Below are 72,089 nucleotides of genomic sequence, written 5' to 3' on the forward strand. Positions count from 1 at the left end.
ATGGAAAGGTAGAGTCTTATAAAGCAAGGCTTGTGGCCAAAGGATACACACAGAGAGAAGGTGTAGACTATGAAGAAACATTTTCCTGTCGCCATGCTTAAATCCATTCGCATACTTTTATCCATAGCTTCCATCTATGATTACGAGATCTGGCAAATGGACATCAAGATAGCCTTTCTGAATGGCCAACTTGATGAAACCATATATATGGAACAACCAGAAAGGTTTATTAAGAAGGATCAAGATCAAAGGTATGCAAGTTGTTGAAATCCATATATGGATTGAAACAAGCATCAAGATCTTGGAACTTAACATTTGATGAAACTATTAAAACATATGGCTTCGAACAAAATGTTGACGAAGCATGTGTTTATAAATACATCAAAGGGAAAGTTGTGGTTTTCTTAGTTCTTTACATTGATGATATCCTACTCATTGGGAATGATGCAAAGGCATTATCAAATGTAAAGAAATGGTTGGCTGACAAATTCCAAATGAAAGATTTGGGAGAAGCGAGCTATGTTCTAGGCATTAAAATTCTAAGAGATAGTAAGAACAAGCTCTTGGCACTTTCACAAGCAAATTATATTGATAAAGTGCTTGAAAGATTCTCTATGGAAAATTTCAAAAAGGTTCAACTGCCGACCAGACATGGAATTACTCTTTGCAAAGATCAGTGTCCAAAGACACCACAAGAGCAAGAGGACATGAGAAAGTATCCCTATGCATCAGTTGTAGAGAGCCTAATGTATGCAATGTTATGTACTAGACCTAACATATGTTATGTAGTAGGGATTGTCAATCGTTATTAGTCAAATCCAGGTTTGGAACACTGGATTGCGATGAAATATATTCTCAAGTATCTTAGGAGAACGAGGAACTATATGCTACTATATTTGGGTAGTGACCTTGAACCTACTGGATACACTGACTCAGATTTTCAATCTGACAAGGATAGTAGAAAATCTACTTCAGGGTCAATATTCACTCTTGGTGGTGGAGCAATTGTCTGGAGAAGCATTAAGCAATCCAGTATAGCTGATTCAACCATGGAAGTTGAATACATAGCAACTTGCGAAGCAGCTAAAGAAGCAGTTTGGCTTAAAAAATTCTACACGGATCTGGAAATGGTTCCAAAAGTGGAGAAACCACTTGTTCTTTACTGTGACAACAGTGGAGCAGTGGCTAATTCTAAAGAACCAAGAAGCCACAAGAGGGGAAAACATATAGAGCGCAAATACTGCTTAGTCAAAGAAATCATACATAGAGGAGATGTGTCCATTCTGCAAAATCGCATCAGAACACAACCTGGCACACCCGTTTACGAAGATGCTTCCTGCAAAGCAATTCGAGGGTCATGTACGTAATATGGGATTGAGAGAAATGTCCTACTTGCTTTAAGTACAAGTGGGAGATTGTTAGGAGTATGTCCTAAAAGCATGTAAAAGACATTTATTATTTCAATGAATAAATAAATACAATGGTTTATTATTGTTATATTTAGATTATTAAATTATTGTTTGAATAATTTTGTAAATATCAGAAAAATTCCATATTCATTATTGAGGATGTGATCTTGTATTAATACGAGAGAATTAAGATCACATGAATGAATAAAAATAGTCAACAACAACAAATTGAAGCTATGGAATTCTTTAATTGGGGTTGTAAGTACGGTTTGCTGAGTATCATGTTGACACAAATAATCTAGATTCGGATTATGGATGTGGTAAGACATCTCGGTAAATGTGCTTTATATAATATGATTATATATGACATGGACCGATATGAATAAAAGTCTTTCTCCAAAAACCATTTAATAATAAAGACTTGTAATTCATATCATAACTGATGATCATTTATAGATCAACCTAAATCCTGAGTGTTCATGAACTCTTGTTCATGTTTATTAAATCTTTTGATTCATTCGTTAAGGTCTCTTCATAGAGTGAGGCTAATGACTTTTGTTTTGGAGATTTAATATCATGGATGGCTGGGAACATGTATCAACAATACGGAATCTAATCTTTTCTAACGGATCTTATATTAGTTCCCTTAAGGGTTAATTCTGGAACTGAATAATTTTGAGCTCAAATCTATAATTAGATTATAGATTAATTATTCACTAGTGAATTAATGGTACTTAAGGAATAAAAAGTAAATTAGAAAGGTAAAATGGTAATTATTCCATTCTAATTTATGAACTAATTAATTAGAGGGTTGAACTATTGTAAGATGGTTATATCAATGGACAACTTAGAATAAGATTTCTGTAAAAGTATATCTATAACATAAAGAGTTCAATTCTGAATTTATAGTGGAGAAATATCATAATTAATAAATTAACTATTATGATTAAAGAGTTTAATTATTTAGTTTCAATTTATTGGAGCTTAATGTTATAGGTCCATGGTCCTCGAAATGGCTCAAATAAACACTAACAAAGATAAATACAAAAATAGGCAAAAGGACTTATTTGATAAGTAAAATATTTTTCTATGCACTAAACATAATTATTCTATAATTATGTGTAATTAATTAATTGAGAATTAATTAATTATTTCATTTAACAAAAATATAATTAATTTTGAATTAATCTATTTTTGGGATTTTCGGTATTTAAATAATAAGAAAAATTGAGAAAAATCACATGCCTTCCTTGGCATGTGGTCATGTGTAGCACAATGCATAGTCACTGTGCTACACACACAAGAAGCTTCTAGAAGTTTCTTTGTTCCACAATTTTAGTTATTTAAATATTAAAGAAATAATGAGATATTGTAATATAATTAAAATACTATTATTTAAACAAAATCTGATAACTGATTAGTTATTTTTAAATTGTTTAAAATAACTAATATTTTATTTTTAATATATTGGATATATTAAATATAGGAGATCATTTTTTCAGAACGATACTTTTCAGTGATAGAAAATATATCGTGAAATCTCCGTGAGAGAAATAGAACAGTGCTACAAGCATAGATCACTGTTCTTCACAAACTTAAGTCCAAACTTTATCAAATCTCATGTGTTGAGAACATCTGATAAATAGATTTTGCATATTGTTTTGTATAGCGAGCCCACACTCATTATTTGTGTGCTGAGAACATTTTGGAAGATCTTGGTGTGAGATCTCAATGATTTTTGCCGTACAAAAAGATAGCAGCAAGGAAGGTCTTGAGGTAATTTTCTATTCATCTCTTTGATTCAATATATATATATGTGAAGAAGTAGATCTAGAAATCTTGTGGGGTTAAATTAACAATTTTGATTGTTGTTCCGCTGCGTATAATCTCTAATTTGATCTATTAAATCCAACAAGCTACCCCACTGACAGAGCTGACATGCAAGAGCCAGAAGTTTTTGTGGTCAGATAGATGCGAGAAAAACTTCCAGAAGCTGAAACGACGTTTGATTACCGCTCCAGTCTTGAGCCTTTCGACAGATCAAGAGAAATTTGCAATTTATTGTGATGCCTCAAGGCAAGGGTTAGGTTGTATCCTTATGCAGGCATGGAAGGTGATTGCTTATGCATCACGCCAGTTGAAGGATTATGAGCAGAGGTATCCTACTCATGATCTGGAGTTAGCAGCAGTGGTCTTTGCATTAAAGGTATGAAGGCATTACCTTTATGGAGAGAAGTACGAGACATACACTGATCACAAGAGCCTGAAGTACTTCTTTACAAAGAAGGATTTGAATAAGAGGCAGAGGCGTTGGTTAGAACTAGTGAAGGATTATGATTGTGAAATCCTTTATCATCTAAGGAAAGACAACGTGGTGACAGATGCACTAAGTCGGAATGGTCTGGGACAAATTTATAGTTCAAGGCAGATATCCAAGGAGTTGGCAGAGGGTATGATAAGACCAGGGATAGAGTTAGTAGTTGGCCAGTTAGCCAACATTACCCTGCGGTCTACTCTTCTAGAGACGATAAAGGAGAGTCAATTAAAAGAGCCACAGCTAATGAAGATTAGAGGAGACATCCTAGCTGGAGTAGCTAGGGGCTATATAGTATCAGATATGGGTTTACTAAGATACAAATATCAAATTTGTGTTTCGAATGATACTTTTATCAGACGAGAGATTTTGGATGAATCTCACACTACCCCGTACTCTTTGCATCCCGACACCACGAATATGTATCAGGATCTGAAGACTTTATATTGGTGGCCTGGGATGAATAGGGACATAACTGAATATGTGGCCAAGTGCCCAACGTCTCAGCATGTCAAGACTGAACATTTGAGACCAGCAGGGCTATTACAGCCCTTGGATATCGCGGAGTGGAAATGGGAGGGCATCATAATGGATTTTTTGGTGGAATTTCCCAGGATGGTGGATCAACACGATTCGGTGTGGGTTATTGTAGACCAGTACACCAAATCAGCTCACTTTTTACCAGTGAGGATGACATATACAGTTGACCAGTATGTAGATCTCTATGTGGGAGAGATAGTACTTCTTCATGGGGCTCCGAGGTCGATCATGTTAGATCGGGTCCCCGCATTTACTTCCAAGTTTTGCGGAAGTTTGCAGAAGACAATGGGCACACAGCTGAAATTCAGTACAACCTATCATCCTCAGATGGCCAGTCTGAGAGGACTATCCAGATGCTGGAGGACATGCTGAGACCATGTGTACTAGACTTTGAAGGGTCCTTGAGTAAGTATTTGCCTCTTGTACGCCCTGAATATCCGCACACACTTTGGCGATCTAGAAAAGGGCCTAAATCGATTTGCCACGTGTCAACCATCCATTCGGAGCTGTTTGTTAGAGACCCCTAAATAACCAGCCCGAGCTGATGGATCATTTAGCTGCTCCGTGCATGGAGCTGTTGGGTCGACATAATAGAAGCCACGAGCTAGCGCCACATTAAGCTCGTGGTGCATCAGAGGTCTAACACCCCCAAATCCTTATAAAGGCAACCACGCAATATAAACGTGCATATCCCAGGCGTCACGTGTCTAGTCTATTCCTGAATTCTCAGACACGCAATATAAACGTGCGTGTTCAGACATCCCATGCCTGATTTGGGCCATGCGGTCCATTACCCATCTTTACCTATTGATTAGACCACACTTCACTGTAAGGTTTAGGAATTAATCATCGGTGTCACATAAATGACATGATGGATGATTAGATCACGGGATGACCCCAATACCTACTCAGAGATCAATCTCCTATAAATATCGAAACCCTGGGTAGTACAAGGGGTTGGCTTCTTCTTGTAAAGCAAACACTTTGTAAGAAATATTAAGGAGAGATTAATAATATCGACTGGTGGACTAGGGGGATTTTAACCTTCGAACCACCTAAGAAATGAGTGACCATCTTTTCTTTGCAATTAGTTTCCACATTCTCAATTAATACCATTGTCATATTATGGTTTATCAATCTGTACTAATCCATCCTTTTTATTCGTATAATTATCTGTTGGCAAAAAACCGGGTCAACAGTTTGGTGCTTTCATTGAGAGGGTTTAGATTAGTGCTATCGCAAAAACTTGATCATGGTGGTTACTCGTTCGAGGCATGGTAACGAGGCGGATCAACATGGTGGGTAGGAGGCTCACCATGCCGCCATATCCAACGAACCAAACCCAGAGGTCCAGCAGTGATCGAGAAAGCAGCCAATGGGCCATGACGACACCGGAAGTTTGGCGCCCCTACCGCCAAATCCGAACCCGTGTTACATGACGGTGATAGAAATGGAGAACATGGAGTTGAGGAGTCATCTATCCAAAGCGAATAAGCAAATCGAGGAGGTCTTGGCCTGAATACCCCCTCTTGCAACCGACGTTAATGTTGAAAAGAGGCAAAGCAGGACTCACAAGTCCCGCAGGGATAGTCTGCCCAGACCCAGTCGGTCGGTTAGAACCTCAACCCCGAGTTTTGCGCCCATGTCGCACCATAACCAGGAAACTATGTTTGAGGAGTTTCCCAAGGCTAATCAGCAAGTCAGTCGATCAGTCAGAACTTCAACTCCAAGTTCGACTCCATCGTCGAACGCCCCCAGAAGGGCTCATGGCAGCTCGCGGAGGAGATCCGGGGAAAGCTCGCACAGACAACCTGCTCCGGCCAGCCCTCCTGTGTCGCAGTCAGACCGCCGACCGCAGGAAGATGGAGGCGGTAGGATAGAATGACCGCAATCCAGTTTGATCCGGCTAGACGCGCTAGGATCGCTTCACCAGTTAGGCATCCCCCTTCGCCGATAAGATACCCATCCCCTCCTCGTCCTACTCGAGATATTCCTGCGCACGGGAGTAGCAGAAGGAATCCTCCTCCTGCCGTTCCTACCCATCACCTGCGAGCGTGCGAAAATGTCCCGGATCCTCACCCCCGGCAGTAGGCCCTAAGCTTTTCCAATGGGAGCTATTGGACCGAGAGCCACCAAAGTGGCAGATCCGGTGGAGACCTGCGCAATCATCTAAGTTCGGCGCAAAGCCCTCGGGCCGCCTCGAGGACCGTCCTTCAAGATCGCATCAACTCGCAGAGGGGGGATCTGACCAGAAATGAAAGTCATACTCGCCGAGAGTATGGTCCTTATTAAATACATGAAAATGGGAATGTCCAACCAAACCAAGCTCAAGCTTGGAGGGACAATAACCCGCCTAATGCGTACAATGGAATGGGAGCTGTCGAACAGCCTTAGAACAACCAGGGGATCAAGGACCAGACCCTCGAAAGGTTAGCTCAGATGGAGGAGCTAATGAAGAAACTCTTGTCAGAAAAGGGCAAAGACAAATATGACTCATGAGACAAGCTCGAGCTTTTTGCCCCCAACATAGTAGCCACGGCATACCCACCGAGTTTCCGGATGCCCCATCTATCTAAATTTTATGGGGACGGGGACCCGTCGGATCACTTGGGGATGTTCAATACCCTGATTATGGCCCATAATATCGGCCCCGAGCTAAGATGCTTGATATTCCCTTCGACTTTGATCGGGCCAGCTAGGCAGTGGTTTAAGCCGTGTAAGAAACAGTCGATCAACTCGTGGAAGAATTTCTCTACCGATTTCAAGAGGGAATTTCGAGCCTCTCAAGCGGCTTGCGTCAAAGCGGACACCCTAGAGAACATGAAGCAACAGCCCGGGGAACCTTTAAAAGCTTATCTGAGCAGGTTCGCAAACGTTGCGGCCCGAGCTAGGGATGCGGACGATAGTTCCAAACTCATGGCTATGAGAACTGAAATCCTTGTTGGGAGCGGGCTGTGGAAAGAAATCTAGAGGAGAGATGTCAGCACTGTGGATGAATTCTTGAACAAGGCTTAGGAATGGATAAACTTGGAAAAAGCGTGAGCATCGATCGCGGGAACCAGCCAAATCCCTGACCAGCCCGTTGGAGCGGAAACGGACGTCGTGAAAACGACTCAGACCATTGCCCAGAATAACCAAGGGGGTGGAGGCAAGAGAAAGGGGAACGGTGAGGGCGGCCAGCACGGTCCAAAGAAGAACATGCCCGTGGAAAAGTTCAAGCCAGTCTACGCAGTTTATACCGAGCTCACAAACACTAGGGAGCACATTTTCCTAGCAAATTCTGCCCGCCTTCCTTGGAAAAAGCCAGAGCCCTTGAAAAATCAAAAGGCCAAGAGAGACCCTTCCAAATTATGTCGATTACACAACGACATCGGCCACAACACAGATGATTGTAGGAATTTGAAGGATGAGATCGAGACACTCATCAGAGCCGGACCTTTGGCTCAGTATGCGCGGAATCGAGTCCCTACCAGTCAGCAAGCCCCGGAAGCTCCGATAAATCAGCCCGGGGCCCGGGTAAATCAGGATACCCCTCCTCCTATAATAGGAGGAGAGATAACCACCATCTCTAGAGGCCCTCATCTGGCAGGCACGAGCAGAGGTGCCCAGAAGAGATACGTCAATGAGCTGAGGTCCCATAACGGAGTTGAGTTTATCCCGGAGCAGCATCTACCCAAACAGCAGCGATTGGAGAGGCAACCAATCAATTTTACTGAAGAGGACGCTAGTCATGTCCAGTTCCCACATAACGATCCTCTAGTCATAATTTCCCAGCTCGCCAATCAGAGAGTTAGGAGGATACTAGTTGATAATGGGAGCTCGGTGAACCTGCTGTTCCGGTCCACGCTAGAGAAAATGGGGTTGTCTGTTGCCGAGCTGAAGGCCACCTCCATGATGTTGTATGGGTTTTCCAGCGAAGGGTCGGCAGCAATAATAATGATCGAGTTAGTAATAACCTTGGGAGAGGGACCCCGAACTGTCTCCAAACTCCTTGAGTTCGTGGTTATCGACTGTCCCACCGCGTACAACACAATTCTGGGCTGGCCTACGTTGATGGAATTTGAAGCCATAACTTTTATCTGCCACGTCGCAGTCAAATTCCCCTCCTCTACGGGGGTATGTACGGTTTGAGGTGATCAGCTCACTGCCAGGGAATGCTATAGCATTTCCATGAAGGGAAAATCACAACCCGGGAAGCAAGCGATGACCATTCAGGGAAGAAGCGAGGAATTTCTAGAAGTAAGATCTCATCCTGGGATAGAAAAACCTCAGAAAGTTGATGGCGTAGGTACCACCTTGAGTGATGATATCAACCCAAGAATAGGCGAAGACAGATCTGAGCTCCAGGCCATCGAAGAGCTCGAAGAGGTGAACATCGATCCTAGAGACCTTTCGAGGGTGGTTAGGCTTGGGAAAAACCTTAGTAATGAGATAAAGGCGGAGCAGCTGAAATTTCTACAAGAAAATCTAGACGTATTCGCCTGGTCTCATGAAGACATGATAGGAATCAGCCCAAGTGTCATCATGCATACCCTTAACTTGGACAAAAACATGCCTGCGAAGTCCCAGAAACAGAGGCGCATGGGCATGACCTGAGCTGAAGCCCTAGAAGAAGAAGTAGCTCGACTTTTAAAATGCGGCTTTATACACGAGGCAAAATACCCGATCTAGGTCACCAATCCTATTTTGGTCCCGAAGCCCAACGGGAAGTGGCGGACCTGCATCGAATTTTCTGATCTGAATAAAGCATGCCCCAAAGATTACTTCCCCTTGCCGAGAATTGACCAATTGGTGGATGCCACTGCGGGGCACGAGCTCATGTATTTCATGGATGCATACTCGGGTTATAACCAGATCGCTATGAATCCTGCGGACCAGGAACATACTAGCTTCATGACCCCGACCAACGTTTATTGTTACAAGGTCATGCCCTTCGGGCTGAAGAATGCGGGAGCTACATATTAGAGATTGGTCAACAGAATGTTCGCTAATCAAATCGGGAAAAACATGGAAGTGTATGTTGACGACATGTTGATCAAGTCAAAAACTGCCAATAACCATGTTCCTGGTCTGAAGGAATGTTTTAAGATCTTGAGGAAGTATGGTATGAGGATGAATCCCCAAAAATGTACTTTCGGGGTTGCGTCAGGAAAATTTCTGGGTTTCATAGTCAACACCAGAGGAATAGAGGCGAACCCCGATAAAATCAAATCGCCGAAATGCCATCACCCCAGTCGCAAAAAGACATCCAAAGTCTGACAGGAAGGGTGGCAGCCCTTAATCGGCTCATTTCCAAATCAACCGATAAGTGTTTGCCATTCTATAACCTGCTCCAGGGAAATAAAAAGTTTGAGTGGACCGATGAGTGCAAGCGTGCCTTCCTCGACCTAAAAGCACATTTAGCTTAGCCGCCCGTGTTGTCTAAACCAACGGCAGGAGAGCCTCTTTTTCTTTACCTAGCTGTCACGGAAGATGTGGCTAGCATCGTGCTGGTCCGGGAAGAGGACCGGTCTCAGAAACGCATCTTTAACTTAGGCGACCTGGTGCTCCGAAGACTCTTTTTAGCCAATAAGGATCCCAAGGACGGAGCTTTGGGACCAAACTGGGAAGGACCCTACCAAATAATAGAGGTTGTGAAGGAAGGGACCTTTAAACTAGCTCGGCTTAATGGAGAAACAGTCCCATGGACATGGAACGCTGTACACCTAAAGAAATATGATCAATAGTCATACTTTTGTAAGGCTTAATTATAAAAGCCACCCTGTTTTATTAAAAAATGAGAAGTATATTTCTTGTATCGTTGTATGTTTCTGTGTGCGTATAGGCTTGAAAGAGCGTGTTCCAAGTAACCGAGAAAGATCTCTTTCTGATTACTTGGGGGGCATATACCCCGAGAAGAAGTTCCTTAAAACTTAGAAGTTGGTTAAATTGATTAACCAGTGTTTTTTCTAACAAGCACGAGGTATCGATAACACTAATGCGAACTAAGTTTATAAAATTAATATCCTGGACACAACCAGGTCCTAAAACTTAGAAGTTGGTTAAATTGATTAACCAGTGTTTTTTCTAAAAAGCACGAGGTATCGATAAAACTAATGCAAACTAAGTTTTTAAAATTAAATATCCTAGACACAACCAGGTCCTTAACTTAGAAGTTGGTTAAATTTATTAACCGGTGTTTTTTCTAAAAAGCACGCAGTATCAATAAAACTAACGCAAACTAAGTTTTTAAATTTAAAAGTTCTGGACCCAACCAAGTCCTAAAACTTAGAGGTTGGTTAAATTGATTAACCAGTGTTTTTTCTAAAAAGCATGAGGTATCGATAAAACTAATGCGAACTAATTTTTTAAATTTAAAAGTCCTAGACCCAACCAGGTCCTAAAACTTAGAGGTTGGTTAAATTGATTAACCAGTATTTTTTCTAAAAGGCACGAGGTGTCGATAAAACTAACGTGAACTAAGTTTTTAAAAGTAAATACTCTGGACACAACCAGCTCCTAAAACTTAGAAGTTGGTTAAAATTAACTAGCAGTACTTTGCAATCTCAAAGAAAAACGGTCAATAAATTAACACGAACTAAGTTTTCTACCAAACACATCATAAAAAATAAAATAGATTGAAATAAAACTCGAGGTGACTGAAATCAATAAATTGTTTCGAGGAGAAAAATCTCATGATGAATAGTTACAGAAATAAATAAAAATGAAAATACAAAAAATTCTAAGCCCCCCAGGCCGCTCCGAGGACGTCACCTCCTCAACATCCTACTTGCCGGCAACAGAGGTCTCCTCGGTCTCAATCACCGCTAGCAGCTCCTTTTGCAGCCGAGCTTTGAACTTTTCGAGGTAGTGCCCCCATGCGTCGGAGGCCATGAAGGAGAAGTTGTCGTCCTGGTTGAAGGCCCAGTAGTGGTACAACATACTCTCCATGGAGGATGCCAACGCTTTCTTCTCCTCCAGAACGGCCGCCTCGGCCTCCAGCAGTTTTACCTTGGCCCCCTCGAGCTTGGCCTGAAGGGTTTCCGAGGCAGCTCTCGCCTCTTGCTCGCCTGCCTGGGCAGTGGTAAGGGTAGCCTTCGCTTCCTGCTCGCTCGCTTGGGCCACCCCCAAAGCAGCCCTGGCATTTTGTTCGTTCTGCTGAGAGGTGGTGAGAGAAGTTTGGGCCGCGATCAGCTCGGCCTTGACTTCCTCATTCCTGGACCTAGCCCGAGAGATGCTGCGGTGAAGAGCCAAGACCGCCTACAAAAAAACAAAGGGACAATTAGATGCATACCCGAAAAGTAAGATATATATATATAAAGAAGTCAAGAAGAGTGCTTACTGTGAGGTTCATCCCCAGGGAAGATTCCATAACATTCTCAGGGCTCCTCTCCTCAATTTTCCTCAGGTTGGTGGGTTTGGCCTTGTAATAGTGCTCCACCGAGTAGTTCGCCGTCTCGTAGACGGTCCCCGGAAAATTTTCTGGGATCAGCTCCAAATCCTAGGGGTTGACGGGGATGCGAACTGTGGCAGCGGGGGCCACTGGAGCTTGGGGACCAACCGGTGCTACTGGTTCCCGAGCAAGAGGAGGACGAAGGCGAGGAAGGGTCGCAGTCGGGGATGCAGCGGGCGCAGCTCCTGGGCCCGAGCTTTTCCCCTTAGCCGGGGATTGAGAGACGGTTGCAGCCGGGGGCGGCGTTTTCTTGGAAGTAGGCCGAAACCTCTTGACAAGGGAACCCTCGAGTGGCTTCCCTCCCAGGAACATCGAGCGGATGTCGGGTTCCCCCCTCTGTGCCATCTCCTCGCCTGAAAAGAAGAATGAAAAACACGTTAAGGATGCATGTACGTTCTTCAAAAGAAAATTATTAACAATAGACATACGCGAAGTAGAAAAATTCCTACCCTCCGAGCTAAAGGAAGAGTCTATTTCCACGACCTCCGGCCTCGGAGCTGCTACAGAGGAAGGAGAATCTAAAACAACAACTTTTTGGATTAGGGGAGGTGTCGGATCAGGCTCTACCTCAGGACTAGATTCCTCCACATATTGCCTAAGTCCAGGGGCGACTATACCCTCTAGAAGGGAGGGCCACGACCTAAGATTGGTCCCATACTCCTCAAAAAAGGCCGAACTAAAAGAAAAGGTGTTGTCTACTACTACGGTGCCCTTGGGACGGTCCGCGTCATCACGCATCACTCACTGATCTACGCATTGGAGAAGGGTTATGTTGCGGTCTGGATCGTTTTGGTGGCGGTGCACGAGCTGGTTTGGGTTAAACCTAGCTAACCTAAGGTCCGCGGCTGCCCTATCTAGGTCCTGAAAGGGATAGGGGTTACCTTGGCCGGAGGGGCCGGCTGCTGCCCCTGATTGAGCTCGATCTAAGTCTGGATATCGAGCAGCCTCTGAAGCTCTCCTCTTCCGCACGAGGGGCACCTCAGGCTCATCTTCCTGCTCGTCGCCGCTGCCAGTCGCGACATCAACCTCAGGAATGGTCTCCATCACGCAGGCTGCTGGATGATTGGCCCGCGTCCTCCTCAAGGCCAGAGTTTGGCCTGCTGAGATCAACTTACATGCCAACATCGTGTCGTCCGACACGAGTTGGCGGTAGTACTTCTCACTAGGCGGAAGCCCCGCCAAGGTATCGTACTGACCCCCAAGGGTCACGGATTTGGCCGTCCTCGCAAAAATAGCTGCACAACGATGTTCCAGTCAGTATACACACGAAAGAAAGGGTTTTTCTAAACACGTGCTAAGGATGGAAAGCTTATGAGGACGGTTGAAGTAATGGTACTCGCAGTTGAAAAACCCAGTCGACATGAAGAATTGGTCCTTGAAGTCATTGGGATGGTTGGGCAGCTCGATGATTGCAGGAGAGTTCGGGAAGCAGGTCAGGTAGTAGAACCCGTCGCCTCGTCCTCGTTGATCCGGGCTAGCTTTGAGGTAGAAAAAATAGAGGATGTCCGCTGGGGTAGGGACTTCCCACTCGTGTTTCAAGAAGAGATACCTCAGCCCCACCAGCAGATGGTAGGAATTAGGAGGCAGTTGAAAGGGGGCCATCTTCATGTAATTCAGGAAGTCGGCGAAGTACTGGTCCAGAGGGAGGAAGGCCCCGTCCTTGAGATGTTCATCACTCCAAGCCGCGAACTCCTCATCAAGAGGCGCGCAGCTCCTCTCACCCTTGAGGGGAGGTCAGGCGATAAGGGCACCTATCCCAACCTCGATGTTGCGAGACAGCAGTATCTTGTTAACCCTCCCTTGGGTCGTGATCTTTGAGACTATCCTCTCTGCCTCGAAGAAAGCGTCAGGTCCCACCTCGACCTCCTTCTACACCGTGGGACCAAACTGGGGGATGGGAGACTCCACCTCGATCTATTTCCCTTTGCTGGATTGTTGGGGTGACGAGCCGGCCACGCTTTTCTTGGACACATTCTTTCTGGGCCCCATCTGGTCGCCTAGCGAACAAGAACGAGGAAAAACTTAATAGGCGACCTAAAAAGTAAAAAAGGGAAAACACGTGAGAAGAAGTGACTTTCATACACAGGCTAAGGTAATCTCAGCCCGCGGTGTGTGAAGCCATGCACTGCCATAGTCACGCGCCCACATTTCCAATGGATCCCTAATCTCCAGGGATCTTTGTGTCAGGAGGGTCAGATTATTGCTTGCCTTGGAGGGGAAGTTTTGAGAGGAAAACCACCTAGGAAGCGTGACCCCTAAGCTACCCAGTTTTACACCCTAAAAACCTCTCACCTTCCATATTCTGATAGGCATTTCCTAAAGTTACCCAGAAAGTTACCCAGAAATTACCTAGTTATGAACATCACATTCCTAGACATGTTTTTAAATATAATCAATATGCCTATAATCAAAACCTATGCGCCAAAAACCAGCCAAAAACAACCTATTGTTTACGACTGAGAAATAGGTTTTCCTAACAAAGAAACGGGGAAATCGAAACATGCAACGGACAGGGAACTTACAGTGTATATTCCGAATGAAAGTTGCAGACAGCGTAGGAGTAGGTGTAACGACCCAAATTTACTAACAAGGCTCAAGGGCCTTGATTAGAGTCCCAGGAGAGCATAATTGGAATATATGTGATTTAATGATTAAAAGTATGCTATATGACTACTTGAATATCTGAGATGCATGACTATGTGTATTAGTATGCATGTAGGCCCTGATTAGGTTAGAAAGGGCATAATTGTAATTTTGGCCCGTTGAGGGCATAACTGTATATATACGTGATAATTGTCGAGACCACATTATTATGTGGATATATCTGTGATCTGTGATTCGAGACGATCCTAGTGAGCGAGTTAGCGAAAAAGTCACGGTGGGGATTTATACCCGACTCGGGGCGAACCTGGGGGTATAAATGGGAATTTAGAGAATATATTGGGGTTAATTTTGACATTGAGGAATATAATTGGTGATTAATTAGGTATCGGGAAGTAAGAAGAAAATATTAGAGACACTCGAGGAATTAGCGAGAATTGGGTGAAATGACCAAAATGCCCTAGGTGGATTAAAAGATTTAGAATTAAAGGGGAGGGTATTGTGGTCATTTGGCATATAAGGATAGGTATAACTCAGGCTTTATGCCTTAGTGGGAAGTGTAGAAAAGGCTGGAAACTCTGAAGGAAAGAAAGAAAAGGAAAGAAAGAAAAAGAAGGGAAAGAAAAGGGAAAGGAAAATAGGGTATTTTTCAAGGTCGGTTTGGCTTTTCCCCCATCAGTTCTTTAGGTCTTTTGGGCAAAAACTCAGGAAGAGTTTGGGCAAGAGCTAGAGGCTAGGATCCCTGTTCGAGCTTGAGGGATTGGCAGAGCAATTCATTCAGTTGAGGTAAGACTTTGAAGTTTTCTTCAGTTTCTGGTTTTGGTATTGAACTATGATGTCTAAGCTGAATTTGATGGGAACTCTAGGGAATTAAAGCTAAGGGTTTGAGAAGTAGTATACCAAGGAGGTGTAGAGGCTAACTTAAGGTCGAATCCCCATTGAAGGTATGAAATTCTAGCTCTAAATTCTGAGGTTTTGGTTGTTTTGCTGAAGTTTCTGAGTTTGAGGTTCAACCATGGTGAATTTTGAGATTAGGGATGCATGTTGTAACGACCCGGATTTTCAAGACTCGATAATGCGGAAATATAAATGTTTTCATTTAACAAAATGTCTCAAAAACCCATAGAAAAAAAAACTTTAAAAAAAGTCGTATGGCCATACTTAACATTAAGTTACAAACATGTTTTTATAAAGAGTAGAGTGAGCCTAGTTTAGGAAAATTACACAACATTTCCAAAAATAAAACGGCTTCCCAAAAGGTCGGTCCACATGTACATTTGCAAGGAAGACTCCAGCGCTCACTGCTCTGCCTTGCCCTTGCCCTTACCTACAACATGAAACAACTAGGTAAGCGAAAACGCTTAGTAAGATCAACTTTCAAACAAAGCATGTAGAGAATTAGGGTTCCGGACCCTACACAATCAATTTCAAGAACGCTAAAGCGTCCTGGCAAACTTATGGTCATGCCTGATAACCAAGGATAAATTAATTCATAACTAGATAAAAATCCAGCTCTCAGAAAAATCCCAGAACAAGCAGATATATTATATCACAACTATATCTTATCAACAATTATATCCCTGCACTCAGAAAATCCCAGAGCAATCAGATATATTATATCACAACTATATCTTATCAACAAATATATCCCTACACTCAGAACATCCCAGAGCAAGCAGATATATTATATCACCATATAATTCGAGACCAACGCTCGACAATTTCCAACAATTCATGCGTAACGCGCCCTCCAACATAATTGCTAATATGTAAAAGAGAACCGAGTCCCCACACTAAGATCTAGCCAATAAATATTCTCATCAAGGGTAACTATCGTGTTACCTAGGGCATCGCTACTTATTCAAGAGTGTAATCCAATTTACACGGTTTTACGGAGACTTCTATGTTAATCAGTGGTGCTGGTGAGCAGCTGCCCCTAGGGTGTTCAGCCTCACTCAATCTTGGCAACCCCTAGTATCTCTAGGCACTCTCACGGAATGGCCAATATTCACGGCTGCTATCCAGGAACAACTTATCAGAGCACTTGCTCGGATTCTAACCGTCCAATGATTAAGTAAGCATGAGGGCCCCTAGGTCCAATTTATCTTGGCGCCCCTAGGTTTAACCAGCTTATCCTCATCTCATGGCCACTCGTCGCGGTAATGAACCGGACATAAATAAAATCAAGCAGTGTGATAGGGATCAACCGTCTAGGATATGACGGACTTCTACCGTTCATATTTTCTAAATCAGCACTCACTAGACTAACGTCTCTAAGCAACTTTCTATGACAGCCTATATATGTGCATGTATCCCTATACTAACATACAAGACAATAATCATTTCATGTTGCAGCCATACAATATAAGTTGACTTACTTGGAGTCCTTAGCGCTCAGCAGGTTTTCACCCTCCAACGTTCAGTCCAGTTACGCTTAGCCAATACTGTAGTTATCCATGCATTATACTCGGATTAATTATGGCACTCATAATTCATTATTATTATTTTGGGCAGTTTGGTCATTTTAATAAAAGTCATTTGTAAGGATTTATAATCCTTATTTGGTTTTAAACCTATTAAGGAAAGTCATACAAAATATTTGAGACTAAACCCTAAGTCTCGGGGAGACCTATCCTAAGGTCTCAATACCTAGGCTCGGGTATCACAATGGTATTTTCCCACAATCCGCTTAAAATCTTATTCTTTCAAGATATCACTATTAACCCGCACTTTCGACTAGTCGGTTAAAATATGTAAGATTTTAGCCGGTATTATATCCAGAAAATACTAATAAATTCCTTAATTATTTTTAAAGAAAATAAACTCTTAAATTTTCCTTTTATTTTTCTTAAGGTTTTAATATCTAAAAACTGTTTTAAGAAAATTGCCTAATTTGTCTTAATTAGGAAAACCGTTAAAAATTTCCCATCCTGACTAATTAATTTTCCAAAATCAATTAATCAATTTTACTTACTAGAAAAATAATTCATTTAATTATTTTCTCAAATTATAGGGTTTTAAACCCTCTTTTAATTTATTAACTATTAATAAATTAAATCTCTTATTTTTAGAAAGAATAAAAGCTCTTAAATAAAAATAATTCATTTAAACTCAAAGGGGTAATTTTAGTGAAAATATGATTTCAAGACTTACAAATTTATATCTTGAAATAAGCAAAATTATACTTTTTACCTTATGTTCCAAAATCTCATTTTTACACTAAGTGTGAAAAGCCTATTTTTCACATTTTTAACTACATACTTCGTTAGTTCATAACTTGAAATTTACGTACCCAATTGTTACCAAAATTTTCCAATTCCATTTTTGTTATGCCATTTAGGTCTTTGTAAAATCTTAGGTCAAAATGAGCATTTTTTATTGGTGAAATCATTTTCCAACAATGAGGTAAAAATGACCTTATTTTCAAGTCCTTATTTTTTCCAAACTTTGACAGTTAATAACTTTCAAATCGTTCAATATTTTCTTACCAAATTTTACAGTGGAATAATAGGTTATTCCAGAAATATGTCCACAAAAATTTAGATAAAACTGGGTTCATTTTCCCTATACAGTGGCTGTCCAAACTTGGTTCCGAAAAAAAGAATACGAAAAAACAGTTTTTTACCTAAACTTTGAAATAGCATAACTTACTCATTTATAAACATTTTTTAGTGTTTCAAAAGCTCAATTTTATGTACTCAATCTCAACAACATCACAGTACAATTTAATTTTACAAAAAAATATACAGTGGCTGCTTGACCCCTTGGAAGTCACAGCTTAAAACATGTTTTGTTTTAGGGTATCCTACAAATCCCTTGGGGGTTTTGGTTCCCATTTTCAAACATCAATACACATGCATCATAAAAATTATTAAACAACTACTGTAACCTTATTACATCACCAACAAGAAACTTTAAGCATTAAATATACAAAACAATGCTTAAAACTAAAAACCCTACAACAAAATCATCAAAAGTAAACTTTTTACCTCTTTGGTGTTCTTGCTTAAGGTTTGGACCTTCCTATTAGCTTTGGCTCCTCCAAAACCTTTCAAAAACCCTAACCAACTTTCCCCAACAACATAGGTAATTAGCTATTTGAAACTCTATGATTAAAACTTGACAAAAGTCTAGATTAATGAAACTTTACCTTAGGGAAAACCCTTCCTAGACCAAGACTTAGCTTCCAAGTTTCTTTGGTGTTCTTGGGGTTGAAAATGGAGAGAACACTTGAGAGAGTCTTCAAAAATCAGATGAGAGTGAATGAGGGAGGGAGAGTGGTCGGATTTGGGGGTTAGAATGGCTCACACAACTCTTCAAAATATCACAAAACACTTGAGTGCTTTTCTACCCACTTGCCCACTTGACTTCTTAATTAAATGGGAGTTGAACTTTATAAAATTGGGTTCACACCACTCTAAAATAGCACATGGCCGGCCACCCTTTGCCATATATGTGATCATTAAAGTTTTTTTTTTTTTTTATAAAGGTTTCATAAGAAGAAAAGTCCAAATTGACTTGTGACACCTTTTTTCACTCTTATTAAGTTTTAATCTCCAAACTTAACATTAATTAATTAAATTTAATGTCTCTCACATTTAAATTTAATTAATCACATAATAAAATTTAACCTAAGGTCCATTCATGGAATAAAATTCCCAATTTCGGCAAAATTAGGCATTTACCACAAAATGCCTTAAAATTTCCATTTTCTTTTAGGTTTATTATTTTTGACCAAACTTTAACTTTTATGAATGTATTTTATGCCCAAAATATAATTGCCATGATTTTTCATTTTATTTTCTGAGATTTTTACCCGATCAGGGTTTTTGTGTCGGTCTAGGACCGAAAGTCTTATCTTGACTTTTAAAATCACAACATTCATATTTTGGCTAGCAATAACTCATGGAATACTTACAAACAAAATATAATATTCTTAACCCGGGGGAAAAATCCCGACCGGAGTCGTTTAAAGGTACCCAAAAACGCAGGACGTTACACATGTTGTGACGCCCCACATCACTATGCCTACTTTCTGGAATGACGACTGGCCCTACAAACCAACACAAGTCTTTCCGGCGTGCTTTGTCCTCACTCGCACGCTTCCTGGAAAACTTCCCAGGAGGTCACCCATCCCTAGATTACCCCAGGTCAAGCACGCTTAACTTTGGAGTTCTCAAGTGATGGGCTATCGAAAAGAAGATGCATCTTGTTGATATTAGGTAGTACCCATCAATCCATTTAAGCCCTCTTCAACTGTGTAGTCCCATACCTACCCAGTCTTAGAATCATCACACTTGACCTTCCCCAGGCGGTGTGGGATTGCACAGCTTACCAGGTCTTTCCCCTTACGGATCACGGGCCCTCTCTGCATTGAGCTGGAAGGGCCCAGGACAGTTGTTTAGTTCGAGGCAGGTATCAGACAGGCTGGCTGAGGAAATGGCCAAAGCAGGTATAGAGTTAGTGGTTGGTAGGTTAGCCAACATTACTCTTCAGTCCACGCTCCTTGAGAGGATTAAGGAAGCATAGGGAAAGGATCCCCAGTTAGTTGAACGTAGGGAGAATGTCCTAGCTGTAACGATTAAGGACTTCTCTATCTCAGAGATGGGCCTATTGAGGTACAAAGGACGGATTTGTGTTCCGATTGATCCAGATATTCGACGAGAGATTCTAGATGAGGCTCACACCACTCCCTACTCTTTACACCCGGGTACTACGAAGATGTACCAAGACTTGAAAGTTTTGTACTGGTGGTCAGGCATGAAGAAGGATGTGGTAGACTATGTGGCAAGGTGCCTAACTTGTCAGCAGATTAAGGTTGAACATCAGAGGCCAGCAAGGTTGTTGCAGCCTCTAGGGATTCCTGAGTGGAAGTGGGAGGATGTTACCATGGACTTTGTTGTTGGATTGCCGAAGACAGTGGGTCAGCATGATTCGGTGTGGGTGATTATAGACAGGTATACTAAGTCCACCCACTTTTTACCTGTGAGAACGACTTATAATGTGGAGTAGTATGCTGAGCTTTATGTAAAGGAAATTGTTCGACTTCATGGGGCTCTGAGGTCGATAGTATCCGATAGAGACCCCACCTTCACCTCCAAGTTTTGGGAGAGCCTGCAGAAGGAAATGGGCACACAGTTACTGTTCAGTACCGCTTACCATCCTCAGACAGATGGAAAATCTGAGAGGACAATTCAGATACTGGAGGACATGTTACAAGCCTGTGTGTTAGATTTTGGGGGATCTTGGAGCAGATATCTCCCATTGATTGAGTTCTCGTACAACAATAGCTATCAAGCGACTATCGGAGTGGCTCCGTATGAGATGTTGTATGGTAGGAAGTGCAGGTCACCAATACACTGGGATGAGACAGGTGAGAGAAGATTTTTGGGTCCTGAGAGGGGTTCAGAGGACCAATGAGGCAATTGAGAAGATTAGAGCTCATATGCTGGCCTCCTAAAGTCGTCAGAAGAACTACTCAGATCTGAGACGTAGAAATGTGGAGTTTCAGGTCGGCGATCATGTGTTCCTCAGGGTTTCACCCCTGAGAGGAGTGAAACGATTCGGTGTTCGGGGCAAGCTGAGTCCCAGGTTTGTTGGCCCCTTCAAGGTTCTGGAACGAGTTGGAGAGGTGGCTTACAGGTTAGCAATGCCTCCAGCTCTATCAGGGGTTCATGACGTGTTTCATGTGTCCATGCTTCGGAAATATGTATCAGATACTACTCATGTGTTGAGCTATGAGAACTTGGAGTTGGATCAGGATTTATCATACGAGGAGAAGCCTGTACAGATCCTTGATAGAAAGGACAAAGTCTTGCGGAGCAAGACCATCACCTTGGTTAAATTGCTGTGGAGAAACATCAAGGTTGAAGAGGTGACGTGGGAGCTTGAGTCCGATATGCGGGAGCGGCATCCCGAGTTGTTCAGGTAATTTCGAGGACGAAATTCTTGTAAGGAGGGGATAATTGTAACACCCCAATCTGCTAATAAGGTTTAGGACCTTGATTAGCGTGCCTGGAAGGCAATAAATGAGTTAACATGTTAATATATGAATTTGAATGAATATGTGATTAGAATGCATGTTTAGGTGGTATAAATATGCATGTGGACCCCGTTTGTATGTTAGGGGTAAATTGGTAATCTTAGCCCGCTGAGGGCATAAATGTGTTAATGGTATTATGTGATTTTTACCACGTGAGTGTGGTGTTATTAATGTGATGCACGTGCCGAGACGGTCCTAGAGAGCTAGATAACTCAAAAGTCACAACAGGATTTCATACCCGGCTCGGGAGGAGCCTAGGGGTACTTTTAGGAATTTTGTGAGTTGAGTTGAGAATTTGTGGTTAATGGTTATTGGTGATTGAGTAACTTGGGTAACCATTAGTAACTGCTGAGAGTAACAAGTTTAGATGGAAGAAATGGTATAATTGTAATATAGGTGAAAGGACAAGAGTGCCCTTGAGGTTTAGTTAGGAAAGGATAACTATGGGAGGATAGGATAGTAATTTGGCAGGGATTTAGATCACTTCAGCTGAAGGAAAAGGACCATTTACGTTATTTCACTTGGGTCATGTTTTGTTTATGCTGAAAATTGGGAGAAACCTAGAGGAAAAGAGAAGAAAAGGAAGGAAGCTGAGTTTGAAACCTATAAGGAGGAATTAAGGTGGGTTGAAGTAGTTAAAGCCAAGCAGGGATCAAGATTTGGTCAGAGGTAAGTTTCATCTCTGAATTTCTGTGTTAAGTAAGTTTCTATAGAATTTAGGTTGAAATTGAAAGATGGTTTGTGGCTGGTTTGCTTGGGAATTTAGCTTGTGAAATTAGAAGGCTTAGCTTGGAGCTGGAAGCAAGGGAGCTTAAGGTTGAATTCTCCATTTAAGGTAAGGATTCTGTGCAATTATAAGATTTATTATTGTTATGGTTTAAGGAATTTGAAGTATGGTTTAGGTTTGGGTCTAAGTTTCTAACTTTTTGGTTTGAACTATTGAGGCATGAAACCAAAGTGTAATTTATGGGAGTGATTGTGTAATTGAGCTGGGTTATTATGTTTATAGGTTTTTAAATGGTTTATTTGGGGTTTTAAATTGATTTTGGGGTTTAGGTATGAGTTTGGGTTGAATTGGGAGTGTTTTGGCTCGGGGAAAATGCATGGGAAAACCCAGATTTCTGGGTTCGCGAAGGAGCACCGCGGCCCTGTTCTTTGGCGCCGCGGCGCTAGGCTATTTTCAGAACATGGAATTTTGCATTTTTGGGCTTTTGCTCCGGGGGCTCGGGGGATGTTTCCGATGTATTGTTTTAGGAATTTGGGGATTCCGAGAGTGTGGGATTGGTCCCGGAAAGTGGTTTTGTATTGGTTAGTATTAAAGGGTGTTTTATATGTGCTGTGACTAGGTCTTTGGAGAGGCTCGGGTTAGTGGACCGTGCTCGCGGCCTTGGTGCATCGGAAAGCTCAGGATACAGGTAAGAAAACTGTAGCACCCATAGAGCAGGGCTTGGGCCCATAGTATTGTTGCAGGGTGCGGCCCTAGATTGTATCAATGCTAGGATGTAGCTTTAAATGAATGATTATATATTTGATTGTTGTTTGGGAATGCTAAATGTGGTAATAGCAGAGTGAGCGGCAAAGGGGCAACGGCGAAGGGCCGAGAACGGCAGTGGGGCCGGGAATACCACTTAGAACATGGAGTGCTTGTGGTTAGGGTTAGACCCCAATGGATACATGGGATATCCTTACGATGTAGACCGAGATCCCAGGCTTTGGTAACGCTTCTGTGATGGCATGGCCGTGTATGTGTTTAAATCTTATGGACTGTCTGATTAGATATGAGTTGTCTGCTATGGTGATTGTATGATATGCATATATTGTGTGCTGTATGAGTTTTCTTGCTGAGCTTCGGCTCACGGGTGCTCTGTGTTGCAGGTAAGGGCAAAGAGAAGGTCAACCAGCCATGAGTACGGAGAGCGTGGGGGCGGCGCGTACATGTTTGGCCTACCCGACTGCTTGGGTTGGGGCATTTTTGAGAAATGGCTGTACTAAACTCTGTTTTTGATAATCTGTCAACTGTAAATCTATTTTGAGTTGTAAAAACCTCGTTTTGGGATCCCAAATGTTAAACTATTGGAACATTTAGTGAAATGGAGTACTTTTAAAGATTACAGCCTTTTCTTTTTGCTTAATCACACTTTTGTTCTAAAAACCTCGCTGAGCGAGTTAATTGCACATTTTAAACTCACTTAGTAACGACTCTAAGGTAGTAGGGCGTTACACATGTGTTTAAGTTTTGTATAGTTGGGATGCTTGGGATGAGTTAGACATGTTAGTAAGCTTGATTCTAGGTTTGGTGGAAGTTTGGAGAAGTTTTGGTGAGGTTTGGCTCGGGGAAAGTCGAAGGAGGGAAAAACAGCATTAGCTATTCTGTGACTAGCGCTACAACGCTAGCCTTTGGGCGTTGTAGCGCTAGGCCAAGTGCCTTGGGATGATTTTAGGCTCTGTTTGTAGCGCTGTAGCGCCCTCCTTAGAGCGTTGTAGCGCTACCCTGTTTCCAGAAAGGTGTTTTTGAGTTATTTTCAAGGGCTTTTGCCCGGGGGTTCAGGGTTCGATTCCACCACCCCGTTTGGTGGAATTGGGGCTTCCCGAGGGCTCAGGATTGGTCCCGAGGTTAGGTTTTGGACTTGAGGTTTGGTGGTGATTCTGGCCTATGGTTGTGACTAGGTGGGCACTAGGGCTCAAGAGGGATCGTGCTCAAGGATCAAAGTGAACGAAGCTAGCGAATTTAAAGGTAAGAAAACTGCACCCGGTTCTATGTTTGTGATGGGACTAAGTGCTCCCGATATCTGTATAATGTCATAGATGGTATTATGCCATAGGACATGTGATAAATGGCCTAAGGGTGCCGTATACAATATTTGCGCACAGGGCGCGGCTTGGCCACTGGTAGCCGAGGATAGCTTAATATTCATTGAGCTCGGTTTAAGCAGGCCGGAGTCGGTGGGATAAATAGAGGGTGTGGCCTAAGGGCGCTAACCCTAGTTATCATTTGTGAATTGATTATTGGTATGAGATGATATGTTTGGTATGCTGAATACTTGGTTATCATAAATGCTTAAACTGTTGAGAACATGTTTATATGATATGAGATATTGGATTGTCTGTTGATTGTTTATGCTCTGTTATTGTGTTTTCTTGCTGGGCCTTGGCTCACGGGTGCTACGTGGTGCAGGTAAAGGCAAAGGCAGGTTGGACCAATCCTGAGATGGAGAGTTGCGACGCTGAATGTACATAGTTAGCTATTCGGTCACCATGGCTGAGGAGTGGATCAGGACAAGAAATGCCTAACAGTCTGTTTTGCCATAAAATAGCTAATTACTGTACTTAAATCTTAAATCTTTTTAATGGTTTTAATCTTATTATTTTTGGGATCCTGTGTAAACAGAAAATGTTATTTATAAGAAATGCAGCTTTTGAGACCAAAATCTTTTAACCCTAGTTCCACTATAGTTTCAGTAACACGTTTTCAACTACATGACTTGATTAGCAAGTCTAGCACCTTTATAAACACACAGTGTAATGGTCTTGGCTATCTAGGGCGTTACAGTAGGAGTCCTGGTGGAGTCCTTAAAGCTGGACTTCTGAAAGGCTCTTGTGGCGAGAATGTGGAGATTTCTGCGATTATGACCAGAAGAAGAAGAAGAGCTTCTAAAACTCAAAAGAGAGAAAATAAGGAAAAATTTCAAATGAAGAGTAACTAGTACTGAAGATGCCAACCTTATATATACATAAGAGGCATAAGGAAACGAGGATCGTCCGATCAAATTAATTCGAGATACGAGGGTCATAACTCAAGAGACGAAACGACAGCAGAAACGTGGCTAGGCCATTTAATGCAATTCTCGGAATCTGAACAATCGCCAACCACGGCGTTCCACGTGTCCGGTACCCATATGGTGGGCAGGACATGAAGAGTCGAAAGGGAAGTTTAAAAGCCCCCGCTATGAAGATCAAAGATGACGTCATAGGTCACGAGCAGGGGCTTGGGGGAAAATGTACGCCCTGAATATCCGCACACACTTTGGCGAGCTAGAAAAGGGCCTAAATCGATCTGCCACATGTCAACCGTCCACCCGGAGCTGTTTGTTACGGACCCCTAAACAACCAACCCGAGTTGATGGATCATTTAGCTGCTCCATGCATGGAGCCATTGTGTCGACATAATAGAAGCCACGAGCTAGCACCACATTAAGCTCGTGGTGCATCAGAGGTCTAACACCCCCGAATCCTTATAAAGTCAACCACGCAATATAAACGTGCATATACCAGACATCACGTGTCTGTTCTATTCCTGAATTCTCGAATACGCAGTATAAACATGCGTGTTCAGACATCCCACGTCTGATTTGGGCCATGCGGCCCATTACCCATCTTTACCTATTGATTAGACCACACTTCACTGTAAGGTTTAGGAATTAATCATCTGTGTCACATAAATGACATGATGGATGATTAGATCACGGGATGACCCCAATACCTACTCAGAGATCAATATCCTATAAATACCGAAACCCTGGGTAGTACAAGGGGTTGGCTTCTTCTTGTAAAGCAAACACTTTGTAAGAAATAGTAAGGAGAGATTAATAATATCGATTGGTGGACTAGGGGTATTTTAACCTCCAAACCACCTAAAAAAGGAGTGACCACCTTTTCTTTGCAATTAGTTTCCACATTCTCAATTAATATCATTGTCATATGACGGTTTATCAATTAGTACTAATCCATCCTATTTATTCGTATAATTATCTATTGGCGAAAAACCGCGTCAACACCTCTGATAGAGTTTTCCTACAACAACAACTACCAGGCGACCATTGGAGTGGCTCCTTACGAGATGATGTATGGTAGGAAATGTAGATCACCCATTCACTGGGATGAGATGGGTGAACAGAGATACTTAGGTCTTGAAGCAGTTCAGAGGACCAATGAGGCTATCAAAAAGATTAGAGCTCGGATGCTCGCATCACAGAGTAGACAGAAAATTTATGCGGATCTGAAGCGCAGGAACATGGAGTTCCAAGTGGGAGACTATGTCTTCCTTAGAGTCTCACCACTGAAAGGGGTGAGGAGATTTGGGAAGAAGGGAAAGTTGAGCCCTAGGTTTGTAGGACCTTTTGAGATCCTGGAGAGGATTGGTCAGGTGGGCTATAGATTGGCCTTGCTTCCGACATTGTCGGTCGTGCATAATGTATTCCATATTTCAATGCTGCAGAAGTATGTATCTGATGAGGCTCATGTACTGAGTTTATGAAGATCTGGAGTTGCAGGCAGGCTTATCCTTTGAGGAGCAGCTAGTCCAGATATTAGACAGGAAGGACAAGGTCTTGAGGAATAAAACCATACATTTGGTTAAGGTGTTATGGAGGAACAACAAGGTCGATGAGGCAACCTAAGAATTGGAGTCTAACATGCGGGATCAATATCTCGATCTATTCAAGTAAAATTTTGAGGATGAAATTTCTGTAAGGAGGGGATAATTGTAACGCCCAAATTTCCTGAATATGGCTTAGTGCCTAGATTAGGGGGTTAGGGGGAAATAATTGAAATAATTGTGTGTTTATGTGTTATGAGCATGCTATTATGTGAATTTTATTATGATATGATTATGCTTGCATGTTTAAGTGTATTAAATATGCATGCGGGCCCGTTTCTTAATAAAAGGGCATTTTTCATAATTTTGATATGTTGAGGATATAACTATAAATATGTGTGATATATAATTATGACCACATTATTATGTGGATATATTTTAGTTACCCAACACGAGGCGATCCTAGGGAGCCAGTTAGTGGAAAAGTCACAACGGGGTAAAATATCCAGCTCAAGGCGAGCTCAACGGTATTTTGATAATTTGGTAAATTACCGGGAATTATAGAGTAGTGGGAATTATTTGGTGAATAACAATTTGATAAGTTATTTGGGATTATATGAGATAATTTGAGATTAGCATAAATTATGCCAAATGACAATTTTTCCCTTAGGGCTAACCTTTGAGGATGAATGGGGCAAGGGGCATTTGTAGTCATTTGACCACATGGGTCAATTAACTAGACCAGTAGCTGAACTTAGGCTCACACCTGACTCACACCTTCAAGCATTTCTCTTTGGTTTTGGGAGCATTTTTGGAAGAACACACACACAGCACTCCAAGGCTAGACTAAGCTCAGATTTTTTAGGAGATTGAAGGCAATCCTAGAGGAGTAGCAACTTTGGATCGGGTTTAGAAGTAACTAAGGTCAATTTCCTCCCCAGAGAATTCGAGTTCAGAGGTGAGGCTTCCCCTGTTTTGACATTCAATGGTTTTTTTTAAGTATTTAAGATTTTTGGATTCCTAGGTGAGTTATATATTGTTTTTTAGGTTGGGAACCTGCTGGAAACACTGTGTTGGGTTGAATTAGGGTCTAAAATTGTAGAGAAATCACAGAGTTTGCGATTTGGGGAAGAACACCTAAGTTCTGGGCATATTTTTTATTTTTGGCGACCAAGCACGACAGCGCTAGTGTCCTAGAAACGGCTAAATTGGAATTTGATTTGGTTCTCGAATTGTAGGGCGCGATCGCGCCAATGGCCTAGAAATCCCAATAGTTTTGTGGGCGCGACCGCGCCAAGGGCCCCGAAATGCTGAAATGTTGAGTTTTAAGGGCTAGGCTCGGGGGCTCGGTAAGCTGATTTGGGAGCCCACTTGGGGGCTCGAGGGACATTTTTAGCGTCCCGTTAACTAGATTCATGGTTTGGGAATTAGAGTTCAGTTTGGAACTCAGGTTCTAGGGTTAGTTCCTAATGAACATACTTGTGTTGTTACTAAGGTTTCTGCCAGGCTGGGGTCAGGGATAATGCTCGGGGTCGTTTCATTATTTGCACAAGGGTCGAAGTAAGAAAACTACACCCGATGCATGAGATACGTGATTAGGGCTTAGCCCAGTTGTTAAATGTAATATGATTGGGGCTTGGCCCAGTTGTCAAATGTAATAAGATTGGGGCTTGACCCAACTGTTAAATGTAAACACAATTAAGGCTTGGGCCTTGTTAATGAGCATGATTATAATTATGCTTGTGAATATCTGTTAAGTACACTGTAATTGTTGTATCTGTGTATGATGAATGTATTATATGTATGTTTGTTCCTAACTGGGAAGCTCGACTTATAAGTCGAGAATCTGTTTATTGCACCTAACTAAAAGCTCGGCCTACTAGTTGAGGGCATATTTGGTTAAAAGGGGCTCGACTTATAATTCGAGGGTTGACAAGGCTCGACTTATAAGTCGGGGGTTTTCAAGGCTCGACTTATAAGTCGTTGTTGGCGCTATGCGTGCTGAGCGCAGGTCGTTATGGCTAGGCCATCCCAGAAGTGTATTATGCACTTGACTAGCTCGGATGCCACTTGAATAAATAGAAGTGTGATACGCACTTGTGTGACCCTGTGATCACTTACTTGTACAAAGTGCTTGCTTGGTTTCAGTTATTACTGCTAAGCATGCTATTACGTTCTGATTGATTATCTTAGTCTATTAATATGTTTTCTTACTGAGTCTTTTGGCTTACGGGTGCTATGTGGTGCAGGTAAGGGTAAGGAGAAGCTTGGCCAGCCATGAGTTGGAGAACGTTAGAGGCGATGTGTACGTATGCAGTCTGCTCGACCACCACAACCGATATATCATAGGGGAACTAGGGTTGGACCCTGTTTTGCCATTTAGGTCGACCTATTTTGTAATCCCTATGTTGTAAGCATTTTTTTTAAACTTTTATTTTGGGATCCCATGTAAAGACTAAAATTTTCAATGGAAATGTTTGTTCATTTGACCAAGATTTTTTATATCGAAACCATTAGCCACTTAATCACTTGTGTTTAGTCCAAATGGCTGGTTTAGCAAGTCCATCACTAATTTAAACACATGTGGTAACAGACCCTAATTAACAGAGCGTTACACTAGCCTTCATCACTAACACTCTCTGGAGTTGCAACAAGGGCATAGTAATTGGATTTCTCCAAAAAAAACTTCTCAACAATCCCTCTGCTCATTTTGCCAACAAACCCTCTTCACCCAACCCATGAAATTCTCATCATATCGGTTGTAGCAAATAGGTGTTGAATTACCGTATTTCCCACACACTTGGCAAGTGGGTTTAGAACCACCTCCACAACCCCGACCTTTGTTGTGATTGCTGCACCCTCGAGGATAACTGTGAGATTAAGGTGAGCCACGACTAGAAGTAGAGGAGTTGAATCGCCTGGTGAAGTTGGGTGAAGAGGGTTTGCTGGCAAAATGAGCAGAGGGATTGTTGAGAAGTTTGTTGGAGAGAGACAAGGTGTTAAGGCGGTCTAAAAGATTGTCATAGCTGAGCAAAATACTCTGTAGCTCTTGCCAAGTGAGATTTTGACGACCCTCAAGTTGAACCATAATGGGTAGATAGTCGATATCCAAACCAGTAAGAACATTGGTAATAAGATGACTCTCACGATAAGGTTCTCCTGCATGTTCGAGTGGTCTGCAGCTTGGTGCGAGTTTCATCCAAATGGGTTAGAGGAAGGATGGATTCAAGACTATAGATTGGGTTAATCCATCCTTAGGTTTTATTTGTTTGGTAGGGAGGATATGGTCAAGGAGTAGGGAAGGGTGTGGATTGCCAATCCACTTTGGCCCACCAAAAATTATCCTTCCTTAATACTTAATAGGAGGGATTGAGAAAGTGAAATATAAATTTGGTGTGTATTTTTCTTATTGCCCTTAAAATGAATAATAAAAATAAAAGTAATATGAATACTATTGTAAATATACTAATAATTATTTATTATTTTTTTAATACCCTTTTCTTTCCTTCCAACTTACCAAACAAGTTTTAAGTTGATACCAAATCCATCATCTCCTTTCATTTGTCCATACCTCATATACAATCCATCCTTAACCCATTCCATCATTCCTACCATACAAAGCATAAAGTGAGCACCATAAAGAGTTTCAAGAGCTTTCCAAAGCGTAACAACAGTTTTGCAACCCATGACTTCAGTGGCAATACCTTCAGTCATGGAGCCATACAACCAGCCCATGAGAAGTTGATCGTGAACAACCCAATTCTTATACTCGAGATTGAGATAAATCCCAAAACCAGGAGTGTCGTCAATGGTAGAGGATCCTGCAGGAAGAAATTAAGAGGGACAGGGTTTCATACCCGTGAGGTAGCCATCCAAACGATGACCCCTAATAATCGTAGAGACTATAGTCTTCCAGAGTGTAAAATTGTTGTGATCCAGCTTGAGAGCAAATGGCTGACCAAGAGAGTTGTTGAACGAAGCAGCAACAGAGGGAACAACGGAAGTCGAAGATTGCGGAACAACAAAGCTCGTGGGAGCGTTGCTAAGGACCGGAGAAGACGGGGCGGAACCGGTGACCTTGGGACAAGCTGGAGGTGGTGGAGTCTGATCGCTTCCTGTCGACATCGGTGGCGGCAGCCGGCAATGCTCTGGTACCAAGTTTGATTTTCAGATTTAGACAGTTAAATGGAAATCTTAGCTCAAAATGAGACTGAGATTGTGCAATTGTATTTATAGAATCTTAAGAATAACAAGGGTTGAAAGATTATCCATTAGATGTGTTACACGTTTTAAGCAATACTGACTGAAAGAATGAAGGAATAAATGTTAAAAAAAATATCAATGTGATATTGTTATAATTCTGTTAAGAAAGAATTGTTCACCTACAAGCACTCACCATATTTTGCCATGCTGATGTAAATTATTTATTTGGAGGGATTTTCTTTTAAAAAAAAAGTTTAAGCAACAAAACTCTAAAAAATTCATAGTTCGGGTAAAAAAAAAACTATTTGTCCTTTAAGATTTAAGATGATTAAAAAACGTAAGTTAATTGCAGGACATAATTAAAATCTAGTTGACTAAGATTTCGTTTTTAACTTTTAGCTTCCAAAAAATACTTCCCAAAATGCTGATGGACCAAACTTCTTCTAAAAGACATTTTAGAGCTAAAAACCAAAAGAGGAAATTACACCAAATATGAGATTTTTTTTATAAACTTTGAAAAATATGGCAGTTTTTTTTAAAAAAGTTTTTTATGGCATATTTTTTTTATTTACATTTTTATGGGAGCTTTTTTCCCATATATTTGTAAAACTTTATTTGTAGATTATATTTTATCTTTTATACTTTTTTTTAGTACCTATTTTTTATTATTTTGAGATTATTTTTTATAAGTTTAATTTATTTGTGTTAATTTTTTATCATTTATATTTGATAAAATATTTTTTTATCAAATCAGATTTGATAAAGCATAAAAATAAATGTATCTAGGATTTCTTCTCTTATTGCATTTTCTTTTCTTTATCAATCAATGGATCCAAAATCGAAAGTCGTCTGAGAACGACATCCCAGTTGTGGTCGTTGACGACGTAGTTCTGCAACCAGTGAGAGAAATCCCCGAGTTGGTACTCTCTGTAGCCGCGGCCGGAGATGGCTTGGCCGAAGCCTTTGTTGGTGATGAGAAGGGCGAAGACGGTGAAACCGATGAGACCCAATATCATCAAAAACATCAGGAATAGGTAGGTGAAGAGAAGCGAGTTGATTCTGCAACAAGCTCCGACCAACCCCAGAAGCGAGACCACGAAGAAGAAGGCGCCGAGGAGGAGCAAAGGGTTCTGGAGTGCTTTCTCGCAATCAGTGCCGCTGTGGAATCGGAGGTAGATTGCTGTGGCGATTGCTGCTGCTCTGGCGAGTAGGGTGCATGCGTTTAGGAGACCCACTACGGTGTTGCTTACGCGGAACATTGTGGTCGAGTTTTGAGGAATTAAGGTTGGAGTTTCAGAGAGAGAATGATCGAAGAAGAGAAAGATAGGGATGAGATGAGGGAGAGTGTTTGTTGGTGTAACGCCCTACTTCCTTAGAGTCGTTACTAAGTGAGTTTTTAAGACAAAACAGTGTGCAATGAACTCGCTAACCGAGGTTTTGAAACAAAAGTGTGACTAATTAAAAGTTAAGGCTGTAATCTTTGAAAATGCGTCGTTTCATTAAAACTTCTATTATTAAACATTTGGGATCCCAAAATAAGGTTTGAAAACTAATTACATTTTTGAAATAAGGTTATAGTTAAGAAATCATAAAATCATAGATTATTACAGCCATTTTCGAATAAACCCCCAACCAAAGCAGTCGGGCAGGCCGAACATGTACGCGCCGCTTCACGCTCTCCGTACTCATGGTTGGTTGATTCAGTCATTGCCCTTACCTGCAACACAGAGCACCCGTGAGCCGAAGCCCAGCAAGAAAACTCATGCAGAACATAACATATGCAATGTATACAGTTTTATCATAACAGATAATCCACAAATAAATAAATCAACCATTTAGACTAAGCAAACACATGTATCCACCGGGCCCCGCCCTGATTATAGCATCCCATGTGCTAGGTGTTACTTTCGGCCCACGGCCGCCCCGGCTTACGCCGTACTCGGCCCACGGCCGCCCCGGCTTACGCCGTACTCGGCCCACGGCCGCCCCGGCTTACGCCGTACTCGGCCCTTGCCGCTCATTTCATCATAATCACACATATAGCACATTCGAAATAATCATTCACACACATCATGATTCATTTAAGGTTTAAACATTTGCACATAATACAATCTGGGGCCATGCCCTAACCTCGGGTGTTATAGTTTTCTTACCTTTCCCTTCAATAGCTTAGATCACCTGACTCCTTGAGCACGATCCCACACGAGCCTTAGCGCACACCTAGGCACAAACATAGGTCAAAGTCAACACCGAACCCCAAGTCCGAATACCTAGCCTCGGGACCAATCCCGAGCCCCCGGGAAGTCCCAAATCCCCAAAACCAAGTGGCGGAATCGAGCCCCGAACCCTAGGTCAAAATCCCTCATCAAAAACCCAAAATTCACCTCTGTGAACAGTGCAGCGCTACAGCGCTCTAAAGAGGGCGCTGTAGCGCTACAAGCAGAACACTCCCCCCAGAACAGGGGCTAGCGCTACAGCGCCCACTGACTAGCGCTGTAGCGCTAGTTGCAGCCCAGCAGAACCAAAAATCGCATCTTGCGATTTTCTCCTCCCATTTCAACTCCAAACTTGTCCAAACCTTTTCCAAACCAAAAATCAAACTTATACACACTCCACACTCATCCCAAACATCCCAAGAACTCAAAACCCAATCACATTCAACCCAAATCTCAAAATCTAACATGATGAACTCAAAAACCAGAAATTCATTCAACAACAAAGTTAAAGGCTTAGAATTCTTACCATCGATGCAATTTCGACCTTGATTCAACCCTAGGCCTCCTTAGCTTGTTCATCCTCAAAGCTTGCCCAGAAATCCCCTAAAGTTCCCAACAACTCAGTTCAAAACACAGCTCAAACCAGCCAAAACCCTAAAACAGAAATCTCCAAGAACTTACCTCAAACTTCTGATGTGATCTTGCTAACCCCTAGCCAATCCTCAAGCCTAACCCAAGATCCTTGATGCTCAGCCTATCATTGCTCTCCACCAAGCTTTGCTCCAAGAAAAATGGAGGGAAAATGGTGCAAGAGTGCACAACCGAACCACCCCTCTGTTTTCCCTCTTCTTTTCCTTCTTTCCTTTATTTCTTTCTTTCCTTCAGCATTCACACTCTCTAACAATCCCACTCACAATATAAAGCCTTAAAAATCTATCTTTAAAGGTCAAATGACCAAAATGCCCACCCTATTAAATTCTAAACCTTTAAGTCCATAAAGGGGCGTTTTAGTCATATTACCCAAATTCCCACTAATTCCTCAAGTGTCCCTAACATTTTCCCGTTGCTTCCCAACACCTGATAAACCATCAAATAAGTACTCCCCATCATCAAGGTACATCTCACTCTATCCTCTGAATTCCTGTTCATACCCCCAGGCTCGCTCCGAGCCGGGTATAAATTCCCGCTAAGACTTTCCGCTAGCCTGCTCACTGGGATCGCCTCGAGTCACAAATCACAGAAACATCCACATCACGGTGTGGTCTCAACAATCATCACATATCAATACAGTTATGCCTAACATGGCCAAAATTACAATTATGCCCTTCTAACACGATCCGGGCCTACATGCATACTAATATACATAGTCATGCATCTCAGATAAACAATTAGTCATATAACATGCTTTAAATCACAATCATGCATTTAATTTATAAATATCACACATAAATCTCGTCATGCCCTCCTGGCACGCTAATCAAGGCCCTTAAGCCTTAGTAGCGAAATTGGGTCGTTACAACTATCCCCTCCTCATAAAAATTTCGTCCTCGAAATTTATCCAAACACATCAGTCAATAAACCCGCAGCTCTGACCATAACTTCCAAGGTCCACCGCCTTTACTTTACTTTTCAACAACACTCTTACAGGAGTAACAATCTTGCCTCTCAAGATTTTGTCTAATAGCCATGCTCCCGATAGCCTCTCGTTTACACCGCAACCCTGTTGAAGCCTCAGGGTCTGCCTTGATTACAATGACCAATTCATTGTCTTATTTCTGATTCCAGAGATACTCAAAATCATCACCTCTACTAGGTGGGATCAGCTTGTAGGCCCCGCTGGCCTAACCCTTAGTACAACTTCCGAATTTTATGCCGAATTAAGAATCAGAATTCTCCCTTCTTTCTCTGAACACCTTACAGATCCTCATCTATTATTACGCAGAGACGCAACTCTTTCTTCCCGGAACTTTATTTCCTCATAACTTAGCAATTTACCAGCTCTTTATTCTTTCGAATATGCAGACACTCCTGCCTTAAGGATTCCAACAACCTCTCTGGCTTTCTCTCTGAACCAATGCCAACTAGTAGTATTCATTACCCTTCGTCTCTTACCATGTCCTATGTCGTGTTACTATAACAAGACGCCAACATTTGCCACCATGGCTAACTCACCAGGGATTACACTTCCCTTAATACCTCAAGTATTCGCCTACTCAGCGCTTAATTCTTCAAGATCTTTGATAACTTTCAGACTGCCATTCCACTTGCAATCAACTGATAATTCCAGGTTCCCACTCTGCTCTTTTCGTCCTCTAGGCCCATTCCAAAATTTAAACTACTAAAGGGTCTCAATTCGATATCATCAACGCTCCATCCTGAAACCAGTTCACTCGACCCAATCAACATTAACTTCAAACAACCGAGTTAAAACTCTTCATGTCCAAATACCTTACTTAAGGTCTAATGTGGTCTATCCCCATGATATACTACCACATCACCTAAACGCTGTCACCCGCTCAGCCCTCCCGGTACAACGTACCCTAGGAGGTGGAATGATGTCCATTCAGAATCCTCATTCAAAACCATATCCTACCTGGATCCTTCACTCGATCCTGGTATCCTACTGTAACACCATGACAGGGTCCTTCCCTGTTTCAACTCAAGCCAACACTTCGGATTCCATAGCTCAGTGGCACTCACCAGCTAACCCTTACCCATTGACATTATGCCGACCTCAGTCGTTGCTTTGTCCACCCCATTACAATCTATGGCGTTATTCCCTGACTGAAACACGCCTCACAGCTAGGAGCTCCGCCTCCAACTATATCTCCCCTCGCTCAATCGAGGATTTCCAGCACTGGTCGTCCGTCTGCTACTTTTCACCGCATCTGGGTCTCAACGTTAACCTTCTTACTAATACCCAACACTCAAGTACCTCATCATAGACCAAGTCCTTTATGCCACCACTCTTAACTTAGCCATAACACACACACATTCCAGCATTCCCAGATATTAATCAATTCTTACCTTGTCTTCTGAATTTCTTTCTGACTCGACACACTCAGTCCGTCTAACCTCAAGTTTTGCTGTTCTTCTCATCTCTGATGTAGTTGTCCCCGAAGATGCTTGTGCAATAGATGACGCGCTTACCAGCCTCGTATGCCTTCAATTTTTTTTTTTTCAGACGTTCTTCATTAGCTTCTTTGCGGCTTCAGATCAATTCTTCTCTTACCTGTCCTTTCTCCTTGTAGCTCAAATCTGAGCATTCCTGACGATGCTCAAACTAACACTCCATAGAACCTTACCTATGACTCTGCCTTCTGTGTACAACGTCTTCAGCATAATTATCAGTTGCTCACCATTTCCGTCTGGGAGTAATCCACATGCACTGCTCGTGAGCTTGAAGGGGACTTGCCCATACCATTCACGCATTCTCCGCCTAAAGAACTTACCTGTGCTGCTGCAGCTCGAACCGTTCCAGAATCCTTGTTACCAATTCCTCACACCCTGCCCGGTGCAACCTAATCAATTCACGAAAAGTCTTTATCCTTGGTTTCCAACTGGTAGTAACCAGGTCGTAGATCAACTCTTGGGGACATCGTCCCATCTTGTATCCAACATTAAACTCTTGTGCTAACCCGACGATGCCAACAATCCCCGCAGTATAGCACACTGGCTACACTAGGCTCAGATTCCTTCGATCGCTTCAATAGACTTTCTGTCGGCCAAAACCGTCTTTTACAACATTCCTTATACCAATCCTATCTGTAGTCTGACCTTGAAGTATCCCCTAAATCTTTCTTTACATACCCACGTAACTTTCCCACTGGTCAGCTCTGTCTCCTTTACGTACTCCAGATGAAATCCTCAACAATCCATCTGCCAGAGTTTCTAATTCCTTCTCAATAAGTATTACTGTCCTCGGCCTCTCAAATGGCACCTTTGAGGCAACCTCTCTATGTCCATCTCCCTCGCGGAACATTCTCAACACCGAGCCCTTCTAGTTCGTTACATGCCCAAAGCATAAGCTCGCCAGTTAAATACTCATCCTTGAGGACTCAGCCTCGAACCTCGAATGTATCGGTGCATTCCAGTTCTCCGTTTCCCGCACCATGGGAAATCCATCCTAACATCTCGAGTCATTCTTCGTAGAGGTCATGTCCTCACCTGACCTCCTCTCAGGTGGCATCCTCTTCCTCATGTGCATACCAATTAACCTCCTGGTTCCTGTCGCCATCTCGATAACTACCTTTTCGATCAGGCTTCTTTCCAATCTCAATCTAGGTGCCCAAGCACTGTCTGGAGTCCTTGTACCTCAAAATTGAGAATCCGACCTCGCTGCGTTCTATCAACAAAAGTACCGTCTTATCAGTCAGACTTTTCCCCTTTTTCTTGGCAATCCAAAAGCCACAACACTATCCGGGGTTCTTTCAACTTGATTATCACGAATCTATCTTTACTAATTCCATCAAAGGAAGCACCGCCCTTGCGGCTCTAGCACTCATGCTCTATACATCAACCATCAGTTCCTCAAACAATATGGCCCTCTCCGCCATCCACATGCAGACAAAAACTCTTTCCTCAAAGCAGCCCAAATGCCTTAGACTATTCCAGATCTCATGCCCTTAAATGGGTCGCCACCAATCCCAGATACATCCATCTGTATAAATTTCTGAAATGAACTATCCAATTCACCAAACTCATTGATCTACGCTGTCGTTACCCCCAACAGTCCAAACCAAACTTATAAGTCCACCAGTCTCCATAGTTCAAATCATGTCTTTAAAATCTCTTCTAACCATTCATCATCTAGGTTCTTTCCAACCCATTAAGCCAGTACCTCAGCCCGAGTACCAATTCCAGGCATCCCTCTACCTCAACATTTAACATAACCCTCTAATCAGGATCTCTCGTCCCCTTAACCAAGGGTGGAATTAGCTCAGCTCATCTATTGATAAATTCCTTGTCAGCTCGTACCTTCCTCAACTCTAGAGGATAACATCCTATACGCCTTTCATATAGTACCCTTATCTGTCCATACCTCACAGTAAACCATCACCGGTAACCTTACTGTTAAAACATCTAATTCAACCATCTCCCCAGAGAATCCGCTGTTCTTCTATCCCATCTCAACTAACAAACTCCACAGCTAACTCACACACTAGTGACCCTTTGCTGCTGCTCTCAGGGATAACTGGAGATCTCAACTCCAACTTACATCTAGAAACCCCTTTTTCAACACAATATCAGGTCCCCAAACCCTTCTAGGAACCAACAACTCGAGTTCATCTGTCAAAACTGACCAACTCCTGAACTCAGAGGTTCATACCCTGAACCAACTCACCACTAATTCCAAATATCCACAGGTATCATGCACCCAAAAAGCATACATAGGCCAAAATCACAATGATAAACAATTAGCTACCAGATTTAACATCACTAAGTATATCCAGGTCTCAACATGCTTCATACAAGCCAATATATAGATATAACATATGAATTTAATCCGGAAAATTAGCCACATACACTCAATATGCGAACCATTATGCTAATATTCATCCATATGCATAATAGTATTATTCAGCATGCATCAATCTCAACATGCAATAATCAAGGGCCTAGCCCAACAGCATCTCATGCATATGTCATTTCATTCCTCATGCTCCATATAAAATAAGCAGGCAAACAGGGCATTCAAACATATATTCAGACATGTCAATTAATCATACCAACCAACCCTGAGTCGAGCTTGTCACTGACAGCGAGCGTACATGTTCGGTCGATCTCCAGAACCAATAAACCTTGGCTCGCTCTGATACCAAGTTGTAACGCCCTACTTCCTTAGAGCCGTTACTAAGTGAGTTTTTAAGACAAAACATTGTGCAATGAACTCGCTAACCGAGGTTTTGAAACAAAAGTGTGACTAATTAAAAGTTAAGGCTGTAATCTTTGAAAATGCGTCGTTTCATTAAAACTTCTATTATTAAACATTTGGGATCCCAAAATAAGGTTTGAAAACTAATTACATTTTTGAAATAAGGTTATAGTTAAGAAATCATAAAATCATAGATTATTACAGCCATTTTCGAATAAACCCCCAACCAAAGCAGTCGGGCAGGCCGAACATGTACGCGCCGCTTCACGCTCTCCGTACTCATGGTTGGTTGATTCAGTCATTGCCCTTACCTGCAACACAGAGCACCCGTGAGCCGAAGCCCAGCAAGAAAACTCATGCAGAACATAACATATGCAATGTATACAGTTTTATCATAACAGATAATCCACAAATAAATAAATCAACCATTTAGACTAAGCAAACACATGTATCCACCGGGCCCCGCCCTGATTATAGCATCCCATGTGCTAGGTGTTACTTTCGGCCCACGGCCGCCCCGGCTTACGCCGTACTCGGCCCACGGCCGCCCCGGCTTACGCCGTACTCGGCCCACGGCCGCCCCGGCTTACGCCGTACTCGGCCCTTGCCGCTCATTTCATCATAATCACACATATAGCACATTCGAAATAATCATTCACACACATCATGATTCATTTAAGGTTTAAACATTTGCACATAATACAATCTGGGGCCATGCCCTAACCTCGGGTGTTATAGTTTTCTTACCTTTCCCTTCAATAGCTTAGATCACCTGACTCCTTGAGCACGATCCCACACGAGCCTTAGCGCACACCTAGGCACAAACATAGGTCAAAGTCAACACCGAACCCCAAGTCCGAATACCTAGCCTCGGGACCAATCCCGAGCCCCCGGGAAGTCCCAAATCCCCAAAACCAAGTGGCGGAATCGAGCCCCGAACCCTAGGTCAAAATCCCTCATCAAAAACCCAAAATTCACCTCTGTGAACAGTGCAGCGCTACAGCGCTCTAAAGAGGGCGCTGTAGCGCTACAAGCAGAACACTCCCCCCAGAACAGGGGCTAGCGCTACAGCGCCCACTGACTAGCGCTGTAGCGCTAGTTGCAGCCCAGCAGAACCAAAAATCGCATCTTGCGATTTTCTCCTCCCATTTCAACTCCAAACTTGTCCAAACCTTTTCCAAACCAAAAATCAAACTTATACACACTCCACACTCATCCCAAACATCCCAAGAACTCAAAACCCAATCACATTCAACCCAAATCTCAAAATCTAACATGATGAACTCAAAAACCAGAAATTCATTCAACAACAAAGTTAAAGGCTTAGAATTCTTACCATCGATGCAATTTCGACCTTGATTCAACCCTAGGCCTCCTTAGCTTGTTCATCCTCAAAGCTTGCCCAGAAATCCCCTAAAGTTCCCAACAACTCAGTTCAAAACACAGCTCAAACCAGCCAAAACCCTAAAACAGAAATCTCCAAGAACTTACCTCAAACTTCTGATGTGATCTTGCTAACCCCTAGCCAATTCTCAAGCCTAACCCAAGATCCTTGATGCTCAGCCTATCATTGCTCTCCACCAAGCTTTGCTCCAAGAAAAATGGAGGGAAAATGGTGCAAGAGTGCACAACCGAACCACCCCTCTGTTTTCCCTCTTCTTTTCCTTCTTTCCTTTATTTCTTTCTTTCCTTCAGCATTCACACTCTCTAACAATCTCACTCACAATATAAAGCCTTAAAAATCTATCTTTAAAGGTCAAATGACCAAAATGCCCACCCTATTAAATTCTAAACCTTTAAGTCCATAAAGGGGCGTTTTAGTCATATTACCCAAATTCCCACTAATTCCTCAAGTGTCCCTAACATTTTCCCGTTGCTTCCCAACACCTGATAAACCATCAAATAAGTACTCCCCATCATCAAGGTACATCTCACTCTATCCTCTGAATTCCTGTTCATACCCCCAGGCTCGCTCCGAGCCGGGTATAAATTCCCGCTAAGACTTTCCGCTAGCCTGCTCACTGGGATCGCCTCGAGTCACAAATCACAGAAACATCCACATCACGGTGTGGTCTCAACAATCATCACATATCAATACAGTTATGCCTAACATGGCCAAAATTACAATTATGCCCTTCTAACACGATCCGGGCCTACATGCATACTAATATACATAGTCATGCATCTCAGATAAACAATTAGTCATATAACATGCTTTAAATCACAATCATGCATTTAATTTATAAATATCACACATAAATCTCGTCATGCCCTCCTGGCACGCTAATCAAGGCCCTTAAGCCTTAGTAGCGAAATTGGGTCGTTACAGTTGGGATTGGGATTAGGAATGGTACCTGTTTTTTAGAGGAGAACTGCGAATCAAACGGTTCTTCACGTAATTTCTTTTCAACCTTTTACAACATACAATTTATTTACCACTGAACAATTTTGATTTTTTTTTTGTAATAATAATCGTATGCTACTATCCATTTTTTTTTAATGATGTGTGGTATACGGTTACAACTATAAAAATCAGTTTTATTATTTGAGAGGTGTTGTAGTAACTGGTTACAACTATAAAAATATTTTTTTTTTTTAAGTAATGTACCATTATCAAAATATCAATTGAATTATAATCTGTTACTTAGTGAGATTTGGAAGAAAAAAAAATTATATGAAAAAAATAAATTAAATTGATGGTGAAGGTAACTGGTTACAACTAGGTCTGAAAAAAAAATGAAAAAAATCAGAGACAATTGCGATGGTAACCGGTTATTGCCACATTACTAAAAAAATCTAAATTGATAATCGTAAATAATCAATTGCTATGGTACCTGGTTGCATAGTCAGGTGTCAAAACAAAATCAAATCTAAACAAAAGAATCTAAATTAATCGCTATTGTAACTGGTTACACCTAGGTTTAAAAAAATCTGATATGAATAAAATGATTCAGGCGTCATGGTACCTGGTTACTTAAACAGATTTGGAAGAAAAAAAACCTAGAAAAATCAAAAGTTTTGTTTGCTTGTTTTTTTATTTCTTGTACTTGTATTCTAAATAAATTTTGTAAACCTATCGATACATTTTTTGAGCAAACTTTCTAGTTCTATTTCTTTAAATAATTAATAAACACATAAATATTTATTTTAGAACCTTATTTGATGAACGTTTGGCTGCTAAACCTATATCCAATTGATCTAAACATCGCAGAGAAGAACCTTTTGACAACTTTTGCACTTTTCAACCAAAAAAACTAATCAACTAACCTAAGCTTTCATATGTTAAAAGTACCCTAAAATATTCAACTACCTAGCTTCTTATACTACCCTAGTCTACACTAAATAATAGCAGTCAACTTTTCTTAAGTACATTTCTTAAATCAAATCAAATATGAAGTCAAGTACCTGGTTACTTAAACAGATTTAGAAAGAAAAAAAAACCCAGAAAAATCAAATATGAAGTCAAATACCTGGTTACTTAAACAAATTTAGAAAGAAAAAAAAACCCAGAAAAATCAAATATGAAGTCAAGTACCTGGTTACTTAAACAGAAAAAACCCAGAAAAAATCAAATATGAAGTCAAGTACCTGGTTACTTAAACAAATTTAGAAGAAAAAAAAACCCAGAAAAATCAAATATGAAGTTCAAAATCAGATGTGAAAAAGAAGAAAAAGAATAAAACTAGATTTGAAGAAAGAAAAAGAAGAATAAGAAAGACCGAATAAGAAGAAGAAGAAGAAGAAAAAGAAGAAAGAAAGAAAGAAAGAAGAAGAAAATCAGTTCGTCGTCGTCGTCGACAGCGGCGGAGGTAGCATCGCTGGAAGAAATCTGAGGAAAGATCGTGAGGAAGAAAATAAGAAATGAGAAAGAAATGGGGAGGAGAAAGAAAGAAATGAGATGAAGAGAGAGAGATCGTGAGGAGAGAAGAGAAAATAAGATATGGTAATTTATTTACCATATTTTAAATTTTTTTTCCAAAACTTACCATATTTTGTACAATTATTTTTTTTCCCATAAATTTAGAAACTATATATATTTTTCCCAGTAAACTTCTCAAACCAAAATGCATTAAAAACCCAATGAGTATTAAAAGTGTTTTTAGCACCTCAAAAGCCAAGAAATGGCTTTTAAGAGCCCAACCAGCCAGCTTTCTAAGAAAAAATATAAACCACGCACGAAAATAACTAGCATCTCATTGCCAACCTCTAACTGCTAATTTAATTTAAAGGAATAAAGTATTATCTTCATTTACTTTTCTTTTCTTTTAGATTTTTATAAGAACTTGAACACAAAACCAGTGTTTAGCGTGACATGCCAAGTATGGTAGGAAAAATATGATACAACTAACCCACGTTATATTCGTGATATAACATATTTTCAGTAATGTACAACAATAGCTGAGCAACAAGATGGACATATATTTGTCATTCGTTTTTCATGGCATGTTCATTTTTCTTCTTTTGCCCAACTTCCACAAGCAATGTCAAGAGAGCCTCGCACACCTGAGACGCATCAGCCTCAGAAGGATCATCTGTCAATGACGAGTAAACCATCCAGACATGGTCTAGTTTGCGTTTCGGCCTTACTACAATGGAACCAGGAACTTCTGCATCACAACATGTGACAAGACCATCGCTCTTCTCACCATACCTGATCTGCAGAAGCTGAGCACAGGCAGCCATTGCTGCACCAAGAGGTATTACAACTGGCAGTTTTGTTATTGATTGGCCGGCAGAAAGGGGAGCCACCATAGGTAGCTCTGCATGTGCAACACGTGATAATGTTGCTAAAACAGCAGGAGATATGGCAGCTTCTGTACGGAATGAAACGACTGGGAGCTCCCTTGGCAAGTGGTGTTTCTTAAGAAATTCTCTACGCCTCTCGTATGTTAGGTCTTCAAGAGCTTGCAAATCACCCTTCATCACAGCAGATTACAACAATATGAGAACATTACTATCAGAATCACACAATGAGTCAAATAGAAAGGCCTTTAGCACCATAAACACAGGAAGTATATTTGCCTACCTTTATGTGTTGCTTAATTCCAATACTTTCACAAAAAATAAAATTAACATATTGTATTTATGTAGCATATAAAATGTACAAGAATTTATGCCTTCCAGCAACCCCAGGAAGTAATGAATGAGCCTTATCTTTGTCTTAGCTACATTCATCACATTTTCACAGAGAAGGCAACAATACATGCCCCATAGTTGGGATAAATAACTTGAATCTAACGAATTTAATGAAGAAGAGAGGACAAGAACTCATAATACCTTAATCACTTTACAGATCAGAATCTCCATTAATTTTCGTAAATTTACATAATCTCCAAGCTGCCCTTCTCGCAAGATATCTGAAGCAATCGGACTGCCACCATATGGACTTTGAGCTAATGCCAAGCCAGCGACTTTATCTTTTAAATCAGGCCAATATAATGACAAAGCGGCAGCCGCATCTATTCCTCCTTTGCTATGTCCAAGAAGCAAAACACGCTTCCCAGAACCCCAATAGATTTCCTCAATGTATTCCTTTATCTCCCTAGCATTTTTTTTGACTGAAGCCTAATTAAAACTCACGGAAACACTAGTTTAATTTCTATGTAATGTATATGCTAACTATTTATTACTAACTACAAAGAAAAAAGAAAAGGGTTGCACAAGTGATAACCAAAATACCTCACTGTGAATCTTGGCAATATGACAAGCCAGACCCATCTTTGAGAAGCTCATTTTTGTATTTACAAAATATAGTGGTCCATGGTTGCTGAAAAGGCCTGTAAATTATTAAAAGCAACCAAGATTTGAAAACAGTTGTATATCCAATAAAATAGTTGAACAATCTCTAGAGTCGTTATACAAGGACACTATACCATGCTAACGCTAGGTAGCAAAAAGCTCTGCTTATTCACCAGCCACACAATTTAAATCAATACCAGCATGTGTAAAAAACTGAGTAAGTTCAAAACTTCCATGCAAGGAAAAATTGGAGCCACTTCAAATGTGGTTCTATGTTTTGATTTATTGGAGTCCAAGCTAGATCCAATATTCAATTTCAAGGTCTTAACAAGATGCAAAGTAATGAAAAACTTCCATATAATGATAAATTGGAGCCACTCCAAATGTGTTGGTTTTTATCATAGTTGAATTAAAACTTTTAAGGTCTGAACAAGAGGTGTTATCCTATAACTTCAAGGAAATAAATAACTCATCACTGATATTGGAATTCACAACATCAAACTTGTGATCGCCAAGATCTTAAGTAAAAGGCTTCACTTTATAATGTGCCGTAAAAGACTTCTCAAATAAATAGATGATAGTATTAGAACTCCCCATTTAACAGGTACGATGTTTAAGCTATAAATATAAACTTGGCATGATTTTTTATCTTTAAAATACAAGAACACCTTACACTACCTGGAATTAATAAGTAAACCACTGAATTTGGCAACCTGTGAACGCCATGCCTGTCACAGTGATATAGTTAAATCCACAATGGATGACTGTTTAGTCAGATATACGGGCGCAATATATGAAAGCAAGTGTTACCTGATACTATCAAGAGTTTCTGTGAACCTTTGTGTCCCATCTTCAACTGAAGGCATCTCTGGATCACGCTGCATCCACCCAATATCATCAGCAGATCCGCAGACAGTTCTTCGAACCCGATTAATGAGGCTGAATGTTAAATCACGCACATTACTGTTGACATCCTAAATGATACTGGCATCAATATGCTCAAGCTAAATGTAATCTTAGAGATGAAACATTATAACATGTGGTTTGGCTTTAACGAGGTCATAATGACGTTTCCCATTAGCCAGTCTAAAAGAACACCAGTTGCAATCCTATGTTTCTTTTCCTGGAAGCTCATTTTCTTAAATTGAAAGCATTAATCTATGTTCTTAAAAATACCCACAATTCTCTGTGTCCCCTAAAATGGTTCCCCCAGCCCCTGGCCCCTTTGTTCTTTTCGATAGTTTATAGTTTTATTTTAGTATCAGGCATTAATTTCTAAAAGGACAATTCCAAAATACAATGATAAGTAGCATGTTGAGCCTCAATACCCTTGAAAGATGGAAATGCCACTTTGACCATTTTGATTCGATTGTACGAGAGTGCTAGAACTTTGAGATGAATCTCCAACTAAGGTCCTCGTTAAAGAGGAAGAGTCAGATGCAGTATTAGATGATTCTGTACATGTTAAATGATACCCACTTGAAGACGCAACATCACTAGAGCTAGTCCAAGACTCCTGTGTTCGCCCAGCTGAAAATGTTACCAATTCATGTGCTTGTAAGTTGGAATCTTCCATGTCTCTAGATGAAGGTTCTACTGCAAATGTAAAATAATTCAAAAAATTAGACATATTGGTTCAAAGTAAAAAATCATGAAATGAGAAAAGCTTGATTCTAATAAAGAAATTTAGATCAGATCTAATAAGGTCTTTATCAAGGCATAAGATGTAATTTAGTGCTGTAGTTATAATATTCCAAAAATTCCAAATTCAGATATATCAACACGCTTAGGAAGAAAACAATTAGCCAATGTCTCAGCCTTAATTTAACTCAAACTATTAGTTAAAACCACCAAAGGGTTCCTCTATTTTTATTATATAGGGCCAAATAAAGAGAGAACACACACACACACACACATCTGAGTTTAGACCCCTCCTCTTCCAAACGTGCACACACACACTGAATCATAACAGAGCCCTCATACTCATAGGAAATTTAACAAACGAATAAATATTTTTTTTAGACATTCCAGGTTAGTAATCTACAGAATGGATCAAATCCGCTATCAACACACACACATATATATATATATATATATATATCTGTTTTCACAACTAGACAGAGACAATTAAAAATCCAAAAAATTCTTTCAAACTCAGGGGAAGATGAACGCTCTCTAAAACAAATGAAAAGAAAGCAAAGACACAGCACTAGAAAAAGCTGCTGACCAGAATAGTCAGTGAAACATCCAGTTAAGAATGAGGTCGTTTGTGCAAGATAAGATGCAGCATCGTTTAGGGATGGAACAGACGTAAGTAGCTGAGGGATAAGCCCATCGTTTTCTAAACCATCACTCTGAGCCTGAGAAGAGAAGACAACTGTTAAAGCAATTCATATGATAAAAATATATCCCAAATGTTCATCATCAAATAAATTAATTGAGTGAGCAAGATCATACTACAAAAAATCTTATGCAATTTTTATTTTAAAATAAAGATATATTTTAAGCCTAATTTTACTTGATTCTTCCCAATCCAAAAGTGGTCAGGCTCGTCTATATCTGTATAACAGTAAGAAATTAAATACCAAAGTAGAAATGACCAAAAGTCAGATTACAATAGAGAAAGCGAAACAAGTCTTATGAAATATATATATATATATTTATACCATTAACAGAGTGGATGATGCACTTTGATCCAGGTTTCCAGCTCCCATTTCAGATTTCAATTTCTGCAAATTTCAAGCCCAAAATAATAATTAAACTTGTCATGATATATTTTTTCTTCTGTTTAGGCGGTGCAGTAATGAAGGGGGAAAAAATAGAGATTTAAAATTCAGCAAATAGTATGCTTGTCCAATACTCTACATATCATTTCTCTCAGTAATTTGCTGTAATACATTATAACTCCTTTAAATAGAACTGTTGATTGAAAAGGCATTCCCCTTTAAATTACAATAATCTCTCTTGATACTTCAATAATACACTAACTATTCATTAATTACAACTGAAAATAGAAAAGGCATTCACCTTTCTGTTATACTCGTCTCTCTTGGTTCGCTGTAGTAGATGTTGGTTTTGAGCCTGCATATCGTCACATGCATGTCCAATAGTCTAAAAAAAAAATAAACTTCAATGTTGAAACAACTTCATCGCTGAACAACGGTGAGATCCCAACCCACAGAAAGCAACAGGACACAAACCTCAGTTTCAGACAAGGAGGCCTCATTCTCTTCATTTTTGAAATTCAATACATCAGCAAGTCCCAACGTATTCCTGACATCGCAATAAAACAAACAGCTATGAAGCTCTAGTACAGATAATAATAATGAAGTCATTTTCTCGAAATAACACAAGATGCTTACAAAATAAAGAATTAACACCACAGAAAATTTTAACACTCCCAAATATCTGACAACTCTAATTTTAAATAGACCACATTAGCACAACAACAGAGTTGCATTACCACATAATGTTAGTTCTAATATCCTCCAAAGTGCTACCTAGGTTGTAACAAACCAAGATCCAGTAAATTTCAAACATGAAGATGTCAACATACAAATCTCTTAAGCAGTACGTTACTTATCTGATTACTCCACCGGACATTGTCGCACACAAAACACCATCGAAAACTCAGCACTTAAAACTAGTAAGATTGTCACTAGTTGACACCATCATAAAAACCGAAGCTACTTTAAAAAAAATACAGACTGAATGAAAGGATTGAATCATTGAAATGCAGTTACAAATAAAAAATTTAGCATTCAAATAACTTTCTCCCTCTCTCCCCTGTAGGAAGGACAAAAAAAAAAAAACCTTTCAGAAGCTTCCAATTTCCGCCCCCCATCCGCAATCTCAGGTTCCGCATTAAGACCGCGAAAAGACCCATGAAAGCTCGATTCAGCTCCATCTGAAAGCAATAATATAAAACTTCCTTATCAACAAGAACACTCAAAAACTATATTCATGATGCCTCTACAAGTTTGCAGGTTGGATTATACAGCCTGTATACGGGCAAAGCAATTAAACCTTGTAACAGTAATTTAAATATACTAAATTTCTATAATCTAATGTCAACAAATATAGAAGCAAAGATTATAAACAAACGATTTAGATATAAACAATCCAATAGCTATATATATAATATAAAATCTCATGGTTAGCAAAACAAAATAGGAGAGTTCAGCCTCACCCATATTCCCCATTGAAACCTTAGAAACCGGTTTCGACTCACATCACACAGATCAACCCAAGCTTTCTCCGCTCCTATACATAAACGAATATAAAGCAGCAAACCCTACAAACAAAATCAGTCGAAATCCCTCAAAGCTCCTAGTTCAAAATCCAAATCGATTAGTTCTGGTCTATAGTGTGCTTCAGGAACAAGTTACCCTAAATCGAAGATATCACTGATCCCTTTCTCTGAGAGGGAGAAGAGGAAAACAAGTTCGTTGGAATTTGGGAAGGCTAAAAGGGTATTTTGGGTATTAGGAAAGGCGGTGCGGTGTGCAAGGGGTTATAATAATATAAATAAATATTATTTTAAAAATATATCAATTTAGATGAGAGGGTGGCTATATAAGGGTTGGGTGAGAATATAAACCCTGTATTTCAAACGCTTCTCATTCTGTTCCTTCACTCTTCTTCTCTCTCTATCCCCGAGTTTCTCCCGTGTTATTCGCCACCGCGCCAAGCACGAACCAGACTCAACGGTCGTCTTAATCTAATCTTCTTTAGGACACGGCCGAATCATATCACTAACCTCAAGCTCCTCGCTTTCACGGTGGTTCGTGCTCTCTTTGCAATCTCACTTCTTAATTTTTTAATCTTTAATTCCTATTTGTAGTTTCTGACTTACCCTTTTTCTAATCCAATTGCACCTCTTCCATAACCAAATCCATAAAGTTCAGACCTCACTTTATCTTTTTCGATCTCACAATCCCTGAACCCAAACGAAACCGAAACCCTAGATTATTTTATCCAATTAATTAATTATTGAAATATTTTTCTATAATTACATACTAGACGTGGTCTGAATGTATTTTATTTTACAAAATATTTTCCAAATTTTAATGGGATTTTTTAGGGCTTTAAAACTTTATATGAAAATCGTAGATGGGTTTTCTTTGGTTCTAATTTTGTAAAGTGTAGTTCTTACTTCTGATTGAGGTGATGCTAATTCGTTTGTATCACGACTGTGTTGGTATGAATAGAGTTGTCAATCGCACTGATATCAAGGTGACCGTACGGTAACAATGGCGGAACAAGTCTTGGAAGGGAGCCAACCGGTTGATCTCCAGAAGCACCCTTCAGGAATAGTTCCGACCTTGCAGTGAGTTCCTTTTATGTAATCTATGCAATTATACGTTTGCTTGGTTGATATGTGGATTTGCTATTGTAATTTTCAGAAAAAGCCAACGACAATTAGTGTTGTGGATATTGTGTAAATATTGTTCTTCTCGCATTTGACTTTTGTAATGTGGGTAATGGATAGTGTTTCCTTGTGATGTGAAAAAAGCTTCTTCTTCTTTTATATGTATGTAAATTTATGAATGTTCAGCAAAACAAATGTAATTCTATGAAACCCCCCCTTTTTCTAAAAATAATTTTTTTATGATCCTGCTTGCATACAACATGAATTTTGGTTGAAAATGAGATAGGGGTCGTAGGGCAGGATTGTACTGGACTCAGTCTTAGGCTTGCCTAAGCATTAAGCTATTTATAGGCTTTTGAGTTTTTATTTGTACAGAAGGGTAAAGGGGCCCTTTTTTAATCGTGGAGTATTGATCATCACTAATTAATGCTAAGAATTTCTTTCTGCTTGTAATGCATTTGACTAACTATTGTACATTTGGGTAATCAATATAATGAGATAGAATTGGTAAAAAAATTCTTACATACTGCTATGTGCATTCTTGGAAACAGTAACTTAGCACCAGTAAGCTGTAACTTAGCTGAAGCATGTTACTTTACAGACTGCTAGCTGCTCTGTTTTTCCAGAATTAGATAGGTTGTTGTTCTTGCTGTGGTGGGTGCGCTATTAGTTTCGAGATTACCTGTAGTAAGTTTTTAGTTTCATCAATTTTGTTTGTGTTCTCAGGAATATTGTCTCCACTGTTAATTTGGATTGCAAGCTGGATCTTAAGGCCATTGCTCTCCAAGCTAGAAATGCAGAATATAATCCCAAGGCATGTGATGTTCTCTGTTGCCGCTTGTAGCTCCCGTTTTTTTTCTAAGATCTATTTGTTTCGTGCTATATAACTTCATTAATAATATATAGCTTTATAGGAATGAGAATTTCCTAGATGTATTTCAAGTCACATTTTTGTATTGTAGAAGACTCATTTAGATGAGGCTTTAGAGCTTCAATTTCATGATTTTATTTTTCACATAGTGACCAATTAATACACATAGTTCAGTGCAAGGACTATTCCTAAGTTCCAGCATTATAAGAAGATACTTTATTTCTGTTTGATCACTTTGTTAATTTGATTTGTTGTTTCCTTGCAGCGTTTTGCTGCAGTTATTATGAGAATAAGAGAACCAAAAACCACAGCATTGATATTTGCATCTGGCAAGATGGTAAGATTCAGAAGAGTAACCCATCGTTTTTAGTTTATATGTCATCCAAATTGAAATAAATTGATTTTTGGCTTGTATTATATTACTGTGACAATACTTTTGCCTCATCTTTTTTAGTTTTTGTTGCTTTCATTGGACATGTTTATAGTCTTTCTTTCTTATAGTCCATGTTTATGAAAGCATAGTATGAGGCTAGATGTTGAACACATTTTTTTCTTTCCAGTATTTGGTGTACCGTTTTTTTCATGGGGTTCTTGTGATAATTATATTAGACATATTCCATTTTAGTATGAATCTTACTTCTTTGCATACTTGTTGTGGTGTTGTATAGTATAGGTGTGTACAGGAGCTAAAAGTGAACATCAATCAAAACTTGCAGCAAGAAAGGTAGTTTTTATTTCTTCCAAAATCGAGCCTTTTCTTGATCTGTAGGATAAAGGCTATTCTTGGCCATTCAGTTGTCTAGTTGGGGCCTTAGACAAGTGGTAAAACCATAAATTCTCACTTATAGCATAGGAGTTGAACTTAGAAGAAGAAGAAGAGTGAGAAGGGCACGTCATATAATTTACACAGCTGATGTGGCTGGAAGTTTTTTCTTTTTTTGGGTCTAATTTAACTTTTTTTTGGTTTAATTTAAAGACTTAAAACTATTAAAAATACTTTAAAACAAAAGTCCAATTGAAAACACTCCATCCTAACAGCCCAAAAGCAATTCAAAAAAAGCCCAAGTGAAAACACTCCATAAAATCCCACAAGGCTTAAGAGAGTGAACCTTAAGTCTCACAAGCACGTCGAAGCTTAGGCCTTAACATTTACTTCTAAGGCTAAGCCTCACATGCTTTTTACATCCGCTTCTCCTCAAGACATACATTTCAATCACTTTTGAAAACCTTGCCTGAGATGATGTTGCTAAATAATGCACATTAAGGTTATGTTTGCTAGGAAGAAAGGAGAGTTGGAGGGATGGAGAGCATAAGAAGGGTGAGTGTCATGGATGGAGAGGATAGTAACTCCTCTATGTTGCATGTTGTTTGGTATTGAAAGGAGAGGAGAAAGTATGGGTATCCATTTTAAATCTAAAATTACTAATTGCCAATTATAAAATATATATTTACTTTTTTAAGGATATTTATGTAAATTTATATTTATACTTATATATATATATATTTATATTTTTTTTGGTCTTATCCCTCTTCCCCCCATTTTTGGAAGAATTCATTATAGAGGGTTAGGAGCGAGACCTACCTAATCCATCTTATCTTCCCTCCTACCAAACAAATGATTTTTGTTCTCATCTCCGTCCTCTCCATCCTTCCAAAAACACGGCAAACATAGTGTAAGGAGGAAATGTTGTTGGTTTAAATGATGGAATCTCACTTCAGACTTGAAGATAGACCTTAATAGACCGGAAATATTAGAGAATAACTTCATGATGTAACTACTGGTTAAGAGCCCTAATTCCTATTCCATGGAGATCATATACTTCTGAATTTTGCTTTCTTATGTGCTTTTTCTGTTCAGTATGCTCGTATCATTCAGAAACTTGGGTTTCCAGCAAAGTTTAAGGTATTATCTTTCTTTTTTCTTTGTTTTTATTTTAACTTCTGATTTCGTAATTGAATTTTTGCTAGTTTAAAAACAATTTATACTAATAAAATTTTCATTCTGTATACTTTCAAGTCTCATGTTGATTTCTTTCTTTTTGTGCAGGACTTTAAAATCCAGAATATAGTAGGCTCTTGTGATGTTAAGTTTCCCATTAGGCTTGAAGGACTTGCATATTCGCATGGTGCTTTCTCAAGTGTAAGTGCCATCCATATGTTTATATACTTAGTTGACTGATTCATTATTAGTTTCGTATTGTATATTTTGTAGTTGGTATTTGAAACTTATAGCTAGTTAGGGTTCATCTTAAGAAATGTGAGCAATTTGGAATAAATGTGGTCAATGCGAAGATATTGAAGGGATGGGTTTTGTAGGATCTATGTCTTGTACATTCTTGAATAACTCCAAGTTGCTGGACCATAAAGTTTCATGTGTATGCTCTTCTTTCTTCTATTAATGATGAATTCTTTCACTTCTGGTGATTAGTATGAACCAGAATTATTTCCAGGCTTGATTTACCGGATGAAGCAACCGAAAATTGTGCTACTTATATTTGTCTCTGGAAAAATTGTTCTTACAGGAGCAAAGGTATGCATGTTATGTTACTTTCCTTTTGGATTTATGGTCAGTCTAGTCTGTTTCTATTCCTGACCGACATCACTATATTTTTTAATTTTCTGGCCTATTTTAGGTGAGGGAAGAGACCTACACTGCATTTGAGAACATTTACCCTGTCCTGACAGAGTTCAGGAAAAATCAGCAATGATGGGGTGGCAGAGGACTCAACCGTTATTGTTCTTGTATTAAATTTTTGGCATTTGTGTTTTTAGTCATCTCTCTATATAGTATGAAATTGCATCCTTACCTAATGCCACTCCTTGCAATCTTCAACTTCTACAAGTCTTATATTCAGTTCTGTTGGCAGACATAACAGACAGAGCAACCAAAGACAATTTGCTTGCAAAAGGTTTGCGGCGGAACACTTTCGCTGTGATGACTGCTGCACCTGGATTGAATTGTAAATATGAAAAGGGTTGTTGCAACCGTTTACTGATTGCTTAACCATGATATAGTCCAAGTTTTGTAATTGGTTATTTGGTGTAAAATTGTGTGAAACAACAACTGCCAAGTCTTTGAAACAAAAATGGAAAATGGGGGAGTGGAAAAAACTTTTAAACTTCTAGTAGACTTGCAACATTATGCATACTTAGAAATTTTATTATTGTTTCATTTTATTTGCATTATTATAAAGACTTGAGTTTATCATGTTCATTTAGCAATTTCTTGTGAAAATAATGCACTGCAATGCTTTGGTCGTATATATTTGTTTTCGATGAATATATAGTTGATGCTTGACGTAGGTATAGGTAAGCACTGACAATCGGAAGACTAAGCACTTTCATTATTCCATTACCACTGAAAAATATTTCTCACAATTTTGACTAAGAAGTAATACTAGTATGAAGAAGGGAGAGGATATGCATGTTTTTCTTGAACACCTTTCGGGCTGGACTATTGATTGTTGAATTAGCTACTCTATCATTTTAAAATTCTGTGTCATAGCCATATCTGAGAGGAAAGAGCACACGAGTGCATCTTCTTCCATTAATGTCTAGTGATAGACAAAGCACGAATCGGCCTTGACTTCATTTCACTCGAGTCTCAAAACACCTATCGGTGCAGTGGACGTAGATGTATATATAATCAGGAAATCCCAGAATTTTTCATTGAATACGTTTTCTTTTGTCCCCTTTCAATTTCACTGATGAAGACTTAGAGCACTCCCAATGAACTCTTATTCTAAAGTATAGAGAAAAAATTGTAAAAATTAGATTCCAATAGGTGAGTTAAACATGAGTTATTTTATATTTGAATAAATAGTATTTTGTCCCTTAACTTTTAAGACTATTAGAATGCCTCCTAAAATGTATGGTCAATCAAAATTTTCTTCTGAATTATTGATATTATCTGATCGTGTCTTTTATTATAATTGTTACAAATAAAAAAAAATACATATTCCCTTCTTCTTCTTTAATATATTTGTTGACGCGGTTCTTCGGTAACAGATAATTATAAGAATAAGGAGAGGGATTAGTGCTAAATAATGAACCGTAATAGATGAATGATCTCTTAGTAAAATGATAACACGAATACTTTTTTAGGTGGTTCAAAGGTTAAAATCTTTATAGTCCACCAGCCAATATTATTGATATATCTCTGATATTCCTTACAGGGTATTTCTTTACAAAATAGAATTCAACCATTTGCAACTCCCAGGGTCTCCATATTTATAGGGAGAGGGCACCTGGGTGTTGGCAAGGGAGGTTATCCCGTGACCTTCTTACCCATCATGTCACTTCTGCGACATTCATGATTAATTCCTAAAACCTGACAATAAAGTGTAGTCTAATCAATAATAGGTAAGGGGGATAATGGGCCGCACGGCCCAACCCAGTCGTGGGTGCTTGAACACGCACGTTTATGCTGCGTGTCCGAGAATTCAGGAATGGATTAGACACGTGATGTCTGATATATGCCCGTTTACATTGCGTGATTGACTTTATAAAAGGTCAGAGGTGCCAACTCAAGCTCGTACCCCGAGCTTGATGTAGTCTCAGCCCGTGGTGTCCGCACTGCTGATCCGATGCCTTAATAATCTCATTAAGCCTTTGGTTACCTCGAGCTAAAGAGGTGGGACCTTGTAACAGAAGCTCCGGGTACGTGGCTTCCACATGGCTGATATAATTATGCCTTATCTCAGCTCGCTAATAGCCCGTGGATATTTAGGGCGTACAATATTTTTATAATTACTTTCTATTCTTTCATTTTTGCCCAATATTTTTAATTAATTAAGTTTTATATCTCTTTTAAAATTAGCATATTTTAAATTTATAATATTTTATATATGTTTAATTTTTAAAATAATTTTAGGGGGCAAAAATGAAAGAATAGAAAGTAATTAAAAAATTAATAAAAAAGAATAAAGAAGAAGTAAATATGTTTTTTTAATTGTAATAATTTAGTTTCTCTTTTAAAAAATATTTTTAAACTTAAATGTAGTTAAAAGGAATTTTAAATAATTTTAGTTTTTTATTGAATTTTTTTACTAATTTTTCTTAAATTTTGTATGAACTAATAGAAAATTAGATTTTAAAAATTTTATAATTAAAGGGGTGCAATTTGGTATTTGTCAAAGTTTTGGGGGAAAATGCTAATTATTTTATGTAAATCATAACAGGGGGGACAATATGATAGTATCAATAGTTCAAGGGGAAATTTTAATAGACTGTATATTTTAAGGGGCACAATCTGGTAGTGTTAAAAGTTCAGGAAGCAAAAATATTATTTATTCTTTATTTTGACCTTAATGGATAGTACTGCTCCACATTTAAAGACAACTATTCATTAAGCTAAAAATATTTTATTATTTTTTCTTTCTTTTCTCTTTCCATTTTAATTATATATTTTTTCTTTCTTTCTCACTTTTTTTTTAGTATTTTAATGATTAAAAAATAATATTTAATGATGTAGAGAAAATATAGACTAGAAATAAAGAAATTGATATATGGTGTAATGTAAATGTGATGTAAAATTGAAAAAAAAAATTGAGTTTTGGTAATGTATTTTGAAGGATGGAGTACACCATCTATTGGGAATGCTCTTATCGACTCAAACTAGCACGACCCAAAATATATACATTTGTTTGATGAAACGTGATAAGTTCATTAATTAGTTTATGAAAAGGATTTGTTCAATTACAACTTGACAAATCTTTTTCATAAACTTAATAGTATAAAATTAAATAGGGTAGGTGCTCCTTTGGTCTCTTATGTTTTAGCCAAGTACAATTTTAGTATCTTTATTACATTTTACTATCATTGGGTACCCTGTAATTATAAAATCAATCAAAAATGGTACCCTACACTTGAATCAAGAGATCAATTTTTTTTTTAAAATACCTTAATTACCCTCAGTTATAAATCTTTAACTAATTAAAATATACGCAATATGCGCATTTGGTACCCTATGTGTTTACCGAGTATAATTTTAATAGCCTCTATTACGAATAATTATCATCTAATACCCTAATATTGTAAAATCAATCAAAAATAGTACCCTAGACACAAATTTAGTCAACATTGTTTTTACAATACCCAAATTACTCTCAATTATAAATAATTAAATTATTAAAATATTTTGATGAAAATAAAAACATAACTTGATAATTAAATAAAAATGAAACAACATAAAACTTATTGAAATTAATTAAATAATTGTATTTATAATTAAAACGACACTCGTTCGATTTCACTTCATTATTCTTCAAATCCTCAACCCAGGAAAAATAGAGCAAAAGTTTTTGTGAAATCTTACACTAAATTTGAATCATCTTTCTGATTGTTCTTCACTGCTCAAACCAAACCAAACCACATGAAAAAAATCCAAAATAATACAAAAAAAAATCATAATCTACATCAAAGTTAGATCACGTTCTCTTCCTTATTTCCTTTTGTCATTGAATTTCTTTCAGTTGAACAAATACAAATATTTTTCTTGTTTCTCAAACAATAAATGAACATCATATACAAAATTTAAATCAACAAATCAAAATGTATAATATCCATATTCAAATTTTAAATACAAAATCATACATAACCTGAAATATCAATCTTGAAAGTACTCGAAATATCCATGGCTAAACTTGTACCGAACTTGACCTTGTGAACTCAGTGGGTTTTAAATGGTTATCTTCATTTTTCGTATGGCTTGAATTAATATATATATATATATTTTCTATTTTTCATACCATTTTTTTATTGATTTTACAATTATAGAGTACCAGAAGATAATTATTCGTAGTACAGGGAACTAAAGTTGTACTCAGTCAAAACATAGGGTACCAAATATGCATATTTTCATTATAAATTAATTCAGGTTAAGCAAGGGCAAATTTGTCATTTAAAAAATATTAACCAAATTCAAGCGAAGGGTACTATTTTTGACTAATTTTACAATTACAAGGTACCAAATGATAATTATTCATAATAGAGGGTACCAAAGCTATACTCGGCCAAAACACAGGGTACCAAATGCGCATACAAACCAGAAAAATAGAACAAAATTTTTTGTGAAATCTTACCCTAAATTTGAACCCTCTTTCTGGTTGTTCTTCAAAATTCAAGCCAAACCAAACCAAATGAAAAAAAAAATCCAGACTAATACAAAAAAAAAAAAAAAAACAATCATAATCTACATCAAATGTATATCACGTTCTCTTCCTTATTTCTTTTTGTCAATAAATTTCTTTCAGTTGAATAAATACAAATATTTTTCTTGAATAAATACAGATATTTTTCTTGTTTCTCAAACAATAGAGAGATAATTAGGCCCAGTGCCCATTTTAATATAACTCTTTTAATTTATACCCACCTTTTGACATTTTTTTTTTCTTCTTCTATATCCAATTTTATAATTGATGTCCCTATTATTCCCCTTCTCCCACTCAAAAGACTAGCGCACAACTTTTCCCTCTCTCACTTTACAGACTCATCATCTTCTCCATTCTTCCGGCACCGCCAGCCACCATTGATGCCACCTACCGGCATCGCCAACCACCACTAATCACAATAGATTCATCCAAGCTATACACACTGCTTCATAACTCTTTCTTTTAGTCCAAGCAAATGAGCAATATATACATGCCTTATTTCTCTTTGAATACAGCGTGCTAGATAATATTGGGTAAGGAGATTCGTGGTTTTACATAGTTTTGATTCATTAGTTTTTTAGTATACCGTTATTAATTTTAATGCTTTAACATTTCGTGGCTTTGATTGGTGGTTTAATAGATTGATTATTCATGAATTGTGTTGTGCAGTTCAAGTGTTTGAAAAATTCTTCAATAAAAACTTTGTGTATTATTAATTTTGTTTGATGCCTTAACAAATCCCATGTTAACTATATATTTATATATATATATGATGTTAATAATAATAATATATATATATATGCGTTATGCCAATTACATAATATCAACCTAAAAGTTTTATTTAAATATCAATATGTACTCTTTAACACCAAGAACAAAGTTCATCTTTTTATTATTTTTTAAAAAAGCCCAGCTTATTTTGATAACCTTATTATCATTTTTGATAACCTACGAATTAAATGACCTATAAATTGGTCATGTGACTATCACATATAATTTTGTTACACATGTTCTTCTAATTTTTTAACTTTAATGCTTTTATATGAGGGATTAATAGAGTTGGGATGGTTCATAATTTGTGATGTGTGTATATTTTGAATGCTATATGTGCAGTCAATCTATTTGATGAAACTACTAAACTAAACTTTATGTTTTTGCAAACTGATAAACAAAATGGGAAGCTTCTTTATAATTCTCATGACTTGATGGTAACTATCCATGACAAGATAGAGGCAATACTCTCATTATAACTGCATACATTTGTTTTTTAATTTATATGCTTTCTTCTTTCTTATGTGATGTTTTGTTTCTTCTATGCAAGTAACAAATTATTGTACCCCAAAATAAGCATGGATTCAACCATTTAGCTAGGGGTATAGCTAGCAGATAAATACATGGAGAAAACAGGCGAGCTGAACATCTAGCTAACTTCGACATGAGTAGCTCGAGTTAAGACTTGACAGTGCGCCATGCACATAGTCTCCAGACCACATCTCAGAATAATAATCTAGTTCGAGACATGTAATGGTTAGGTCGCCTTCTGGACACTTTGCACTTGATTCGAACTAAAGTCTGTTCACTCTTCAATCTCAGCTCGAGGAATATGTTCAGCTCATGAAAACCTGGTCATGACACACAGTGAAGGATCCTGAAAGACTTGGAGGTTCCTGATACACTCATTAATGCCCAGGCTGAGTTACATATTTATTGCTCGAGATATCAGGAGTAATTTAAATAGGAAATTGTATCCCTATGTAAATGGGAATTATTTTGATTGATTTTTTACTATATTTATGCACGCAGTTACCCAAACCTGTTCAAGGATATTCATTATAAATATTGTACGCCCTGATTTTCCACAGGCTATTAGCGAGCTGAGATATGGCCTAATTATATCAGCCACGTGGATACCGCATGACCGGAGCTGCTGTCGTCAGGTCCTACCTCTTTAGCTCGAGGTAACCAAAGGTTCGCCAAGATTATTTAAGGGCCGAGACAGGAAGATAAAGACCGCAGGTCAAGAAGGCGTCCAGCTCGGGGCACAAGCTGGAGGTTGAAGCCGTGACCCCTTATAAAGTCAACCACGCAATGTAAACGTGCATATATCAGACATCACGTGTCTGATATATCCCTGAATTCTCGGACACGCAGCATGAACATGCGTATTCAGGCACCCACGACTGGGTTGGGCCGTGCGGCCCATTATCCCCCTTACCTGTTGATTAGATCACACTTCATTTGTCAGGTTTTAGGAATTAATCATGAATGTCACAGAAGTGACATGATGGGTAAGAGGGTCATGGGATGACCCTCTTACCAACTCCCAGGTGCCCTCTCCTATAAATATGGAGACCCTGGGAGTTGCAAAGGGTTGGATTCTATAATGTAAGGAAATACCCTGTAAATGATACTAGACATATAGCAATAATATTGACTGGTGGAGTAGAATGATTTTAACCTTTGAACCACCTAAAAATGTAGTTGTGTCATCAGTCCATTTTAAGATCATTTATCTATTTCGGTTCATTATTAAGCATTAATCTCTTTATCTTATTTTCTTAATTACCTGTTGGCGAAGAACCGCGTCAACAAATATCAAGGACAATGGACAGGAAAATGGAATGCTTTTTATGATACAGAAACTCTGCAGAAATTGTAAAAGATTAATAATATTGTCTCGTCGACTAGGTGAATTTTAACCATTGAACCACATAAAATTGTGAGTGTGAGAATGTGTTCATATAGTTCATTACGGTTCAGAAAAGAGCACTAATACCTTTGTTATTGGATTTCTTAATCTATTGCTGGCGAAAAACTACGTCAACAGTTTGGTGCTTTCGTTGAGAGAACATTAGTGCATAATCTTTACAAGTTTCATTCAATAGTAATCATGGTGGTCACTCGATCAATGCACGACAATGAAATGGAGCAGCCTAGTGACCAAGAGATGCATCATGTGTCCGTTCCCACTGAAAAGGGCCCAGACGTTAAGCAATGCCCTGGAAAGCAACAGGTGGGCCAAGACGATACTAGGATTTCAGCGTCACGCCCACCAAATCCTAATCCAGGATATCTAACAACCATCGAGATGGAGAATTCCCAATTAAGAAGGCATCTTGTTTGGGCTAACACACAGATCGAGGATGTCCTGGCTCAATTACCCCCTCTTGCAACCAATGCTAACGTCGGAAAGAGGCAAAGTGGGTCCCATAGGTCCCACAGGAATAACTAACCCAATCCCAGTCGTTCTGTCAAGATGACAACTCCAACCTTTGTACCTTTTGAGCGAAATCAGCGAAGTGCTCAACCTAGTAATCATCACAGGGATCATCATCTCCATGTTAGTCGATCGGTCAGATCTATAACCCCTAGCTCCTTGCCTTCTGAACAAATCCCAAGGAATGTTCACAACAACCCAACAGGATGAGCTGGGACCAATTCACGAAGACAAAACGCCCTAGCGAATCCATCTGTACCACGATATGAGCCACAGCCACAGAGGACTTGGGAGATCGGGGTAAAACCGAGCTCCTTCCATTAGTACAACCTGATGGGACGAGGATAGCCTTGCCAATAAGGCACCCACCATCACCGGTTAGAGATCCAACACCACCGCGCCCATAGAGAAACTCTAGTTTGGGGGGATAGCAGGAGGAATCCTCCCCCATTAGTGGACATCTATGTCCCATGACCTCACACTGATAATCCAGGTCCTCGATCTCAGTCGCGGGTCATAAGTTTCGCTAACAGAAGTGACTGGACGGGGAGCCAACATGGAGGCAGGTTTGAAAGCGACCTGAGGAATCATCTAAGTTTCGCACAAAGTCCTCATTCCGATACACATCTTGACCTGCGTGACCATCTAAATTCACAAAGGAGGTATCCAACTCGCAATGATGATATGAATTGTACTCAGCATGGGGGAGGTCCGTCTATCGTGCGCGACAATGGGAATTTCCCACCTAACCAAGCTTGAACTTGGAGGGAAAACAATCCATCTAACACGTACAATAGGATGGGGCTGGCGAACAGCCCTCGGCTAACCTAGAAACCAAAGATCCAACCCTCAAGCGAGTGCCATTGATGGAGGAGCAGATGAAGAGGCTTTTATGTGGAAAAGGAATTGATGATTATGATTATGATGAGGAGCTCGAGTCTTTCGCTCCAAACATTGTAGCAGCTTCGTATGTCGACCATGCCTGCGTATGATGAAAACTCAGATCCATCCAACCACCTCGGGACATTTAATACACTGATGATGGCCCACAATGTCAGGTTTGACCTAAAATGTATTTTGTTCCCGCAACTTTGACCGAACCCGCCAGACAGTGGTTCAAAAAATACAAAAGACATTCGATCACCTCGTGGAAGAAGTTTTCTTCTAAGTTTAAGAGAGCGTTCCGAGCTTCAAAGGAAACTCGCGTAGAGGCCAACTCATTGTCCAACATAAAACAACAACCTGGTGAGTCCTTGAAAGCATATCTGAGCAGGTTCACCAACATTGCAGCACGAGCTAGAGATGTTGATGATAGCTCAAAGCTTATGGCAATGAGGACGGGAATCATGGTAGGAGGCAATTTATGGAAGAAGCTCCAGAGAAAAGGAGTTAAAAGTGTAGATGAGTTCTTGGCCCAGGCTCAGGAATGGATAAATTTGGAGGAGGCGCGATCTACTGTCGTATGAACTAGCCAGGTTCCTATTGAGCCCGCTAGAGCGGTGACAGATGTTACAGCTATGACTCAACCTGTTACCCAGAATAACAAAGTGGGAAACAATAAAAGGAAAGGGAATAGTGAGGGCGATCAGAGCGGCACAAAGAAGAACAAGCCCGGGGAGAAGTTCAAGCCCATATATGCCACCTATACTGACCTGACCGACACACGGGAACATATTTTCCTGGCGAACTCTAATTGCCTTCCGTGGAAGAAACCAGAGCCATTGAGGCACTAGAAAGCGAAGAGGGATCCCTCTAAGTTTTTCCAATATCATAATGACATCGGCCATAACATTGATGATTACCGACAATTGAAGGACGAGATCAAAACTATCATTTGGGCTGGACCGTTAGCCCAGTATGCCTAAAACCAAGTCGCTCCCAATCAATCAATGAGACAGAATTCTCGTCTAGCTCCGGAAACTTTGACTGGTAAACCCAGAGCTCAAACAAATCAGGGAAACCAAGTTAACCCTCCTCCAATAGTAGGAGGATGTAACACCCTACTTCCTTAGAGCCGTTACTAAGTGAGTTTAAAACGTGCATTTAACTCGCTAATCGAGGTTTAAGACAAACATGTAATTAAACCATAAACAGATTCATAAACTTTGAAAATAATTCCATTTACTGAAAATCATAAAGTGTTTAACATTTGGGATCCCAAAATACTGTTTAGAAATATTTACAACTCAAAAGAATAACTAAAGTCGACTAAACGACAAAATCTGGGTTTAATACAACCATCTCCCAAAATACCCCTGGTCGTGGCAGCCAGGCAGGCCAGACATGTACGCATCACCTCACACTCTCCGTACTCATGGTTGGCCGATCTTCCCCTTGCCCTTACCTGCACCACAGAGCACCCGTGAGCCGAAGCCCAGCAAGAAAACCCACACAAGTAGATAGCATATGCATATCAATCACTTAGCATATAACAAACCCGCCAACAGGCTAAACATATACGATCGAGCCATCCCAGGCGCTTTACCAGGCCCTGGGTTCGCGATCTATACCGTAAGGATATCCCAGGTATCCTTTAGGGTCTTACCCTGGCAACTCGCACTCTGCGTGCTAAACGCTCCTCCCGGCCCCTTGCCGCTCTCGGCCTTCGCCATTCTCGGCCCCTTGCCGTTCTCGGCCTTCACCGTTCCTAGCTCTTGCCGATCACCCACATATTTGCATACATAGCATAATTAATCAAACACTTAAATAGGCATTAACATAATCAATGGGCTATGCCCCGCACATAATCATATAGGGTCGTGCCCTGCAACACAGCTATGGGGCCTCGCCCTGCTCTATGGGTACATCGGTTTTCTTACCTATGTCCCGAGCTTCTTGAGCACCGAAATCACGAGCACGGTCCTCTAACACGAGCCTCACTGAAAACCTAGTCACAACACATACATAGCACTATCATTACTAACCAATTTATAATCATCTCCCGAAACCAATCCCGTGCTCTCGGGACCTCCCGGTTCCCCACAGAAGGTAGCAAAAGCGTCCCCCGAGCCCCCTGGGCAAAAGCCTAAAACCTGAAAATTTCCCCTACCCAGAAATGGCCTAGCGCCGTGGCACCACCCTATAGGGGCCACAGTGCCCAGAATGGTGCCCTTCCCCTAATGCATCCTAGCGCCGCGGTACGGAAGAACAGGGTCACGACGCCCATACGCGAACCCAAAAATCTTGGCTTTTCCCAACATTTTTCCCGAGCCAAAACACTCAAATCAATACCAATGCATACCTAAGTCTCAAATTCAATTCAAAACCCCATATAGACCATCTAACAACTCAGAAACATCAACAACAAGCCTATATACACATCCAAACCCAAAAGTCACCTAGTGGCTTCAATTTCACAAAACTTAAACCACCATTTATAAAACTTAAACCTCCCTTCAGAAAACTCAAACCATACCAGAAATTAAACTTCAGAGATGCACGAAATTCTTACCTCAAACTGAAATTCGACCTTGAGCCTCTTCCAAACCCAATTCCAAGCTTGACTCCCTTGATTTCCAATCTGAATCTCACAGTCACTAAGCCACAAACTCAACTTTTAGCACACAACCCAAATTCTCAGAACATGCAAGGAAACCTAAAAATTAGATATGAGACCTTACCTCTGAATTAACCTTGGCCTATGCTTGATTCTAATCGCTTCAATTCATCCTTGAATTCCTTCCTTAGCCTCAAAGATTTTCAGCTCTCCTCCACCTTTCTCTACTAGCTTCTTGGTTCCTTTAAGCTTCCAACATAAAACATTCAGTTCATGCCTAAGTAAAATAACGTATAAGACTTTCCTCAGCCAAGATTATCCTCTCCTAAGGCCAAATGACCCAATTTCCCTCCTTTCCAACTTAGTCTCTAGCTAACCCTCAAGGGCATTCTAGACTTTTCCTTAATCCCTTGCAAGAATACCACTTTCCACTTAAAACAACTATCCTCAAGAGTTACCTATAGTTACCCAGGTTACCAAAGTGTCACTAACCATTACTCAAAAATTCCCAAACTTAAGTTATAATATTCCTGAAATACCCCTAGGCTCTTCCCGAGTTGAGTATTTAACCCCGTTGTGACTTTTAGCGAAACATCTCCCTAGGACCGTCTCGGAACGTGCATCACAAATATATCACCATTATATCACAAATATCACATTTATGCCATCAACAGCTAAAATTACAAATATGCCCCTAACAACCAAACGGGACCCACATGCATATTTAATCGCCTAAACATGCACTCTACTCTCATATTCATTAAATTCACATATATTAATACAATATAACAATTATTGCCCTCCAAGCACGCTAATCAAGGCCCCAAGCCTTATTGGCAAATTTGGGTCGCTATAGAGGAGATATAACCACTATTGCCAGAGGACCCCATTTGGCAGGCACGAGCAGTGGTGCCTAAAAGAGGTATATACAGGAGCTAAAAACTCACAACAATGCTGAATTTATCCCGGAGCAACGATTATCAAAACAATAGCGGTTGGAAAAAAACCAATCATTTTCACAAAAGAGGACGCTAGCTAGGTTCCCACATAATAACCCACTAATGGTGACCGTTTAGCTCGCCAACCGAAGGGGCGAATGATATTCATTGATTAAGAAGCTCAGTAAATGTGTTATTCAGGTCCACCCTAGAAAATATGGGATTGTCCGTAACCGATCTTAAGGCGACCTCAATGACATTGTATGGATTCTCAGGTGAAAGAACAACAACCATAAGGACAATTTTTTCCCTTAAGGGAAAATAGGAGGCTAAGTTAGTAACAGGGGAAATTTGGTATTTTTAGTTAAAAGTTAAGCTCAGTGAGATTTAGGAAACAACCAGAACCCATCTGATACTTACAGAACTCTCTCTCTCTCTCTCTCTCTCTCTCTCTCATACACGTTCTCTCTCTCCCTCTCTTATGCCTAGAAGGTCTTTGAATTTTGAAAGAGAAACTTGAAGAATTAAGCTTGAGGATTGGGAAATTAATGATAGGATTATGAGGTACAACTCAGGGACACCATCTGCTTCTTCAAGGTAAGGGTTAAAGTTCAACTGTTTGAATGAATTCTGCTGAATTGTTGTTAGAACTTAGAGCTTGCATGAAGATGGATTCCAAGATTGGTTTTGGGTGTTTGATGAATGTAAGGAATTGTGTATAGGTTGGTTATAATGTTTAGACTATAAGGATAAGAAAACTAAGCTTAATTCTGGGTTGAATTGGTGTTTGGGGGTATGAATTTGGGGTTTGGGCTTGAGGAAAAATGCAAAGATAGGGTTGATTTTCTGGTTTTGGGGGCTCGGGTCGCGACCCTGTTCTTCAGGCGCTGTGACCCGTATTATAACGTCCCAAAATTCCCAATAAGGCTTAGGGCCTTGATTAGGGGGCCATGATGGCAAATTATGGAATTATGTGATTATACGATATTTATGTGTATTATTATGTGAATAATATTATAATATGACTTGATATGCATGTTTAGGTGTATTAAAAATGCATGTGGGCCCATTTCTGTTTGATTCAGAAATTTTCATAATTTGACCTGTTATGAGTATATTTGGCATATATGTGGTATGTGTGTGGTACTACATCATATATGGTTATGTTGGGTTACTCGGCACAAGACGATCCTAGGAGCAAGCTAGTGGGAAAGTCACAATGGGACCCATACTTTACTCGGAGGAAGTCAATGGGTATTTTGGGTATTTAACACATTACCGGGATATTGGGTAATGGGAATAAATATTTGATGATAAATTGAGAGTTAGTGAGATCAGGAGGGAATTATGGGAATTTTGACTATTTTACCCTGGGGGGCGTTTTTGGGATCTCGAGCATTAGGATTTTCTTGAGGTTACTTAAGCGTGAAGTAACCTGTCAGAATTATAAAAGAACGTTCTCTCTCTTTCTCTCTCGTTCCCTTTGCGACACCCTTTCACATTTTTGAATGAAACTCGAGTTTTAGGACTCAGATTCAAGCAAGGATCGAGGCATAGCGATTCTAGGGAAGATTATAAGCTTATTAGTTAGAGGATTTAGTTGGGAAACGACTCAATCGGAGGTAATCCGAGTTTTAAGTCTTAAGTTTTCAAGCTTTGATTGGATTTTATGTTTTGATGAGTTTTTGGATGGTTTGAGACTTGGGTTTTTCATGGTTTTGGGAATTTAAGATGTTTGGGAACTTTGATTTTGAGATTTGGATGTGTTTGGATGGGATTTTGGAGGATTTTAAATGAGAAAAACCGTAGGAAATGGTTGGTTTCATGGTCAAGTCGCAACCTTGTTCTAGCAAGTCGCAACTTGGATGAACCAGGAGCCAGGAGGAGCCTGTTTGGGGGGCACGCCGCGACCCAAGATGGGCCAAGTCGTGTCCCGCAACCTGAAACCCAGGCAGAGGCTCTCTGTCTTGGGGGCAAGTCGCGACCCTCAGGGCCAAGTCATGATCGGCCTGTGCATTTTTTCCCAAATTTGGTTTTTAGCCGTGGGAACTTAACTCTAAGGGTCTGGGATCGATCCTACTACCCAGTTGAGTAGGATTCGACATCCCAAAGGCTAGGATGTGGTTCGAAAGTATTTATTTACTCATTTTTTATGGCATTTTATATTATGGTTGTTACTAGGTTATCACTAGGGGCTTAGAAACATGATCGTGCTTGAGGGTCGTTTATTGGTAACCTATGCTTGAACCAAAGGTAAGAGAATTGCACCCAGTATGTGATGCATGCGATACATGTGATTAGGGCATGACATGAATATTGAATATGGAATTGATCAGAGCTTGAGTCTCTATAAATGTGCATGATCATAATTATGCTGGTGATTGTTGAGTAAGCATGCTGAATGCCCAATATTTGGATATTTGATATATGATATATTCCTGGTTGCATTGTTTAATTGTGAGCGGAACTGACTCATTAGTCAGAAATGACATTGGTGTTAGTACTGGCCGTGAAGTCTTGACTTATTAGTTATGATCAACAATAGTACTGAGCGCTGGTCGTATGGAATTGACCTACGAGTCAGGAGCGGCATTAGCGTATTGAACGTAGAGATGAAATGATTAGATCTAATGAACATGAACATTAAATGCTTGACCGACCCTAAGGTTGAAGAAACCTAAAGCGCTTGTCTAGTCTAAAGGCTAGTTACTTAGAGCCAGGGTCAAAAGGCTCAGGTGACTAAAACGTCACATGGCTTAGGGTGCAGAGCCCCAGAGTGTGACTCATTAGTCACCTATCCTGAGTGTGACTCATTACTCACCTATCCAAAGGGTGACTCATTTGTCACCTACCCAAAGAGTGACTCATTAGTCACTTACCTAGACTAGAGAGTGACTCATTAGTCACCTACCTAGAGATTGACTCATGAGTCATCTAATCAGGGCGCGGGTCCCCAGAGATAGACTCATTAGTCATATATTCAGGGAGCAGATCCCCAGAGATAAACTCATTAGTCATCTATTCAGGGAGCAGATCCCCAGAGACAGACTCAACAGTCATCTGCTAAGGGCACAGGACCCCATAATCATTTATTTGGACTTGCCTGTATGCATGAATAGGGTTATTACTGCTAGGCATGCTTATTATGATTTAGTGACATTTTGTTATCTGTTTATGAGCATGTTGAGTTTTCTTGCTGAGCCTCGGCTTATGGGTGCTATGTGGTGCAGGTAAAGGCAAAAGAAAGCTGGACCATCCTTGAGTTGGAGAGCTTAGGTGGCAATGTGTACATATGCGGCTGTTCGACCACCATAACCGAGGGTTTAAAGAGGAGCTGGGGTTAAACCCTATTTTTCCACTTAGGTCAGCTGATTGTAAATCTTTTATTGTAATTAACCTTTAAAATATATTTTGAGATCCCAATGTATATAGTAAACGTTTTAGTGAAACGAGGTATCTTTGACCAAAATTTTTAACCCTAAACTATTAATCACACTTAGTTACAAGTTTATTCCCAAATGACTCGGTTAGCGAGTTTAGCACTGTTTAAAATGCACAACGTAACGGTCCCTGGGTAGTAGGGCATTACACGTGTGCTCAAGGAGGCTGGAAAGCCTTTGTTTTGCCTAGGCGCGCCGCGACGCAAGGTATGGCGCGCCATGGTCCGTGTCCTCCAGCAGAGAGGCATTTTGCCTCTAACTTGAGCGCGCCGCGGCTCAAATGCAAGTAATGGCTGTTTGTAGGTTTTTAGCTCAGGAACTCAAATGTTAAGGCTCGGGAAGGATTTTACTACCTGATTTAGTAGAATTCGAGGTCTCGGAGGCTAGTATTTATTTCTAAAACATTTAATTAGATTAGAATTTGATAGCAATGTGAACCCCTAATAATGACGGTGGCTGAGCCAATCTATAGGCTACCAGCCTAATACTCTCTAGGATCTCAAAAGGTCCTATGAATCTAGGGCTCAACTTGCCCTTTTTCCCAAACTTCCTCACCCCTTGTAATGGTGAAACTCGCAGAAACACGTGGTCCCCTACCTGGAAATCCACGTCCCTACGCTTAGGATCAACGTAGCTTTTCTGTCTACTTTGCGAAGTGAGCATTCGAGATCAGATCTTATCAATAGCTTCACTAGTCTTCTGAACTATCTCTAGTTCCAAATACCTCCTCTCCCCCATCTCACCCCAATGAATGGGTGATCTACACTTCCTTCCATATAACATCTCGTATGGTGATACTCCAATCGTTGATTGATGACTGTTGTTGTACAAAAATTCAATCAATGGGAGGTACTTACTCCAAGACCCCTCGAAGTCTAGCACACACGCCCTAAGCATGTCCTCCAATATCTGAATTTTCCTCTTAGACTCTCCGTCTGTCTGAGGATGAAAGGTTGTACTAAACTTCAACTGAGTTCTCATAGCCTTCTACAAACCACCCCAAAACTTGGAGGTAAATATGGAATCCCGATCCGATACTATAGATTTAGGAACCCCATGGAGATGTACAATCTCCCTCACATATAACTCTGCGTATTGATCTACTGTGTAGGTCGTCCTTATCGGCAAAAAGTGAGCTGACTTGGGGTATTTTTCTACTATCACCCACACCGAGTCATGTTGCCCCACCATCCTAGGTAAACCTCCCATGAAATCCATAATAATGTCTTCCCACTTTTACTCGGGAATACCCAAAGGTTGTAACAATTCCGCTAGTCACTGATGTTCAGCCTTTACCTGCTGACAAGTCAAACACTTGGCCACGTATTCAATCATGTATTTCTTCATCCCAGGCCACCAATATAAAGTCCGTAGATCTTGGTACATCTTCGTGGTTCCTGGATGGAGTGAGTATGGTGTAGTATGGGACTCATCAAGTATCTCTCGTATAATACCCATATCCATCAGAACATAGATCCGATCCTTATACCATAGTAAACCCGTCTCTGAAATGGAATACTCCTTAGCCACTCCAGCTAGGACATTCTCTCTAACCTCCTGCAAATGTGCATCATCCAACTGACTATCTCTTATCCTATCTAGGAGGGTAGGCTATAGAGTAATGTTGGCCAACCAGCCCACAACCAGCTCTATCCTCGCTCTATCCATCTCTTCTGCTAGTTGCTTCGAACTAAACAACTGTCCTGGGCCCCTCCGGCTCAACGCATCTGCCACTACATTGGCCTTTCCTGGGTGGTAAAGGTTGTCACAATCATAGTCCTTCACCAATTCTAGCCAACGTCTCTGTCTCATGTTTAAGTCCTTCTGGGTGAAGAAATACTTCAAACTCTTATGGTCGGTGTATATCTTACACTTCTCCCCATACAAATAATGTCACCATACTTTTAGTGCAAACACCACTATTGCTAGTTCCAGATCATGGATAGGGTACCGCTGTTCATAATCCTTCAACTGCTGGGACGCATAGGCGATAACTTTCTCATTCTGCATCAACACGCATCCCAATCCCAGTCTAGACTTGCCACAGTACACTACAAACTTTCCTCCCTCCGAAGGGAGGCTCAACACAGGAGCAGTAATCAATTGTCGCTTTAACTCCTGGAAGCTAACCTCACATTTATATGACCAGGTGAACTTCAGATTCTTCCATGTCAGCTCAGTCAATGGTGTGGCAATCTTTGAGAACCCTTCCATGAACCGTCTGTAATATCCTGCCAGTCCAAGGAAGCTCCTAGCCTCCGAGGCGTTCCTTGGCCTCGGTCAATCCCTAACTTCCTCTACCTTGGCCGAATCTACCTTAATCCCATCTCCACCAATAATGTGTCCAAGGAATGTCACTTTCGGTAGCCAGAACTCACACTTCTTAAACTTAGCATACAATCGATGCTTTCTCAATCTCTGTAATACCCGCCGGAGATGCTACTCATGCTCTGCCTTTGAATTGTAGTAAACTAAGATGTCGATGATGGAGACAATCACAAACTGATCTAAGAAATCCTTGAACACCCTCTTCATCAGATCCATAAATGCTGCTGGGGCGTTGGTCAAAACAAACGACATGACCAAGAACTCATAATGCCCATACCTCGTACAAAAGGCCATCTTCAAAATATCCTCGTTCTTGATCCTCAGCTGGTGATAACTAGATCAAAGATTAATATTCAAGAATACCGCCTTACCTTGAAGTCGATCAAATAGGTCATCTATCCTTGGTAGGGGGTACTTGTTCTTGATGGTCAACTTGTTAAAATCCCTGTAATCTACACACATTCTCAGTGTCCCATCCTTCTTCTTCACAAATAAAACTGGAGCACCCCATGGCGAGAAGCTAGGTCTGATAACTCCCAAGTCTAGAAGCTCCTACAACTGTATCTTCAATTCCTTTAACTCTACCAGAGCC

General features: G+C 40.0%; 3 protein-coding genes across 4 annotated transcripts; 1 reads left to right on the top strand and 2 right to left on the bottom strand.

The window, feature by feature from the left end:
* Positions 1-31,652: 31,652 nt before the first annotated feature.
* On the bottom strand, positions 31,653-32,114 carry LOC133779376 (tetraspanin-8-like). The gene has a single exon (XM_062219347.1). It carries the CDS (start codon positions 32,112-32,114, stop codon positions 31,653-31,655), a length of 462 nt encoding a protein of 153 aa, XP_062075331.1.
* Positions 32,115-43,142: 11,028 nt separating this feature from the next.
* On the bottom strand, positions 43,143-49,190 carry LOC133777581 (uncharacterized). The gene is made up of 12 exons (XM_062217265.1): positions 48,875-49,190; positions 48,499-48,592; positions 47,886-47,958; positions 47,713-47,796; positions 47,352-47,414; positions 46,913-47,045; positions 46,014-46,281; positions 45,496-45,624; positions 45,364-45,413; positions 44,626-44,723; positions 44,224-44,511; positions 43,143-43,863 (listed from the first exon to the last, which is right to left on the bottom strand). Exons 1-12 carry the CDS (start codon positions 48,885-48,887, stop codon positions 43,372-43,374), a joined length of 1,785 nt encoding a protein of 594 aa, XP_062073249.1. The 5' UTR covers positions 48,888-49,190; the 3' UTR covers positions 43,143-43,371.
* Positions 49,191-49,274: 84 nt separating this feature from the next.
* LOC133777582 (TATA-box-binding protein-like) lies at positions 49,275-54,141 on the top strand. Of its 2 annotated transcripts, XM_062217266.1 has the most exons (9): positions 49,275-49,468; positions 49,896-50,014; positions 50,783-50,870; positions 51,193-51,264; positions 51,601-51,651; positions 52,786-52,830; positions 52,975-53,067; positions 53,356-53,457; positions 53,561-54,141. In XM_062217266.1, the coding sequence occupies exons 2-9, from the start codon at positions 49,938-49,940 to the stop codon at positions 53,633-53,635; spliced, it is 603 nt and encodes a 200-aa protein (XP_062073250.1). In that variant the 5' UTR covers positions 49,275-49,468; positions 49,896-49,937; the 3' UTR covers positions 53,636-54,141. The 2 variants fall into 2 exon arrangements, with proteins under 2 accessions (XP_062073250.1, XP_062073251.1); XM_062217267.1 differs by lacking the exon at positions 51,601-51,651.
* The last annotated feature ends 17,948 nt before the right edge of the window (positions 54,142-72,089 follow it).

The sequence above is a fragment of the Humulus lupulus genome, chromosome 5, assembly GCF_963169125.1.
Source record: "Humulus lupulus chromosome 5, drHumLupu1.1, whole genome shotgun sequence".
Taxonomy (NCBI): Eukaryota; Viridiplantae; Streptophyta; class Magnoliopsida; order Rosales; family Cannabaceae; genus Humulus; species Humulus lupulus.

What these genes read in the sequence shown, in the direction of transcription:
- LOC133777582 (XM_062217266.1), top strand. Translation starts at nt 49,938, where the DNA reads ATGGCGGAACAAGTCTTGGAAGGGAGCCAACCGGTTGATCTCCAGAAG. An exon ending in GGAATAGTTCCGACCTTGCA is followed by an intron (nt 50,015 to 50,782) that starts GTGAGTTCCTTT and finishes TTGTGTTCTCAG; the next exon opens with GAATATTGTCTCCACTGTTA. An exon ending in CGCATGGTGCTTTCTCAAGT is followed by an intron (nt 53,068 to 53,355) that starts GTAAGTGCCATC and finishes TCTGGTGATTAG; the next exon opens with TATGAACCAGAATTATTTCC.
- LOC133777581 (XM_062217265.1), bottom strand. An exon ending in ATGTTTCACTGACTATTCTG is followed by an intron (nt 46,282 to 46,912) that starts GTCAGCAGCTTT and finishes TTACATTTGCAG; the next exon opens with TAGAACCTTCATCTAGAGAC. An exon ending in GGCATTTCCATCTTTCAAGG is followed by an intron (nt 45,625 to 46,013) that starts GTATTGAGGCTC and finishes TTTAACATTCAG; the next exon opens with CCTCATTAATCGGGTTCGAA.
- LOC133779376 (XM_062219347.1), bottom strand. Translation starts at nt 32,114, where the DNA reads ATGTTCCGCGTAAGCAACACCGTAGTGGGTCTCCTAAACGCATGCACC.